The 59,973-nt window shown below is 33.4% G+C and overlaps 2 protein-coding genes across 2 annotated transcripts; one reads left to right on the plus strand and one right to left on the minus strand.

Annotated features, from left to right (window-relative positions):
* Positions 1-23,843: 23,843 nt before the first annotated feature.
* LOC139489734 (sushi, von Willebrand factor type A, EGF and pentraxin domain-containing protein 1-like) lies at positions 23,844-47,664 on the minus strand. Its single transcript, XM_071276492.1, has 28 exons — positions 47,599-47,664; positions 46,969-47,087; positions 45,175-45,340; positions 44,384-44,512; positions 43,608-43,737; positions 42,804-42,937; positions 41,425-41,616; positions 40,955-41,137; positions 40,054-40,308; positions 39,029-39,220; positions 38,571-38,759; positions 38,155-38,339; positions 37,536-37,821; positions 36,884-37,045; positions 36,395-36,556; positions 35,332-35,527; positions 34,700-34,869; positions 32,957-33,139; positions 32,181-32,411; positions 31,708-31,878; positions 30,440-30,643; positions 29,744-30,004; positions 29,391-29,573; positions 28,661-28,816; positions 28,220-28,252; positions 26,110-26,194; positions 24,747-24,839; positions 23,844-24,242 (listed from the first exon to the last, which is right to left on the minus strand). Exons 2-28 carry the CDS (start codon positions 47,041-47,043, stop codon positions 24,014-24,016), a joined length of 4,635 nt encoding a protein of 1,544 aa, XP_071132593.1. The 5' UTR covers positions 47,044-47,087; positions 47,599-47,664; the 3' UTR covers positions 23,844-24,013.
* On the plus strand, positions 47,662-54,521 carry LOC139489739 (uncharacterized). Its single transcript, XM_071276499.1, has 7 exons — positions 47,662-47,781; positions 48,331-48,664; positions 49,333-49,509; positions 51,362-51,475; positions 52,505-52,750; positions 53,122-53,319; positions 54,269-54,521. Exons 1-7 carry the CDS (start codon positions 47,758-47,760, stop codon positions 54,451-54,453), a joined length of 1,278 nt encoding a protein of 425 aa, XP_071132600.1. The 5' UTR covers positions 47,662-47,757; the 3' UTR covers positions 54,454-54,521.
* The last annotated feature ends 5,452 nt before the right edge of the window (positions 54,522-59,973 follow it).

Below are 59,973 nucleotides of genomic sequence, written 5' to 3' on the forward strand. Positions count from 1 at the left end.
ATTATTTTTATTATTCTTCTTCTTCCTCTTCTTCCTCTTCTTCTTCTTCTTCTTCTTCCGCCACTTTAAAAATGAACTTGTCCGCAGCATTTCTCCAAAACTACTTGTCAGATTTACTTAGGGTTTCATAAAATGTTAGACTAATATGTCTAGGTGAGCCATCAATCGTTCATTTGTGCATTGGGGTCTATTAAGGGGTATTTTGGGGGGCAGAAAGTAGGGAGGGGTTTACTATAGAACCCTATGGGATTTTATTTTCTAAATTTTTCAAATGAATATAACTTGAAAACTATAAGTGATAGATACATGCAGATAAAACAAATCACATGAAACATAGGGGAGTCCCTGGGGGTCATCCCTACCCCCCTTTAATTCGAGAATATGCTTTTAACTTGTAAACGGTCCAGATCCACACCCCTAAACCATATATATTGTTGTATGGGACAATAAAACTAATCAAATGAAATTAAATAAAAGTTCCTGGGGGTCATCCCCACCCCGTTCAATTTGAGAATGTACTATTATCTTGTAAACGGTCCAGATCCCCACCCCTAAACCATATATATTCTTGTAGGGGACAATAAAACTAATCAAATGAAAATAAATTGAAGTTCCTGGGGGTCACCCCACCCCGTTCAATTTGAGAATGTACTATTATCTTGTAAATGGTCCAAATCCCCACCCCTTAACCATATATTTTCTTGTAGGGGACAATAAAACAAATGAAATGAAATAAAAGGAAAGTCCCTAGGGGGTCAGCCCACCCCCTCTTGTTTGAAAACTTGTAAACGGTCAACATCCCAACCCCTAAACTATATATTCTTGTAAGGGACAATAAAACTAATCAAATGAAATTAAATGGAAGTTCCTTGGGGTCACCCCCACCACGTTCAATTTGAGAATGTACCATTATCTTGCAAATGGTCCAGATCCCCACCCCTAAACCATATATGTTCTTGTAGGGGACAATAAAACAAATAAAATGAGATAAAAGGGAAGTCCTGAGGGGGTCATCCCACCCCCTCTTGTTTGAAAACTTGTAAACGGTCAACATCCCCACCCCTAAACCATATATATTCTTGTAGGGGACAATAAAACAAATAAAATGAAATGTAGGTAAAGTCCCTGGGAGTCACCACCACCCCCTCCTGTTTGAATACTTGTAAATGGTGGAGATCCCCACCAGTAAGCCATATATATTCTTGTATGGGACAAAAAATCAAATCAAATGAACATTGGGCCATATGAATTGCGAGTTATGGGAGCTTTGTTTGGGAGACTTCGTAACAGCATCCTGTTACAATTACTTCTTATTGTTTATACTCTTATATCTGGTAATAGTTCTAAATTTGTTGAGGTAAAATGATCTTTTTATGACCTATTATATGTCTTTGTGCTCAACCGATCCTTTTACTTTATGTTCGATACTCATTTGTTCCTTATTTGATTTTTATACGTTCTACCTTTTAACTGCTTTATGTCCGTATGTTTGAAGATGGATCTTGGTTCGAAGGGGTGAAATCACCGTGTTAGCGCTTGCATAAAAAAAAAGATGTGGTATGATTGCCAATGAGACAACAACCCACAATAGACCAAAATGACGCAGAAACTATCAACTATAGGTCAATGTACGGCCTTCAACAATGAGCATAGCCCAAACCGTGTAGTTACCTATAAAAGGCCAAGATATGACAATTTCAAACAATTCAAACAACAAAACTAACGGCCGTATTTCATATACAAAAAAATAAACGGAAAACAAATATGTAACACAAAAACAAACGATAACTACTTAATTTCAGGCTCTTGTCTAGGGACAGGCACATACTAACATAATGTGGCGGGGTTAAACATGTTAGCAAGGTGTACATCGTTTCGGAGCATGCTATTACCTTGTTTAATTCGTTCCATCACTCGCTTATAATTCGCTTATAATACGTGTATCATACGTTGCACCTTTTAAAACATGATTTTCAATTGTTTTGTTGTCTCTGGTGGTAGATTTGGGTTCTTAGAGGTGATATAACTCTATAAGCGCATATGTACCCGTTCCAGCGCTCGGATAATACCCTGTTGAATATTCGTTACTTATTCGCTTTTAATACGTTTGTTGTACGTTGTACCTTTTAGAAAAGGATTTTCAATTGTGTTCATATCTCTTGTGGTAATAATGTGTTCTTATAGATGAAATATCCCTATTAGCGCGTATGTACCCGTTCCATCGCTCGGATAATACCCTGTTACTTATTCGTTCCTTATTCGCTTTTAATGCGCGGGGTAAGTATACGTTGCACCTTGAAATAAATCGTTTTTTAATTGTGTTCATGTCTCTGGTGGTAACAATGTGTTCTTAGAGAAGAAATGACCCTATTAGAGCGCATGTTCCCGTTCCAGCGCTCGGTTAATACTCTGTTACCTATTCGTTACCTATCCGTTACCTATTCACTTATAATACGTTTGCTGTACGTTTCACCTTTTAGAAAAGGATTTTCACTTGTGTTCATGTCTCTGGTGGTACCAATGTGTAATTAGAAATGAAATGACCCTACTAGCGTGCATGTACCAGTTCCAGCACTCGGTTAATACCCTGTTACCTATTCGTTACCTATTCGTTACTTATTCGCTTTTTATACGTTTGTTGTACGTTGCACCTTTAAGAAACGGATTTTCCATTGTGTTCATATCTCTTGTGGTAATAATGTGTTCTTATAGGTGAAATACCCCTATTAGCGCATATTACCCGTTACAGCGCTCGGATAATACACGGTTACTTATTCGTTCCTTATTCGCTTTAAATGCGCAGGGTATACGTTGCACCTTGAAATAAATCGTTTTTTAATTGTGTTCGTGTTTCTGGTGGTAACAATGTCTTCATAGAGATAAAATGACCCTATTAGCGCGCGTGTACCCGTTCGAGCGATCGGTTAATATCCTGTTACCTATTCGTTACCTATTCGTTACCTATTCACTTATAATACATTTGTTGTACGTTGCACCTTTTAAAAAAGGATTTTTAATTGTCTTCATGTCTCTGGTGGTAACAATGTGTTTTTAGAGATGAAATGACCCTATTAGCGCATATGTACCCGTTCCAGCGCTCAGATAATACCCTGTTAAATATTCGTTACATATTCGCTTTTAATACGTTTGTTGTACGTTGCACCTTTTAGAAAAGGATTTTCAATTGTGTTCATATCTCTTGTGGTAATAATGTGTTCTTATAGATGAAATACCCCTATTAGCGCATATTACCTGTTTCAGCGCTCGGATAATACCCGGTTACTTATTCGTTCCTTATTCGCTTTTAATGCGCAGGGTATACGTTGCTCCTTGAAATAAATCGTTTTTTAATTGTGTTCGTGTCTCTGGTGGTAACAATGTCTTCTTAGAGATGAAATGACCCTATTAGCGCGCGTGTACCCCTTCCAGCGCTTGGTTAATACCCTGTTACCTATTCGTTACCTATTCGTTACCTATTCACTTATAATACGTTTGTTGTAAGTTGCAACATTTAGAAAAGGATTTTCACTTGTGTTCATGTCTCTGGTGGTAACAATGTGTTCTTAGAGATGAAATGACCCTATTAGCGCATATGTACCCGTTCCAGCGCTCGGTTAATACCCTGTTACCTATTCGTTACTTATTCGCTTTAAATACGTTTATTGTACGTTGCACCTTTTAGAAAAGGATTTTCACTTTTGTTCATGTCTCTGGTGGTAACAATGTGTAATTAGAGATGAAATGACCCTATTAGCGTGCATGTATCCGTTCCAGCGCTCGGTTAATATCCTGTTACCTATTCGTTACCTATTCGTGACCTATTCACTTATAATACGTTTGTTGTACGTTGCACCTTTTAGAAAAGGATTTTCAATTGTGTCCATGTCTCTGGTGGTAACAATGTGTTCTTAGAGATGAAATGACCCTATTAGCGCGCATGTACCCGTTCAAGCGCTCGGTTAATACCCTGTTACCTATTCGTTACCTATTCGTTAACTATTCACTAATAATACGTTTGTTGTACGTTGCATCTTTTAGAAAAGTATTTTCAATTGTGTTCATGGCTCTGGTGGTAACAATGTGTTCTTAGAGATGAAATGACCCTATTAGCGCATATGTACCCGTTCCAGCGCTCAGTTAATACCCTGTTACCTATTCGTTACCTATTCGTTACTTATTCGCTTTAAATACGTTTGTTGTACGTTGCACCTTTAAGAAAAGGATTTTCACTTGTGTTCATGTCTCTGGTGGTACAATGTAACAATGTGTAATTAGAGATGAAATGACCCTATTAGCGCGCATGTACTCGTTCCAGCGCTCGGTTAATACCCTGTTACCTATTCGTTACCTATTCGTTACCTATTCACTTATAATACGTTTGTTGTACGTTGCACCTTTTAGAAAAATATTTTCAATTGTGTTCATGTCTCTGGTGGTAACAATGTGTTCTTAGAGATGAAATGACCCTATTAGCGCATATGTACCCGTTCCAGCGCTCGGTTAATACCCTGTTTTCTATTCGTTACCTATTCGTTACTTATTCGCTTTAAATACGTTTGTTGTACGTTGCACCTTTAAGAAAATGATTTTCACTTGTGTTCATGTCTCTGGTGGTACCAATATATAGTTAGAGATGAAATGACCCTATTAGCGCGCATGTACTCGTTCCAGCGCTCGGTTAATACCCTGTTACCTATTCGTTACCTATTCGTTACTTATTCGCTTTTAATACGTTTGTTGTACGTTGCACCTTTAAGAAACGGATTTTCAATTGTGTTCATATCTCTTGTGGTAATAATGTGTTCGCATAGATGAAATACCCCTATTAGCGCATATTACCCGTTCCAGCGCTCGGATAATAACCGGTTACTTATTCGTTCCTTATTCGCTTTAAATTTGCAGGGTATACATCGCACCTTGAAATAAATCGTTTTTTAATTGTGTTCGTGTCTCTGGTGGTAACAATGTCTTCTTAGAGATGAAATGACCCTATTAGCGCGCATGTACCCGTTCCAGCGCTCGGTTAATACCCTGTTACCTATTCGTCCTCTATTCGTTACCTATTCATTTATAATACGTTTGTTGTACGTTGCACCTTTTAGAAAACGATTTTCACTTGTGTTCATGTCTCTGGTGGTAACAATGTGTAATTAGAGATGAAATGACCTTATTAGCGTGCATGTACCCGTTCCAGCGCTTGGTTAATACATGTTACCTTTTCGTTACCTATTCGTTACCTATTCGTTACCTATTCACCCTATAATACGTTTGTTGTACGTTGCACCTTTAAGAAAAGTATTTTTAATTGTGTTCATGTCTCTGGTGGTAACAATGTGTTCTTAAAGATGAAATGACCCTATTACCGCATATGTACCCGTTCCAGCGCTCGGTTAATACCCTGTTACCTATTCGTTACTTATTCGCTTATAATACGTTTGTTGTACGTTGCACCTTTTAGAAAAAGATTTTCATTTGTGTTCATGTCTCTGGTGTTTACAATGTGTTCTTAGAGATGTAATAACCCATTTAGCGCGTATGTACCCGTTCCAGCGTTCGGCTTATACCTTGTTACCTATTCGTTACTTCTTATTTCAAGGTGCAACGCATAGCACAGGTATTGAAAGCGAATAAGGAACGAATAAGTAACCGGGTATCAGTCGAGCGCTGAAACGGGTACATATGTTCGATTAAGGTTATTTCACCTGTAAGAACCGACAGTTACCACCAGAGACACAAAAATATTTCTTTTTAAAGTGCGACGCATTACACACGTTTTAAAAGCGAATAAAGAACGAATAAGTAACAGAGTATCACTGAGCGTTGAAATGGGTACATATGCGCTAATAGGGTTTTTTCAACTCAGATCAGACAACACATAATTACCACCAGAGACGTGAAAGCAATGGATAATCGATTTATTTCAAGGTGCAACGTATACCACGCGTAGTTAAAGCGAATAAGGAACGAATAAGTAACAGGGTATCAGTCGAGCACTAAAACGGGTACATATGTTCTATTAGGGTTATTTCACCTCTAAAAACCGACAGTTACCACCAAAGACACAAACATATTTCTTTTTTTAAAGTGCAACGCATAACACACGTTTTATTTTTTAATTTAAACATATTTATTTATAGTGGATTGGGAAACAAGTTTTGCAACTTATATTTACCCCTTTCCACTTTTCGGGTGCGAGTGCTGTCTTGTAGCGGCATCAGCCTACTCTTTTTCGAAATCTACAAGGGTGTCTTCAACGTGCAAGATATATGGCTCTCTCTTAACACGGGTCAGCCATGTATCGTCCCCTTTCGACGGACTATCATCGTTGTCTGAAGACCATAGTCGCAAATGGTGTCAAGTGAGAGCCGAAAATTGAGTTCCTGAAATTTTCATCCCGAACGGGAATCGAACCAGGAACCATTGTGTTAGTAGTCCGATGCACTAACCGCTACAACACGTTTTATAAGCGAATAAGAAACGAATAAGTAACAGGGTATCAGTGTTGCGCTGAAACGGGTACATATGCGCTAATAGGGTTTTTTCACTTCAGAGAACACACAATTACATGAAAGCAATAGATAATCGATTTATTCCAAGGTGCAACGTATACCACGCGTATTAAAAGCGAATAAGGAACGAATAAGTAACAGGGTATCAGTCGAGCGCTGAAACGGGTACATATGTTCTATTAGGGTTATTTCACCTCTAAGAACCGACAGTTACCACCAGAGACACACAAATATTTCTTTTTTTAAAGTGCAACGCATAACACACGTTTTAAAAGCGAATAAGGAACGAATAAGTAACAGGGTATCAGTGTAGCGGTGAAATAGGTACATATGTGCTAATAGGTTTTTTCAACTCAGAGAACACATAATTACCACCAGAGACATGAAAGCAATCGATAATCGTTTTTTTTTTCAAGGTGCAACGTATACCACGCGTATTGAAAGCGATTAAGGAACGAATAAGTTACAGGGTATAAACCGAGCGCTGGAACGGGTACATACACGCTAATAGGGTTATTTCATCTCCAAGAACACATAGTTACCGCCAGAGACGAGAACACAATTGAAAATCATTTTCTAAAATGTTCATTTTTATACAAGCTCTAAAAGGTGATTTCACCTCTTCGAACTAAGAACCAGATCTTCAAACATACGAATATAAAACATTTAAAAGGTAGAACGTATAAAAATCAAATAATAAACAAATAAGTATCTAACATAAAGCAATAGGATCGGTTGAGCACAAACACATATAAATAGGTCATAAGAAGGTCATTTTACCTCAACAAATTCAGATCTATAACAAGAGATAAGAATATAAACTGTCACATAACTTAACATTAACCAAGATAACAAAAACCAAATTGAATGAACCATGAAAATGAACCGGTCAAGGTCAGATGAAACATGCCAGACAGACATGTACAGCTAACAATGCTTTCATACAACAAATATAGTTGACCTCTTACTTATAGTTTAAGAAAAATAGACCAAACACAAAAACTTAACACTGAGCAATGAACCGTGAAAATGAGGTCGAGGTCAAATAAAACCTGCGCGACTGACATACAGATCAAATAATATTTCCATACACCAAATATAGTTGACTTATAGCATATAGTATTAGATAAAAAGACCAAAACTCAAAAACTTAACTTTGACCACTCAACCATGAAAATGAGGTCAAGGTCAGATGACATCTGCACGCTAGACAAGTACACCCTACAATCATTCCATACAACAAATATAGTAGATTTATTATGTAAAATATGAGAAAAAAAGACCAAAACACAAAAACTCAACTATAACCACTGAACCATGAAAATAAGGTCAAGGTCAGATGACACCTGCCAGTTGGACATGGACACCTTACAGTCCTTCCATACACCGAATATACTTGCCCTATGGTTTATAGTATCTGAGATATGGACTTGACCACCAAAACCTAACCTTGTTCACTGATCCATGAAATGAGGTCGAGGTTAAGTGAAAACTGTCTGACGGGCATGAGGACCTTACAAGGTACGCACATACCAAATATAATTATCCTATTTAATTACTTAAAATAAGACAGAATTCAACATTACAAAAAATCTTAACTTTATTTCCAAGTGGTCACTGAACCATGAAAATGAGGTCAAGGACATTTGACATGTGACTGACAGAAACTTCGTAACATGAGGCATCCATATACAAAGTATGAAGCATCCAGTTCTTCCACCTTCTAAAATATAAAGTTTTTAAAAAGTTAGCTAACACCGCCGCCGCCGTAGCCGCCGCCGCCGGATCACTATCCCTATGTCGAGCTTTCTGCAACAAAAGTTGCAGGCTCGACAAAAATTAAAAAGGGTGAGGATATCAAAATTTGAATAAGTAACGAATAAGGAATAAGTAACGTATAGGTAACGAATAGGGAATAGAGAATAAATAACGAATAGGTAACGCATAGGGAATAGGGAATAAGTAACGAATAGGTAACAAATAGGGAATAGGGATTAAGTTACGAATAGGTAACGCATAGGGAATTGGGAATAAGTAACGAATAGGTAACAAATAAGTAACAGGGTATTAACCGAGCGCTGGAACGGGTAGATGCACGCTAATAGGGTAATTTTATCTCTAAACACATTGTTACGACCAGAGACATAAACACAATTGAAAATCCTTTTCTAAAAGGTGCAACGTACAACAAACGTAATATAAGTGAATAGGTAACGAATAGGTAACAGGGTATTAACCGAGCGCTGGAACGGGTACATGAACGCTATTAGGGTCATTTCATCTCTAATTTCACATTGTTACCACCAGAGACATGAACACAAGTGAAAATCCTTTTCTATTCAAAAGGTGCAACGAACAACAAATGTATTATAAGTGAATAGGTAACGAATAGGTAACGAATAGGTATCAGGGTATTAACCGAGCTCTGGAACGGGTACATACGCGCTAATAGGGTCATTTCATCTCTAAGAACACATTGTTACCACCAGAGAGATGGACACAATTGAAAATCCTTTTCTAAAAGTTGCAACTTACATGTATAACAAACGTATTATAGCCGAAAAAGTAACAGGGTATTTACTGAGCGCTGGAACGGGTACATACGCGCTATTAGGGTCATTTCATCTCTTATTACACATTGTTACCACCAGAGACATGAACACAAGTGAAAATCCTTTTCTAAAAGGTGCAACGAACAACAAATGTATTATAAGTGAATAGGTAACGAATAGGTAACGAATAGGTAACAGGGTATTAACCGAGCGCTGGAACGGGTACATGCGCGCTAATAGGGTCATTTCATCTCTAAGAACACATTGTTACCACCAGAGACATGAACACAATTTAAAATCCTTTTCTAAAAGGTGCAACGTACAACAAACGTATTATAAGTGAATAGGTAACGAATAGGTAACGAATAGGTAACAGGGTATTAACCGAGCGCTGGAACGGGTACATGCGCTCTAATAGGGTCATTTCGTCTCTAAGAACACATTGTTACCACCAGAGACATGAACACAATTAAAACACGATTTATTTCAAGGTGCAACGTATACTTACCCCGCGCATTAAAAGCGAATAAGGAACGAATAAGTAACAGGATATTATCCGAGCGCTGGAACTGGTACATGCACGCTAAAAGGGTCATTTCATCTCTAATTACACATTGTTACCACCAGAGACATGAACACAAGTGAAAATCCTTTTCTAAAAGGTGCAACGTACAACAAACGTATTTAAAGCGAATAAGTAACGAATAGGTAACGAATAGGTAACAGGGTACTAACCGAGCGCTGGAACGGGTACATGCGTTCTAATAGGGTCATTTCGTCTCTAAGAACACATTGTTACCACCAGAGACATGAACACAATTAAAAAACGATTTATTTCAAGGTGCAACGTATACTTACCCCGCGCATTAAAAGCGAATAAGGAACGAATAAGTAACAGGGTATTATCCGAGCGCTGGAACGAGTACATGCACGCTAATAGGGTCATTTCATCTCTAATTACACATTGTTACCACCAGAGACATGGACACAATTGAAAATCCTTTTCTAAAAGGTACAACGTACAACAAACGTATTATAAGTGAATAGGTAACGAATAGGTACAAATAGGTAACGAATAGGTAACAGGGTTTTAACCGAGCGCTGGAATGGGTATATGCACGCTAATACGGTCATTTCATCTCTAATTACACATTGTTACCACCAGAGACATGAACACAAGTGAAAATCCTTTTCTAAAAGGTGCAACGTACAACAAACGTATCTAAAGCGAATAAGTAACGAATAGGTAACGAATAGGTAACAGGGTATTAACCGAGCGCTGGAACGGGTACATTCGCGCTAATAGGGTCATTTCATCTCTAAGAACACATTGTTACCACCAGAGACATGGACACAATTGAAAATCCTTTTCTAAAAGGTGCAACGTACAGCAAACGTATTATAAGTGAATATGTAACGAATAGGTAACAGGGTATTAACCGAGCGCTGGAACGGGTACATGCACGCTAATAGGGTCATTTCATCTCTAATTACATATTGTTACCACCAGAGACATGAACACAAGTGAAAATCCTTTTCTAAAAGGTACAACGTACAACAAACGTATTTAAAGCGAATAAGTAACGAATAGGTAACAGGGTATTAACCGAGCGCTGGAACGGGTACATATGCGCTAATAGGGTCATTTCATCTCTAAGAACACATTGTTACCACCAGAGACATGAACACAATTGAAAAACATTTTCTAAAAGGTGCAACGTACAACAAATGTTTTATAAGTGAATAGGTAACGAATAGGTAACGGATAGGTAACAGGGTATTAACCGAGCGATGGAACGGGTACATGCGCGCTAATAGGGTCATTTCATCTCTAAGAACACATTGTTACCACCAGAGACACGAACACAATTAAAAACCATTTATTTTAAGGTGCAACGTATACCCTGCGCTTTAAAAGCGAATAAGAAACGAATAAGTAACCGGGTATTATCCGAGCGCTGGAACGGGTAATATGCGTTAATAGGGGTATTTCATCTATAAGAACACATTATTACCACAAGAGATATGAAAACAATTGAATATCCGTTTCTTAAAGGTGCAACGTACAACAAACGTATTAAAAGCGACTAAGTAACGAATAGGTAACGAATAGGTAACAGGGTATTAACCGAGCTCTGGAACGGGTACATGCGCACTAATAGGGTCATTTCATCTCTAATTACAAAATGTACACATTGTTACCACCAGAGACATGAACACAAGTGAAAATCCTTTTCTAAAAGGTGCAACGTACAACAAATGTATTATAGAGATGACCAGGATATTGACGAACGAACGTACGAAAGCGTAACTTGACGAATCTTACGAAGCGGGAGCGGCATTTTATACATCTTAATGAATTAATCCAACATAAAATCGTCGAAGTGAAAGAAATTGCATGGTTCTGCATGTAGTTTAAAGAAATATTACCTGATTATAAGCTTACTCCAATCATTAATAATTTAATGTTTGCTACAATAGAAAAAGGTACACTCGATATTCAAGACTCTGTTTTAAAATTTGAGGCCCCAAAAGTGTTTTTTTTTTTTGGGGGGGGGGGGGTATAAAGGGTGAAAGCATAGATATCAAAGTTTACCATATTGATATAATTTTTTTTTAATTTTAAATCTTGCTTTATTTTCCGAAATTTATCTATCTTCGTTGGCTTCTTTTGCCCCCAGACAAGCTAGATAAGGCTGATTACAAGGAACCCTGATCAAATCAAAGAAACAAGTTTTAATTTTTTAAATGTTTTGCATGTCGTAAAAGGGGATGCTACAAAAATGGATATTGAAGTTTATTACTAGTGTATTGATACTTTTAATCAAAGTGCAGTTGCATCTCGTATGGTTATTACATTTTCCGCTCATTTAATTAGTTTATGCATTATAATTGCAAATTTATACGAATATAAATGAGTTAACAGACTGCTATTATCCAATATACCACGTCATAGGAGGTGCATACTGGTGAGGGTTCAATCTTTGAGTACTAAGGGATATAACCCTAGAAAAATTGGACCAAATCATCCAACCCACGCACACAGATGGACCTAAAGTACATTTCAACTGGCTGAGTATCACATTATGGTATAAAAAGATAAAAAGAAAAATAGACATTTTGAAATGCTGGTTTAGACATTCTTGAGACAATTACAGTGTGTGACATTTGTCCAACTGCTATGGTTTCATGTGAAAATCGACAATTTAGGACAAAGCTCTTTTTTTTTTATTATAGTAAACGTGTAATTACCGGAAATTAAGTTTTTTTCCCCATATTTTGCTACACTAAATTAATGGGTATATTACTAAACGAAATCCTTCCACATTTCAAACGTCAAAACTAATGACCTATAGACTTGAAAGGCTTATTATTGGGAAGAACCAAAATACATTTTTTTCTCGCCGAAACTCCAAAGTGAAGATAAGTTACTTTGGGAAAATTGATGGACTGCAATATAATTCCTTCATGGAGGTGTGTAAACGAGGATCTACCGATCCACCAACTTACACGTGTATCTGAAATCAATTTTAAGGAGTTGCGATGCTAAGGTTTATATTGGAAAGAGTAAAATTCCAAAGTGCACTAACACTTATTTTCCCAAAGTAACTGGTCTTTTGAACTTTGGAGTATCTGTGACAAGTTGCATAATATATACATTCAAACTTTTTAATTCCAAAGGGACTCCCAGAGATCTCAATGCACCGGAACATCCTATCTACATTGAAGTTTCACATCATTGTCAGGAGCTGTATAAAGTTTAGACAAAATACATAGGCAGTTGGAAGGGAAAAACAGATACACAAACCGACAGACATACGGGGCGGGATGATTCCTATCCTATATACACAAAACTTCGTTTGCATGGAGGGAGGGGATACAATTTATGAATGACATACATTTGTACTCCATGCCTCAATCTGATTTTGAATCGTTTATTGTATTTCCGTTAGTTCTACCATTGGTGTCCAGGATCATAACTAAAATTCTTAAACAAAATTTCCTTCCACGACGACCATTTCAACAAAACTACATTGGCTAGACGTATAAAGTAGGGTTGAGATCTCACAAAACATGTTTAACCTAGCTGCATGTTTGCGCCTATCCCAAGTCTCTGGCCTTTGTTAGTCGTGTATGTATTTTTAATTTTAGTTCATTTATATGTGTTGGAGTCTAGTATGACTTCCATTTTCACTGAACTAGTGCATAATTTCAGTGAGGGGCCAGCTGAGGCCCACCTCTGAATGCGGGATTTCTCGCGGAGTTGAAGACCTTTAGTGGCCTTCGGCTGTTATCTGCTCTTTGGTCGGGTTGTTGTCTTTTTGACATATTCCCCATTTCCATTCTGAATTTTATTTAGAAATATTTTTTGCTGATTTTATTTTGTAACAGCGGTCCAGGTTTTTGCCTAATGGTGAATGGAGATTATGTCAGAAAATCACAATAAAGCTTGCAATTTCAAGGGACCATTTTGATTATTTTTTGTATTGTTATTTTGTGATAATTTAACAGAATTACAGCCGATTGCATTGAGTGTGTAGGTAACGGTAGAATCTTTGATTAGCTTGCTTGTTGGCTAAACAATGAAGTCATTATTATGTAAGGTATACTACCCTACTTTTATTATGGGTCAAAGTACGGCCTTCAACACGGAGCCTTGGCTATAATGTATGGTATTTTTCATAAGAGATAAAACAAAATTAAGAAATATATATTTTTTTGCAATAATAATGATATATATTAGTATCTGCATTTATCTTATAAATATATATATTAGTATCTGCATTTATCTTATAAATTTGTTGTGTGGTTTGAAAGTGATCTTCAATGTCGTCATTTGCATTGTTAATGGACCAAGTAAGCCTTGCATGAAATCTGATGACCAGTTTAACACTAAACAGATTGCTTCGTCAGAGGTTGACAGGTATGATAAAAGACCACCACCAAAAGCAGGACATGAATGTGGAGTAAAAAAAGGCGGCTGACAATTTATGTAATAAAAAAGTCAGGACAAACTTATATAGAAAGGCAGGACCGAATAGAGTGAAAAATAAAAAGGACAGAGATTTCACTAAAAGAAATGCAGGACAACATTTAACACACTGCCCTCCCCCCCTTTTCCTCTTTAAAAAAAATCATTTTTGAACGGGTTAAAAAAAACGATATATTTTTTATATATAAACTGATTGATGAGATTACTATCAAAGAACAACAAACATATAAAACATATAAAACAACATCACATTTACATATTGTTTGACTTTCCAGCGCTCGGTTAATACCCTGTTACCTATTCGTTACCTATTCGTTACCTATTCACTTATAATACGTTTGTTGTACGTTGCACCTTTTAGAAAAGGATTTTCACTTGTGTTCATGTCTCTGGTGGTAACAATGTGTACTTTTTGTAATTAGAGATGAAATGACCCTATTAGCGCGCATGTACCCGGTCCAGAGCTCGGTTAATACCCTGTTACCTATTTGTTACCTATTCGTTACTTATTCGCTTTAGATACGTTTGTTGTACGTTGCACCTTTAAGAAACGGATATTCAATTGTTTTCATATCTCTTGTGGTAATAATGTCTTCTTATAGACGAAATACCCCTATTAGCGCATATTACCCCTTCCAGCTCTCGGATAATACCCGGTTACTTATTCGTTTCTTATTCGCTTTTAAAGCGCAGGGTATACGTTGCACCTTAAAATAAATGGTTTTTAATTGTGTTCGTGTCTCTGGTGGTAACAATGTGTTCTTAGAGATGAAATGACCCTATTAGCACGCATGTACCGTTCCATCGCTCGGTTAATACCCTGTTACCTATCCGTTACCTATTCGTTACCTATTCACTTATAATACGTTTGCTGTACGTTGCACCTTTTAGAAAAGGATTTTCAATTGTGTCCATGTCTCTGGTGGTAACAATGTGTTCTTAGAGATGAAATGACCCTATTAGCGCGCATGTATATAGAGATGGAACGGGTACATGCGCGCTAATAGGGTCATTTAATCTCTAAGAAGACATTGTTACCACCAGAGACACGAACACAATTAAAAACCATTTATTTTAAGGTGCAACGTATACCCTGCGCTTTAAAAGTAACCGGGTATTATCCGAGAGCATCTAAATTATGTATTCATATGAGTAAAGTAAAAGTTGTCGGTGCACTCGAATACGCCTGTGCGTGATGTACATTTCATCATGCGTTCAACAATAATAAAAACTACATGTATATGATATCGTAACATACGTAACACTTTTATACATCTTTTATCGATAAATCATGAAAACCATTTAAAATTGGTATATTTAATGCATTTCTCTCTATTATCGTGATTGCATCCGAATACAATTCAAACATATTAACCATTACACAACAAAACCTTTTGGTTTTAAGTACGTTTATAAACATACAATTACCGCTCCCAATACGTTCGTTCGTCGAGATAGGTTCGTTCGTCAATATCCTGGTCATCTCTATAAGACATTATTACCACAAGAGATATGAAAACAATTGAATATCCGTTTCTTAAAGGTGCAACGTACAACAAACGTATCTAAAGCGAATAAGTAACGAATAGGTAACAAATAGGTAACAGGGTATTAACCGAGCGCTGGAACAGGTACATGCGCTCTAATAGGGTCATTTCGTCTCTAAGAACACATTGTTACCACCAGAGACATGAACACAATTAAAAAACGATTTATTTCAAGGTGCAACGTATACTTACCCCGCGCATTAAAAGCGAATAAGGAACGAATAAGTAACAGGGTATTATCCGAGCTCTGGAACGGGTGCATACGCACTAATAGGGATATTAAATCTATAAGAACACATTATTACCACAAGAGATATGAACACAATTGAAAATCCTTTTCTAAAAGGTGCAACGTACAACAAACGTATTTAAAGCGAATAAGTAACGAATATTTAACAGGGTATTATCCGAGCGCTGGAACGGGTACATATGCGCTTATAGAGTTTTATCACTTCTAAGAACCCAAATCTTCCACCAGAGACAACAAAACAATTGAAAATCATGTTTTAAAAGGTGCAGCGTATGATTCACGTATTATAAGCGAATTATAAGCGAGTGATGGAACGAATTAAACAAGGTAATAGCATGCTCCGAAACGATGTAAAACCCTGCTAACGTGTTTAACCCCACCACATTATGTTAGTATGTGCCTGTCCCTAGACAAGAGCCTGAAATTAAGTAGTTATCGTTTGTTTTTGTGTTACATATTTGTTTTCCGTTTATTTTTTTGTATATGAAATACGGCCGTTAGTTTTGTTGTTTGAATTGTTTGAAATTGTCATATCTGGGCCTTTTATAGGTGACTACACGGTTTGGGATATGCTCATTGTTGAAGGCCGTACATTGACCTATATTTGATAGTTTCTGTGTCATTTTGGTCTATCGTGGGTTGTTGTCTCATTGGCAATCATACCACATCTTTTTTTTATGCAAACGCTAACACGGTGATTTCATCCCTTCGAACCAAGATCCATCTTCAAACATACGGACATAAAGCAGTTAAAAGGTAGAACGTATAAAAATCAAATAAGGAACCAATGAGTATCGAACATAAAGTAAAAGGATCGGTTGAGCACAAACACATATAAATAGGTCATACAAAGATCACTTTACCTCAACAAATTTAGAACTATTACCAGATATAAGAGTACAACGTATAAACAATAAGAAGTAATTGTAACAGGATGCTGTTACGAAGTCTCCCAAACAAAGCTCCCATAACTCGCAATTCATATGGTCCAATGTTCATTTGATTTGATTTTTTGTCCCATACAAGAATATATATGGCTTACTGGTGGGGATCTCCACCATTTACAAGTATTCAAACAGGAGGGGGTGGTGGTGACCCCCAGGTACTTTACCTCCATTTCATTTTATTTGTTTTATTGTCCCCTACAAGAATATATATGGTTTAGGGGTGGAGATGTTGACCGTTTACAAGTTTTCAAACAAGAGGGGGTGGGATGACCCCCTCAGGACTTCCCTTTTATCTCATTTTATTTGTTTTATTGTCCCCTACAAGAACATATATGGTTTAGGGGTGGGGATCTGGACCATTTACAAGATAATAGTACATTCTCAAATTGAACGGGGTGGGGGTGACCCCCAGGAAATTCCATTTAATTTCATTTGATTAGTTTTATTGTCCCTTACAAGAATATATATAGTTTAGGGGTGGGGATGTTGACCGTTTACAAGTTTTCAAACAAGAGGGGTGGGCTGACCCCCTAGGGACTTTCATTTTATTTCATTTCATTTGTTTTATTGTCCCCTACAAGAAAATATATGGTTTAGGGGTGGGGATCTGGACCATTTACAAGATAATGGTACATTCTCAAATTGAACGGGGTGGGATTGACCCCCAGGAACTTCCATTTAATTTCTTTTGATTAGTTTTATTGTCCCCTACAAGAATATATATGGTTTAGGGGTGGGGATCTGGACCGTTTACAAGATAATAGCACATTCTAAAATTGAACGGGGTGGTGATGACCCCGGGGACTTCCATTTAATTTCATTTGATTTGTTTTATCGTCCTATTCAAGAATATATATGGTTTAGGGGTGGGGATCTGGACCGTTTACAAGATAATAGTACATTCTCAAATTGAACGGGGTGGGGGTGACCCCCAGGAACTTTTATTTAATTTCATTTGATTTTCCCATACAAGAATATATATGGTTTAGGGGTGGGGATCTGGACCGTTTACAAGTTCAAAGCATATTCTCGAATTGAAGGGGGTAGGGATGACCCCCCAGGGACTCCCCTATATTTCATGTGATTTATTTTATTGTCCTTTAATCATTTCTGAAGACTGGATGTATCTATCACTTACAGTTTTCAAGTTATATTCATTTGAAAATTTTAGAAAATAAAATCCCATAGGGTTCTATAGTAAACCCCTCCCTTCTTTCTGCCCCCCAAAATACCCCTTAATAGACCCCAATGCACAAATGAACGATTGATGGCTCACCTAGACATATTAGTCTATCATTTTATGAAACCCTAAGTAAATCTGACAAGTAGTTTTGGAGAAATGCTGCGGACAAGTTCATTTTTAAAGTGGCGGAAGAAGAAGAGGAAGAAGAGGAAGAAGAGGAAGCAGAGGAAGAAGAAGAATAATAAGAACTGAGCAAAAACAATAAGCCTCCAAACTTTGTTTGGGAGACTTAATTAAAAAGGGGGAAGGATATTAAAAATCGAATAAGTAACGAATAAGGAATAGGGAATAAGTAACGAATAGGTAACGAATAGGGAATAGGGAATAGGTAACGAATAGGTAGGTAACGAATAGGTAACGAATAGGGATAGGGAATAGGTAACGAATAGGGAATAGGGAATAGGGAATAGGTAACCAACTTGACGTCCATTTCCCTGTCGCCATTTTGAAAATACCAGCAGATTGAGTTGGAGATACGATGCAAGGTATTTAAAGATAAGTTTACTTCTTGTGTATTCTTTATTGCAACAATTTTTTTTTTATATTAGATCTCAACAATTTTTGGAGTTAAATTTATTTTCTTCGTATTAAAGTAACAAGTAGATCACTTATATAGGGTTACAAGAGCGCAGTTATTTGTTTACATTTTACAGCCCCAGAATCTTGGAACACAAGTGATACCCTATGGAAAATGCATTACGAATAATTGTGCTCTTGTAACCTTCAACAGGGGCGGATCCAGCCATTTAAAAAAGGGGTTTCCAACTATATGTCCTCATTCAAATGCATTGATCGTCAAAAAACGGGGGTGCCAACCCCGGACCCCCCCCCCTCCCCATGATCCGTGATTTTGTGATTTTTCATACGGGTGTGGATAATTAAAGACAATCGTATCCCTCAGAGCAATCTGCTCTTTGAATATTGTTAATTTATTATTCTGTGAAAATTTAAATCTCAAGAATCTTTCTATGAGTTTGGATGAATAATTCCATGTTTTAATTTGTACCAGAAACCCAAGTCACACATAAGTTAATAATAACAGGGATTTAAAATGTCCACGATTAAAATCACATGTACATGTATATTCTAGATAATTTAAACAAACCTATCTATTTTTAATTCTCAAACATAGTTGTTATCATTTTAAGCAACCTTGTTAAGAGTTTAGATTTATATCAAATTGGATGAGAATCCAGGATTTAAAAGAGGGAGGGGTCTAGCAAGTCAACATTTTGGGTAAAACTATATAAAAAAGGACTACGCATTAACCATTCATGAAGCTCCTTGAAAAGGGCGTGCCTTCAGCTCCCTCCTCCCCCAAAAAATCTGCCTCAGCAAATTTAACCCCTTTCACGCTGTTTATTCATGTAGCTGTACAGTGGAGCCTATGGGACTACAATCTAAGTAGACATCTGAATCACCGAAAATAAACCTATATTTTCATGTATAATTTGATAATTGAATTTTTAACACATTTATACATTTTTTAAAATTTGTTCTTGACAATTTTTTGTTCATTTAAAAATATAGGGACAACTGAGTTGGTTATGTGGTTTCGATTCCCACCCTAGGCATTCATTTATATTGGCTGGTGCAAAGTGGGCAGTTTAGCTTAGTGGCCCCACACTGACTCTGTTGTTCATATGTCACTTAAAAAAATCAGGCGGTCATCTTTATTTTTCTTTTCGAAAATCATACACAACAAAACCATTGAATAATTGTGAAAATAATACCACAGATAATTCAATAACTATGGTAAAACTTTAATTGTTTTTGGTATAATTAACCTTGGCTGCCATCCAAGATCCAAAAGGTTTTTATATTGATGAATTATATATATCAGATTTGGATTCTTTTGGTTACAAAACATTTTGGATGGTAGGTGGCGGCCAAACCTTTATTCCTAAAGGCTTAAAGCTTTCAGGTCTGAAAATTGCCCAAAATCAGCACATTTTGTCAAATTTGGAACACAAAATGTACTTTTATGAAAAGAACTGATTTATTGAGCGTTAAGACTTTTGAAACAGACCCATTTACGAACCAAATTGTGAAGTTTTTTTGAGTTCTTAGGGTAAAGTTTATATTTTAGGCCATTTTGGGCAATAAGTGAACCTTGTCATTTGAATCAGTGGTTTCACAATAACCATGATAATGAATCCATGACAAATCGCCCCACTGGCAAATCGCCCCACACCTAATCGCCCCACTTTTTCACAAACTCGCCCCACTTTCTAAAAAATCGCACAATCTTGTTTACCAACTCGCCCCACTTATTAAGAAGTGTAAAATCACATTGCAAATAGGTTGGACAACATGCCCAACTTATGAAAAGGGTTAAAATTTTGCTGAAATATGGTCTGCCAACTCGCCTCACTCATGACAAATAGATAAACCACGATGAATTTATTAGTGCCAACTTGCCCCACTTATGAAAAAAGATGCAATCCCGTTGTATTATGTCCATGCCCCACTTCAATACCTATGTAAACCTTAGTGAAGTGCTATAAAATCAAATTAATGTTAATTGAAATCCTTAAATTGTATGATTATGATACAATTAACAGGTTTCTTTTCAATTGTTATACAAATAACTAAGCTTACACGTATAAAGCTATTCTCCAATAATGATACAAAATGTATTTGCAATTATATTTTAAGAATGTTAAACATCATTTGATTTAAAAACTATTGATTTAATAAATTCCGGGTTTTTTTTTTTTGTATTCTGTGTGGATTAGTTTTCATTTAAGTGGGGCTAGTTGGGAGTTCTGAAAATTATATATTGAAGTAGATTCTAGATAAGTGGGGCGAGTTGACAGGGGGAAAGTTAACAGGATTTAACCCTTTTCACAAGTGAGGCGATATTTTAAAAAGTGGGGCGAGTTGGTAAACCAGATTGGGGCGATTTTTTTTAAATGGGGCGGGTTGGTGAAAAAGTGTGGCGATTTGGTGTTGGGCGTTTTGGCAGTGGGGCGATTTGTCCTGCTTCCACCATAATACTAAGTATATGTTAGAAGATAGCACTTTCACAGTACATTGTTAAACTTAAAGATAAATAAATATATACCAACAACGACCAATATTAATGATGGAATGAGATTATATGTATACTGTTTTATATTTTCACATGTACATACATAAGGGAGCTACATGTACCATTTGATTTTTATGGGGGGGGGATATGGATGAAATTTGAAAAAAATAGGCAGGACAGGAGTTTAGAGTAAAAAAAAAAGGCAGGATGAGCAACTTGGTAAAAAAAAAGGCAGGATGACAATTTGTGTAAAAAAAAGTCAGGATAACTAGTAAAAAAAAGGCAGGACCGAATAGAGTAAAAAATAAAAAGGCAGGACAGAGATTACAATTAAAAAAAAAAGCAGGACAAAAATTTTCATCCTAGCCCCCCCATAAAAATCAAATGGTAGCTCCCTAAATGAAAATCAAACCCAAACTGTTGTCATTATTCATAAAAAAATAAACGAAAAGGGAGGTATGATTGGTAATCAGCTCTAGACAAAATGATGAAAAAGAAATAAAGTTTACCATACAGTATTTTTACAATCAGAAAAAAAACTATACATAAATCAGTTAGAAATAGCCATGAAATGACAAATGTTAAACAATATTAACAAGAAAACTAATGGCCACATCAATGTGCAAACAGAAAATCAAGATATACACCAAAAAATTACAAGCCCTGTTTTACAGGCTGCTTACTAAGGACCGACACATTCATATGGTAGTTGTGTTCTATATGTATGGTGCAAAATTTTCTCATTGCTAAAACCAGTGGTATCCAAAGTATTAAATCCAGAGTAAAAAAAGACTTAACAGTTGAAAAACTATCCAGATGTTGTGAAATTCAATTAACAAAAATATCATTATTAGCGAAAGGCTATCTTCATATAATACATTGTAATATTAACAATGAACCATTTAATAATTAGAGAACAGAACCTACAATGTACATGTACATGTTTGTGTTGACTGCAACAAAAATCTAGAATAAGGGATAGTAATCTTGCTTTGTTAACATCCATTTAATTAGCAATTGATCCAAAAGCTAAATGTTTCAGAAAATAGAAGACCTGGATACTACATGTACATACATTGTTAATAAATGCCATTTGTAGAGCAGGATCTGCTTACCCATCCGAAGCACCTGAGATCACCTCCAAGTTTTGGAGGGATTCGTGTTGCTCAGTCTTTAGTTTTCTATGTTGTTTCTAGTGTACTTTTAGTTGTCTGGGTGTCTTTTTTCAGTTTTATTCATGGAATTGTAAGTTGATTTTCGATTTATGAGTTTGCTGTTCATCTGGTATCTTTAGCCCCAATATTACAATTTATCTGTTTTAATATGATTGTCTTGAACCTCTTTTTCATAGTTCAGTGAGTGACTATATAGCTACTCGAAGAATTGTTTGCTATGTTGATTCTCTATTATAAGTTATACGCTAACGACTTTTGTATGTGTGCAACTATAATATATGGTCATAATGCCAATCTAACAGTTCTCATTTGACCACGTAATCGTTGATAATTCACAAAGTTAAGTTTCCTAGTTCAAGTCAGTATCTCAGATATGATAGCAAATTATATTATTTGTACTATATTGTAAGGTGAAAATTTCTGTATGGCAGGTATAATATAAACACATGTCATTTATCAATAATTCAACATTACTTGAGGTCCTATGATGTTCAGTACTTCAGTACTTTGATATTTTATATTAGCGCACCACTCATTAATTTTGTGTAGATGAAACGCGACACAATCATACAAATATATCTTCAATGCGTTTTGATTAAAAAAAATAAATAAGCCAACGCTATATTTCTAGTGATAGTTTCGCTACTGAGAGTATCATCAGCCGAGTAGTAGATACATTTTTGAAATAATATGCCAAAAATTTACTATTCATGGAATGTTGATTTATTCGAAAGACTAAGTTTGATATACGCCAGGACAAATAGCATTATCCGTGTTTTGAACTGCCTTTCATTTCCGTTTGTAACGCTGGTTAACTTTAAATTATATCTAATTTGGCTTTCAAACCATTTTTAATTGAGTATCACTGGAGGAGGATCTTACAGCCTTTGAAAAAATAAATGATAAAGCCCGTTAGACCTGATACTTTTTTTTGGGGGGGTGCAACAACTAATAACCAATTTACTACTATATGATGCATACTCACCTAATATGACTTCTAAAAGTATTTTTACCTAGAGTGTCACGACTGGATTAGCGGGGTATGAGCTGGTAACCATTGTGGTGCCAATGAAATCACTCCAAGTATATAGAGAGATTAATGTTGCTCGGTGTTTTGTTTCTTTATGTGAAAAAATGCGGATACTTTTTTTGTGTTTTAGTTTATTTTATTTTGCCATTGTTTTGTCTCTTTTTCCACAACTTATATCATTTATTGTTTCCATGGTATAGTATCTTATATCAATGCTGTTTCATTAATATACTGACCAATGAAGATAAATGTGTCTTGTTTTTAGATCACAGAACAAGCCATCCGTCATAAAAACACGTGTGTTGAAGATGTACACGTCAGATACCATATCAAGTGAATAAGGATTTTGTAATTTGTCATGATTATAATCCTCTGTCTTCCATTTTTGATCTATGGTTGTCATCTTGTAATTTGGCAATTTATGCATCTTCATATTGTTCAATGAAAACAGCTCCGTTCAGTATAAGGTATGTGTATGTAACTCTGTTTTAAAACAAATTTCTCGAGTGCATGGGTTTTTTTACAAAAAAAATGTTGGAAGATTTTTAGAAACGGACATCATAAAAGTGACAATTATAGTCTAGATTGAACATTTTATTTACTATTTGAATGCAAAAACATGTAACATAAATGTTGAATGATTCCCAGCCACAAAAATAAGAACTATTCGTATATGAAAAGTTTAGACGAATTACTGTCATATGATATAAGTCGATGTAATATCTTTTTATTATCAACAATCAACTTCAATGCCATTCACAGATTCTGGTGTCCAACATTCTCTCGGTGAATTTGGCCGCCTATCATCATCCTCTGAAAGATTTGAAATCTGTTTTGCTTCGCCGTGCTTCGGATTTGCTTGAGAAAAAGAACAGCTAACGGGAGGAGGAGAACTGATTCCTAATGTAATTGTGTCGAATTCAAATCCATCGTTACTAAAGGTGCTACTTTGAATACTTGTTCTAAAATGAAAAATAAAAAAAACACTTTAAAACGGAATACTACTTTGAATAATGCAATACGTCAAATCATATACAAAGTCATGCTCGTCTATGAAAAAAGGGATGTATCTTATTTTCATTAATATTAATCAAAATAAATTAATGTTTGGACTTTCTAACCACAGGGTCAATAGTACTGCAGGAGGAGGTTTCCTCCCCAAATGCTACACCAGCCCGGTAATCAACACTTCTGAGTTGATATGATTTTAGTTATAAAATTATTTACTGTCAACTAAACTTTGAATATATCGTCATATCCAAAGCATATAGAACACTATCTGTATTTCGCGGAACCCTTTAGTTTACTTGAAGCTATTTAATTTCGTGATTTATTTTGTCCTTAAAACTTCTTTTTTTTCGACCGTCACAGATGCGTCTTTTGGAAACACAACGCGTTTCTGATGTACACAATTTTAAGCCTCGTATCAATGATGAGTTCATGTTCATATTGGAATTAATACTTACATTGCGTTTGGATTGATTCGTGGCTTTCCAACTTTATCACAGCTACCTTTCAGTTTTTTGTTTTTATTCTGTTCAAATCTCTTTTTGAAAATTCTAGAAATAGAAAATGTATCATACTTGAAACGTTAGTAGACAAGCAATTCTGTGGTCGATATTTCGTTCTAATGTATACTTCTAAAGCTCTAAATAACGTTGCTTTCACCTGAACTGTTGACGTGTGAGATTTCCTACTTTTAACTTATATACAGCATTTAGATTTAAAAAGGACGAACTGTTTGACTAGTATGCTCAGCTGATGAAAGTTAAATTATCAGATGGGTGGTATATGTTTAAACTTTGATCAAGTTGAATTTTTCTTTTAACTGGTAAAAACTGGTGTAAACCGATTTGCATCGGAAAAGAACACATTTATTCTAACACCAGTTGTTGGCATGATACAGTTTATGTGTTTTGCGTATATTTTATGAAGGGAGGATATTGAATCCCTCACGGGACGGATTATACTTGATCATCATATTGCAAAGAAATAATCTTCAATCTGTTTTATTGAGACCTGAAGCTGGAATGTCAGGCACTGAAAGTTGTCATTTGTGAATTTATGTTTTATTGTCATTTTGCGTAATTTCTTTTGTTATCCATTCTAATATCAGACTCGGACTTTGTTGTAACTGAAATTTACTTTTACGTATTGCTGTATGTTTGTTGATTCTACATTTCTTATATGTATAAGATGGTGGTTTGAGAACTAACATAACATTTTATTCCTGTCGCATTTTTGCACCTGTCCCAAGTCCTGAGTATCTTGCCATTATTATTTTTTATGGGTTTTTTAATTTTAATTCATATACATGTTTCGGAGTGTATTGTGACGTTCTTTTTCACTGAACTAGTACATTGTTTTGTTTACGAGCCAGCTGAAGACCGCCTACTTGCGCTTGATTTTCCTGCTGTGTTGAAGACGCATTAGTGCTATTTTGGCTGTTTTCTGCTCTTTGGTCGGGTAGATGTCTCTTCGACACTTTCCCCTTTCCATTCTCAATTTTATTCCTTGTGCACAACAATACCCTTTATTTAGGTCAATTGTTTGGAAAACTAGAAATGTTAAATTGATCAATAAATTATGAATAGGTAAACGAATAATAGTATTTGAATAATCTGAACTGTTTTTGAAAATGTTGCAATCTTAATAAATATTGTGTCTCAACAATAGTTCCGAAAGATAGACTTAAGTCTCTATAAATGCAATTGAGATTGGCTATCAACGACATAATGTCTTAACTTAGAATAGAGAATAGAAGCTTGATTTTTAATCTTTTCCTAGGAACACTCAGTCTGTACAAAAACACTAATTTATGCAGCATACCCATTTTGTCTACAAATTACCACAATGACAATCACCATAATGACTAAGATTGAGATACTGATACACACTGCCAAAATGATGGGTACTGAAATAAAATAACAAAATATTCTTTAAATTATATATAGTTTTACTTTAAAACATTGCTACATTGTATATATATCGTTCTTATATTTGTTCCAAGATCTGATATTTTTTATCGTGTTAATTTAATAAAAAAAAACTTGGTTAATTGAACTTAATTTAAAAAAATCAAAAACTTATCAATTCAATGTATACACTTACTCTAAGGTGATAAACATTTGTAGAAAGAAAATCTCATTTTTAAAATTGTAGTTTTGTTTAATTTAAAGGGACTAACCAATAGATGTGAACTGTAAACATAATATAGACATTATATGCCCTTATCTATATAATTGGTTTTTCTTTCAGCAAGCGAATACACATCCTAGATTTTAAACTGGATATTTCTAGTAAAAGGAACTTCGTTTTCTACCAAATAAAATTGAGAAAGGAAATGGGAAATGTGTCAAAGCGACAACAACCCGACGGTGTCTTCCTCGAAAGCCAACATTTTATATGTTACCTATTCCTTGAATGCCAACAAAAATATTTCAATAGATGTTGATATTATAACAATAGGTGTTTTTATAAGTATTTAACTGTTAAAAATAATTAATGAACTTTATAGAAATGCAACATTTTATCACTTTCTCATAAAGGAAAAATAGTAGATTTTAGGGGTAAAATTATAATGAATTTTAAAGAAATATAGAATATTAAAACGTTTGTTTACTTTTTATCAAAAAAATATGTTTGGAATGAATATGTTAATAACATAAGAAATATTAAAAAATTTAATGAAATTTTAGTTTAATACAATTATTTCAAACTAAATTAAGGATATAAGAGATTTGTTAAGTTCCATATCAATTTAAATATTTTATTAGTTAATATAAACTATATGAATTTTCAGTTGTACAATTAATTAAATTTAAAAAATAATAAAGTTAATTTGATAACTTCTAAGCTGGAAACTCTACAAAAGTTTCAAGAAAATTCATAAAATATGGTCAAAAGAATTCAGATGAGTTGCGAACATGACAAACAACTAAACAATGTTATTTTACGAATCACTTGCAATGAAAAAAAGGGATTTAATAGTATAACCAAGAAAAATATCCTGAACAAACGGAAGTAAACAAAATAGTAATCTAACACGAGATACAAAGTTTCAAGAAATTTAATCAGTAATATGGTAGGATCCTTCAAAGTCCAAAGAGGCTATTGTAGAATTTGTGCAAACTGGAATTCCTTAAAGTCCTGACGATATGCACATATTGACTTTGTGATGCAACACTTTTGAAAGTTTCATTTTAAGAGAATCCATATTTGTTCAAGCAGGAGCAGAAAATATGATTTTTAACAACTTAACAAACATGAACTAGATTTAGCTACCTGTATTTACCTATCGGTTTAATTAGTATGATTGTTTTGATAAGCATGCACTTTTGTTGGGATAACTACTGGCACCTATTCCTTGAACGCCAACATAATTTTACAGGTAAATTGTCCGTAGATCAAAGGATGTTGGCATTCAAGGAATAAACCAACCTGACCATAGAGCAGACAACAGCTGAAGGCCACCAATGGGTCTTCAATGTAGCGAGAAACTCCCGCACCCGTAGGCGTCCTTCAGCTGGCCCCTTAAAAAATATGTATACCAGTACAGTGATAATGGAAGTCATACTAAACTCATAATATACACAAGAAACTAAAATTAAAAATCTTACAAGACTAACAAAGACCAGAGACTCCTGACTTGGGACAGGCGCAAAATTGCGGCGGGGTAAAATATGTTTATGAGATCTAAACCCTCCCCCTATACATGTAGCCAATGTAGAAAAGTAAACGCTTGATAACTGTTTTAATCTTATTGTCGACTGTTAATCTTTAAAATTCAAACCAACAAGCCCACTGAAAATAATTTACACGCGCTGATTGATACTTACATCCTTTGCATAAAAACTCCCACAAGAACTTTTGTTTGTTTGGACTTTTTCAATTTAAACAATTGTGCCCAAAATAAAGCCATATAACTGAAAATACTTACATTTATTTTCCTCACTAGCTATTGGTGTCGGTACTAAAGTATAAAATAATAAGGTTTTATATTTTTAATGCAAAAAAAATATGATAAAATATTATTTCAAATATTGGCATATCATAGATAACAGTAAGTATAAAATGCTATAAATAACTCTCATTCCACGACACATAAACACTTTTATACTTATGTTTCCACTCTCAATGTTTCTTATCGGTTCAATAGCATTATTTTTACCTTTATTTTCTATCAACAAACAGATTAACTGTATTCACTTTAGTTGCAAAAGTACTTGAAGTATTTCCTAAGCAGATGAAGAGAAACTTTTAAAAGACAGATATATCAATACGAAAAAAAATATAATCGAAAGTTGTAAAATATTTCTTAACCCCTGAGAAAAATAAATACTAAATTTTCATTCATTCATATTTTGTCTATAAAACATACCATTACAGTCATCAATAGAAACAGAATCCGTTCCTTCTGTTGTCATTCCCTTAGGACATGAAAAACATAACGTTTGGCCTGTTTGATCTTGATATGTTCCTTTAGCACACGATAGACATTCTTCGTTGGAATAGTAATGACCGATGCTACATGGAACTAAAATGAAAAGCAATACAATACAAACTTGAGAAAAATCTAAATATAGCATCTTTCCAAAAATGAATTTTAATATAAAAATGAAGGAAACAAAAGAGTAACAGCTCAGTAAAACATAAGGTATGTAGACAATGGCAACATTGTACTGTGTAAGTATGCACCTACCTTCTTTCAAACATATTATTTGATATACTATGAAAGTTTTTTTTTTGTGCTGACTAAGCTATCAAGAATGTACAAGTTTCCAACACTGTACATGATTATTTTTTTCTGGACAAAACCAGCAATAGGTAATACCTTTATTATTCTTATAGTTAAATAATTTCTGTTTTAATGGTAAGCGCAGAAAAGATTAGGAGAATTATCAATTCATTGGTCTTTTTTGTTGAGCAATAAAAAAGATATAAGGTATGATTACCAATGAGAATATACTGAAGACTGAAGTATATTACATGTGTCTGTTAATATATCTATACTTTTAAAACTTATGCATACACATAATGCAAAAATAATTGATCAAAATGTGATCGGGTTTCTTTCTTTTTTTTTGAAAATTGCTATGGAAAATTCTTACCGCAATAAGCAATAACAGGAATTGTTTCGGATGGACAATTTAAACTGCTGTCTGATACAGAACTATTCTGTACAATTTTATATATAATACTATTGTGTGGTAGATCTAACTCATTTCCATTTTCCAATTGTTCAAATTCTGTTACAGCGTCTTCTAATCCAAAAAAGCAGGTATCTGTTCCATCTGAAGTTGAAATTTGAATCTATCAATAATCAGAATTTGTCCTACGTACTTAATTTTGTTTTTATATTTAATGAAAATTATTGATGTCTTGAAGATGAAACTTTTTCTGTAGATAATATTTTTTTTATGATTTGTAATGTTTGTTAGGCTACTGATAATAATTGACTAACGTGTAGTGGTATCACATGTTAATTTCACAGTAAAACCAACAAAAGTGCTAGTGTCTCTTTTCCTCCTTGAAACATCGCAATTTATAACTTCATTGTTTGACATTGTACATATGTTTGACGTCACACATGTAAGTTGCTTTGTAGCAGACTCAATTCTAGCAGTTATCTTGTTTTCGATATCAGTAGTGGATAGCGCATCACAGCCGTCCAAGTCATAATACGCTGTATGGTCAACGTGCATCTTGAAAGTTGGAACAACCGCTGAAATAAAATATAAAAAGTTATTTAAGTTAACAAATACGTTTATTATTCTATCTCATTATTTGGCATATTTTTTTCTTCTAAAGTTCCCACAATATTTTATTTGTACAAAGTTCAAAGTTGATAGGACAACAACATGTTATAAACCTTATACGTCAAAAACTTTAACCTCATACTGAACGGTATCACGGTTGGATGAGAAGACCAGAAATCATAGAGCACCATACTTTAAATATCACTACAATTCAATTTTTATGGACATTTAACATGTTTTAGCCGATGACGAATACTAGCTAAGGTCTGTATGTATGTGTCATGTTTATCAAAATGTCGGTGAAAGTATCATGTTTACATAATCGTTTGTTCGACCAAAAATATACATGCAATGCTATTATGTCATGACATATATGACTTATTATTTTCTTCAAGGATTACCTGTACAATAAGGTAGTCGACCATACGGGTTATTATCCGTCTGAAAGTCCCAGTAGTAATATGTTTCATTTCCGCAAACATATTTGTCCTTCACATCATGGTCATAGTCAAATCCTTCGTTGCACTTCAGCACACATGTTATTGTGTTGCTGTTGTTAACACATGACAAGGTGGAGTTACTCGGTTCACTCAGCTCTGTACATTCTATAAAAACATTAAGAAAATTAAGAAACTTTGCCTTTGATAAGTCCTTTGAAATGTTAATTAATAAATAGGACATCACCCTTGTCATCCAAAAGTAATAATAGACTATAAGTATTCTAATTTTTATATCAATATTCTTGAAATTGTTATAAAATTCATCAAATAACACCTTTACAACTCAATCCCGTAAATTCATTTTAAGTGTTCGTTGTTATTCTGTGGTAAACATGTCGAAACATGTCGAAGTGTATTTTTTTTATTTATGTTGTCTGGAGTGTTCTTGCATTTATTTGTACTCTATTTCTGTCATGTACCGTTGTCACTGCAGCGGTATTTAAAACACAATGACTATTAAGAGCGAGGTTTGTTTTTTTTATAAAACCGGGTTCATCAAACCTTTCATTTTTTTTTTGGTTAATTTTGTTAAAATGTTCTGTACCAAGTCAGGAATACGGCAGTTGTTATCAAATGGTTTGTTCCTATGTATGTTACATTGGCGGTTTTTGTTGTTGCACTTCAGTGTTTCTGTTGTTCTGTTGTGTTCCTTTTATATTTGAAGTTCCTCCCTCGGTTATGGTTTGTTACCCGGATTCGTTTCCTCTTAATCGATTTATGAATTTTAAAAAGCATTAAACTACTGTTGTTTTCATTTGATAAATACAGATTAGGACATTACACTTCTGGTACTACTTCGGACGATTGTAATGGAATTTTTGTTCACAAAAACAGTATTGGGACGCCGTTAATGTATGTTTGTCTTTGTATATTGAGTGTCCCATCAAACATATTAAATGCTGCATATATAGCTCAGATTATTCAAATAAGATGGGAATCCCACCTCTTTCTTTACTTTCTTTATCTGGCAAAGTTGCAAACCATCTCATTTTTGGGCTTTTTTTGTGAATAGTCTACTTCAAAACATATATAACAGTTTAACCGACGTACTAAATTATAATCCTGGTACTTTTTGTAGCTATTAACAATATAAATATGCAAGTTAAGCATAAAATCCAATTAAAGTTTACGAGTTACTGACAATTCTGAAATATAAATAACTTGATAACCTCGGCAAGGTTCTAAGCTGCATATTTCAATTTCTGTATCTGATCCTTCACAAAGTTTTCCTCCATTATCTGGGAGTGGATCTGCGCATGCCCGTCGACGTTGGATTGTTCCGTTACCACAACTTACAGAACATTCTGTCCAGTTATCCCAGTCAGACCAACTACCGTCAACTAAAATAATAAGAAAGAATAAAGGCAAAATAATGAATGTCGCTGATCAAAACGATACATTCCTACTATTGAAGCAATTATGCATATCCACATGTCATTACATAGTATTACGCTATACAATGTTACATTACAGATCATAAATGAAAGCAAATGATATAGATTGATACGTTGCTATTTGTATGATGTTGAAGACAAAATGGTGAGCGAACTGGTGAAAAAAAACTATGCTACCATTTCATTATCCCGCTCTAAAGAATTATGGATAAGATTAATTGAAAATGATGGTTCCGAAAAGTACATACCCATTGCAATTTCACATAGCTCTCCTGTATACTCATAGTCACATGAACACGAGTAAGCATTGACCTCATCTATACATGTTGCATTATTTTGACAGGCATGTGCAACACAGTCATCAATATTTATATCACAGTTACTGCCCTTAAACCCAATATCACAAGAACAAGTATATCCTCCGAGTTCGTCGGTGCAGCTTCCATTCACACAAGGATTCATCTGACACTCATCATAGTCTGTTAAACAGAAACGAAATTAATGACTTAAATAAATTCAAAGACAGGTTTAGAAGGAAACATTACTCCTCCTACAGCAAGAACAAATACCCTTTTCATCACTACTAGTATTCCATAGTTATGACAGGGTTTGGTTGGGTTTTTTTTTTGGGGGGGGGGCTGGAATACCCGGAAGGAGCTACAGACCTTTGGCTAGAATACTTAAATTCCTTTATCAGTAGATTATTAAAAATTAAAAACGTTTGAATCAAGAGAATCATTATTATCATATGCATGATATGTATATATATATTTCGCTAGTTTACATATGAGTTTATAGAAATTTCAAAATCAGAGGGAAAAACAACTTAAATCTATATTAACTCTGTATGAATTTGTGTTATATATCCTTTGTGCCTTGACTAAACTTGGTTCCACTTCAATAATTCATTCTTAAAATATGGCAGTGCTCAAATCATTTTCGATTATTCTAAAGTATCTTTCAAATTGTTGCAATAACTAAAATACTAAACAACACTAAACAAATACATTATGTATATACTTGCCATCACATTTGGAGGGGATGTTAATATAGCCATTTATAAGACTGCTATAAGCAAACTCATTCCAATTGACAAACCCAGAAGGCACACCTTCACTTTCACATTTCGAATACCAATGGTCATACTTCATATACCCTTGCTGGGAAACTATGCTAAACTGTGAAATAGCCCCAGTAAAGTCATCTCCTGAAGAAGAAACATATCCACTACTAGTTTGCAGTTGAATCATATACATTTCAAGCTCTAAATTATTTGAACGTCTGGCACATTAAACAATTTCTATCTTGGTATCTTTGATGATATAACATTAATTAAAATGTGGTCATTTTTATGAATTTCCTGTTAACAAAACTTTGAATTTTTCGAAAAACTAAGGAATTTCTTATCCCAGGCATAGATTACCTTAGCCAAATTTGGCACAACTTTTTGTAATTTTGGATCCTCAATGCTCTTCAACTTTGTACATGTTTGGCTTTATAAATATTTTGATATGAGCGTCACTGATGAGTCTTATGTAGACGAAACGCGCGTCTGGCGTACTAAATTATATTCCTGGTACATTTAATAACTATTTACACCACTGGGTAGATGCCACTGCTGGTGGACGTTTCGTCCCCGAGGGTATCACCAGCCCAGTAGTCAACACTTCGGTGTTGACAGGAATATCAATAATGTGGTCATTTTTATAAATTTCCTGTTAACAAAACTTTGAATTTTTCGAAAAACTAAGGAATTTCTTATCCCAGGCATAGATTACCTTAGACAAATTTGACACAACTTTTTGTAATTTTGGATCCTCAATGCTCTTCAACTTTGTACATGTTTGGCTTTATAAATATTTTGATATGAGCGTCACTGATGAGTATTATGTAGACGAAACGCGCGTCTGGCGTACTAAATTATAATCCTGGTACATTTGATAACTATGATTACCAATGAGACAACTCTCTACAAGAGACCAAAATGACACAGAAATTAACAATTATAGGTGACCGTACGGCCTTCAATAATGAACAAAGCCCATACCGCATATTAAGCTATACATGTAAAAAGCCCCGAAATGACAATGTTTTTTACTTATTCACAACTCATAATAGTCGTATAGCAATGCAATTGATACTAACTTTGTCCTTCAAAAATATCAATCATGCAAAGAAAAATGATATGGCTAAGCATTTAAATATCTAACTGGTGATAGAAGATTCAAAGAGACTGTAGTTTGGCCTTCATGATATTTTAAGGTTGTATTATATATGTAAATTGTTCATTATTTGTCTTAAATTTTTATCAACCTGTCTGTCTATTTACTCACTTCATTGGCAAATAATTAGCTATGACTGGTAATTAAGATAAATAAAATGCTTATATTCGGCCAGCTGAAGGACGCCTCCGGGTGCGGGAATTTCTCGCTACATTGAAGACCTGTTGGTGACCTTCTGCTGTTGTTTTTTTCTATGGTCGGGTTGTTGTCTCTTTGGCACATTCCCCATTTCCATTCTCAATTTTATTATAAAATGTTTCTTGATATCATATTTTAATACATAAACCAGTAATGCTAAAACAGACTTTGCCTTATTTAGTATTCTTTATAATTATGTCCGATTCAAAGTTTCTTGACTAAAACAATTATTATAGAATGATTGAACTAATCTAAAGTCAGATTATTTGCTGACATTCTGTGTAATTGTTTGACACAAAATTTCAAACAATAGTTAGACTAACATATACCGAAAATATTAGACCTACCTCCTAAAGTAATATTTAAGTCAACATCTGTAGAAAAATCTATGTTGTTTGCATATTTTTTATGCATTTCTCCATCCACAAATGTAGAACTCTCATTTTTACCAATATGTAATGCAATGTGAAACCATTTCTTTGAAAAGTCGAGATTCTCAAAAGCACCATACGTGTTTCTGTTACAATAGAGAAAAACAAACACACATAAAAACTTTTGCGTTTGAAATATATCATTCACCAATGTGCAGTGCACATGATTCACGCATTTCCGCTTTTGTTTAATTGACAATTAAACATGGGCTGCATGTTACTACGAAATATAGTAAAATTTCCGTATCCCAAATATAACCTATGTTTTGCACAGGATTCCTTTACCAGCTAGCTTTAGTTTTGTGCTAAAAAAATATTTGGTTAGGTTTTGTTGTTGTTGTTGTTGTTGTTGTTGTTGTTGTTGTTGTTATTGTTGTTGTTGTTGTTGTTTTTGTTTGATTGTTTGTGTTTCGTTTATTGTTAATTTTGGATTAATCCTATTGCGGTAGTTTTTTAATATTCTTTTGTCTACGTTTCTTTATTCGATACATTTTACATTTTATATACTACAACACACTTAAAGCATACCTTCGACATAAAAGACTTACGTGTTGATAGTTAATAAACTAGAAGTCATTTCGATGTGGTCAGATGCAGAGGAAATCATACTAAAAAACGTTCCACGACATACAGTATGACAATGTATATGAAAAGTCACCACAAATGGTGTTTGAAGTGAAATACCGGTAACTTGCAGCTCTGTGTAAGCAGGTTCTGTGCTGTTTGGAAAAACAACATCATAATCTGAAGAGAAAAAAACATCATTAAAGGGACAGTCAAACTCATAAATGGAAAATAAACTGACAATGCCTTGACTAAAAATGAAAAAAAAAACAGACAAACAGACAAGCAATAGTACACATGACACAACATAGAAAACTAAAGAATAAGCAACACGAATCCTATCAAAACTAGGAGTGATCGCAGGTGCTCCGGAAGGGTAAGCAGATCCTGCTCCACATGTGGCACCCATCGTGTTGCTTATATCTTATGTAATAACAAATCCGGTAAATAGTCTAATTCGGTAGGTCACATTCATGAAAGGGAAGGAGATTGTATTTACGACGCATGGAACATATCCAATATCATTTGTGAAACGGTTATTCCATAACGGTTAACCTACTCGTGATGGCGTCCGTAAAATTTACGAAGGGATCATTTCAACCTCACCATTTGGAACTCTTGGTTTAAAAGCTTCCTTGTGAGCAGCGACACTCTTTCAAGAAAATCATGATAGGAAATGCAAGCACGAGAATATCGTATCCATTTGGAGATATATACCCCGTATGCAGGTGCTGCTTGAATGTTGCTACTTAAAAATGGAATCCTGAAATTGCATGTATCATCATCTTAAGTTTTTACTTAATTTTTACTTCAACAATTGTATAATAATCGACTTAGTATTTATTAGGATGAATAAATCTCGTTGATTGTTTTGCCATAAATGAAGCTACAGCCATAATCCGTATTGATTCAATATTTTATATCGAAAAGTGTGTTAAACTTATGGCGACCAATTCTTGTTGATCTTTGTTTCAAAGTGATTCTGATTTTGCTTTGATAAAAAAAAATGAATAATAAAAAATAATGCGAAAAACAATTATATCTTACCAACACAAGTCGACACATTGTCACTTTTTTCCATCAGTGTGATGCGATTTCCTGGACATTGTTTACATACTGTAGAACCATAGTCGCTTTCGTAATAGCCAACATCACATTCTACACATGGTGGGATACCATTCAGAGACCAGGTACCAGGTTCACAAGCATCTACAATACAGTACAATACAGCAAAATTTCTTTTATATAACAGCAAATTACTATTTCTAGTAATTGATTTTTACTATGCGAATAAACTTGAGGGTCTTTATTTTTAAAATTTGCTTTATGATTTGAATCATACAGTACATTTAGTATATCAAGTCAAAGACTAAAAAAAAATCCTGGATTTTCGATTTTGTTAACTCTCTTTCAACATTGCAACATTACTATTTTTACTTTACAGAAAAATTCATAGATAATAATCATGTGAATTTAAAGTATCCCTGTTTGCAAATGAATTTTTAATCATTCTTCTGTCACTACATGTATGAGTACCTTCACATTCCGATGCATCTTTAGCACCAATTCTGGATGTTGTCTGAGTATACGGACATGGAGTACAGTCATCCTGAGCAGAATGTGGTTGGTAAGAACCTCTAGAACATGTACTACAGGTTTTTGAACTGCCGTCATAAAATGTGCCAGGGGGACATTGCACTAAAAATGGTAACCATGAAATATTTAAAAAATCAGGTAGTGTTCATAACGACTATATTAAAGAGCATATTAGTAAACACAGTTATGATCTATATATATATTATAGATTTGAATGTTAAAATTAGGCTAATATCTAATTTGATAAAACAACATAATTACCGATTTCAAAACATATACTATTATTACAAACAACACATTATAAAATAAGTTTGTCCAAATCGCCGAATCATTATTGAAAAGAATCGATCAAAACCAATTTTTGGAATGACAGAGATGTATAAAGATAAATATTGAAAAAAAAAATTACGGAATAGACGTAAAATTAATAATAAAAAACAACTTTGCAAGATAAATTAAAACCTTTATTTCTAACAGGTTTATCATAAAAAAAAAAAAAAATATATAGTTTTTGATTCATGTGAGATGTGTGTATCATACCATTACAGACAAATTATTAATCATGAACCCCGCTAGTTTTAGGTCCACTCACCACATGCAACTATAACGCTGAATACAGGAACAGAATTATCAGGACAATCTAGATGTAAGTCGTTTGATGTCATTTCAAGGAGATAAGCATGCTGGTCATTGATAATGAGTGTAAAGTTGTCTGATTTCAGTTCTGTCTCTAGAGAACTCAGAAACTCCGTATAAGTATACACTTCTGTTTCATATTGTTGTGATGTAAGTGTACCATTTCCAGACTCGAAAGATATGTCTGTATTTATTTTCATGTTATCAGTTGATCTTTTCTTTGATGTTGTTGGACAAATTACCTGTATGCAAAAAGTTACTCAAACTTGCATCAATAACATAGTGTGTGATGTCAAACGCAAAACATTACAATAAACGCAAATATTTGACGCTGAGAGCATATTTAAAAAAAATGTTTATGTTACTGGTCTTTTCTCCAGTAAAGCTAAGGTTGTAAGATAAAACTTTGAGCCTAGCTTGCATTTGAAAATATACGAACAAATATTGTAATTACATGACCGAAATGTCCCTCAGACATATTACAAAAACATTTGAGTTGTAATTTATACCATATTGGAAAATTGTTTCCGTCCAATTACCTTAAAATGTGTTTGTTTTATTCTTATATGAAATACCTTCACGTTTCCAATATTGCACTCAGGAGGCATGCACATTTTCTTTACAAGAAAGGAATTTGAATTTGTTATGGCAGTCATATATTTTTCCTTTATCTCAGCCTGAATAACTGGATCGTTGCAGTTACCCGTGAAATAAAACTCAGCTTCCATGGTAACATATCTACGTCTGGAGTTTGATGTATCTACGAAAATGAAAACAAAATGTACATGGATTTTTGACTAATACGTTATAACGTAAAAGTGTTATATCTGTCTGTATTTCAGTTACAGTGTAGTAAGAATATATGCCGTATAGAAATGCTCCTTATCACCATTTCCGTTTCAAAAATTACTTGTTTTTATATGATTTTAATCCGTTTCTCTACATTTTGTGTACTATGTTTCACTTTCGAATTCTGTAATGCCGTACTTACCAAAACAGTCTTTCAGTTTGTCGTGGTTTGTCCAAATTCCATTGTCTTGGCAAATCAAGAAATTTGGTAATGAAGCAAGTACAGAATATCCCTGAGAACACAAGGGGTGACAATAGCGTCCACCAACCCACACGTCACATGCCATAGCTCCATTTTCAGGGGGTACTAGATCTTGACAACCATTGGATACTGAAATTTTCAAAGCTTGTTTCTAGCAAAGGAAGTTAAAGAAACACCAGAATAGGTACACAAATTTAAAGAATTCTTTTTTCTTCTTCAGATCATACTTTTCCTGAGGTTTTTAATCAAACGAAAAAAGAACATTGTTGTCTTGTTTTAAAACACTTTAGGCTTTTGTTGCAAATATATCATTTACAATATTTATTATGAATTCAGCTGCTTACAAAAAGTATGTGGTTTTTTTTGTTAAACGAAAGAAACAAAAGATGAAATCTTACATTCACAGAAAGGCTGGAAATCCATCGCCCATTTTGCATAAGGATCTTCTCCAGTTCTTGTGCAGAAGGTGTTTCTTTTGCCGACTAATACTGAGTTATCCTGGCACGAAAAAGCACATTCGGAACCGCGCCTCGTTCCTGTACAGTTTAACTTCATATAAGGCAGTGGGTATAGCTTAGGACATCTCAGTTCTGTAAAGAAACATCATATAATAAATGTATTTTTTGTTAATATGCAGCAAAAAGTTGATGGAATGATATAAGACCATGTTACAGAAATATGATAAAAAAAAGATAAAATTGAATAAACCTTGTTAAGGTTAAATCCATCCATACTACATATAACTGTTGGTATAGTTGATTTAAGTTAATGGCTTTGTAATTTTTTAAAGAAAACACTGGAATGGTGACGTTAGGTTTAGCGCTAGAGATATAATTCACACTCTGACAAAATGTATATCTAGATAGAAAATTGAGCGCTGCCAATATAGAGGCTCTTATTTTAAAACATTCCCAGCACTCAACTTCACGTCATAAGCGTTGGAGTATAAATCTCCGGTAATCAACATTCATTTTGCTTTGGAATTTAAATGTTTCTCAATTGGTAGGTGCTATATCTTTTGTGTTATAGATTATACATGAGATAAGCAGTATCTGCATCGTCATTACGATCGCGACTTTAATATTTAAATAACTCAAATTCAAATATACCAAATTTTGTGCGTTCTGGAATTTGCACATATCTAAAGATACAAACACATCGAGACGAAAAAAGCAAGGTGACCGTTGTTATAAAATAATTCGTCGGAGATTCTTCAGTAATCAAACCGATAAAATGGTATTAATCTCCTTGTGGAAATGTAATATTATTCAGTTGTGCTTTAATTAAATGCTAATCGAAAGACAATCTTTTTTTCAAATTTGATACAGTATTGTCAGAATCACAGATCAACAGATGCAAAAAAAAGACAAACACATATTAAATATTAAAAGTGATGAAAATGTACAATATGATAATTTCTTACGTTTGATCACAATGTCAAATGAACACTCCATTCCTTCGTTGCCTGCTGAATCTTTAACTGTGTATTTGACATTATACGTATTAACTCCTTGTTCGGAGGCTGACGGAGGACCTGTTACTTGTGTTGGTTCCAATCCCTTGTCTTTGTTGTCTATGACTACTGGTTTATCCCAGGAAATAAAGGCAGTGTCTTTATTATCTCCAGGATAAAACATTAAGGTATTTGGACATTGTGCTATTGAAGGCGGTTCAACATCTAATAAACAAAATGAATCATATTACAATTAAAATAATGAAAACTGGTTTTTATTGAACAAATAAATTTAATGAGTTTATGCTGAAATATACAGATATTTGATTTATGACAAATATTAAATGACTGCATATAGAAAGATATATAAATTATAAACGTTTGTTTTTAGTAGTTATTTGTTATTGTTTTGAGAAATATATACAATAAAACTAAATTTTCGAACGAGCTTCAGAAAAGACAGATAATAAAGATTTTTTTAGGTTTCTCCCTACTATTTATTTGTATTTGTAAATTTACATTCATAATATAATTTTTGCTTGCTTGAAAAAACAATCTATTCACAATATACTTATGTAATGGTACAATTTTGTACTTTATTTAAAAAAAATATCGTTCGAGCGTCACTAATAATTCTTTTGAAGACAACCGTGTGTCTGACGCAAAAATAAAATGGACGTTTTTTTTTTAATTTAAATGTTTACTTTGCACCTCTCCGAACAAATATAGAAACTGGTATCTTCGATGAGATTATTATACTAGGTTTAAAAGTGTTATTTTGTTCAAAATATTACCAACACAATCCGGATCGTATGCATTCCAAATCTTTTCATCAATCTTAGTGAATTGTAATAAAAGTTAAAGCATTTACCAACACAATCCGGATCGTATCCGTTCCAAGTCCCGGATGCTAAACAAACTTTAGTTCTCCGTTGATTTGTAGGAATATCAAATCCTGCATCGCATCCATATGTACAAATAGATCTGGAGTAAAAATCTGCTGTGCACGAAAAACTAAGCTGGCCACGTTGTACAATCGGTGTACACTGTTTTTCTGTAAAAATAGAAGAACAGTTATGTATTATAATACATATGCATATATTTACAGTACATGTAAGTGTTCAATAAAACAAATGTTGATCTGATATAAGCTGAAGTACTAATATTTTAATTTCGTCATATGCTATCATTTTGTACGAAAGCAACCCATGACGCATGAAAGAAACTTATGTTTTAATTATTAGCTCTGCTTATTTTATCAATGACCAATAACTTAATTCTACATATTCTCCCATTTCAGAGTTAATGATTTCTGTATACGTCATCCCAAATGTTACTTACTTTCACAATATGGCTCCTTTTGACTTGACCATTCGCCTGTTTCTAAACATTCTATTGTTGCTGGTGCTCCTTTTAGTGTGTGTCCTTGGTAACAGCCATACCAACAGAGTGCTCCTAATACCATACCATAGCTCGGATGACAGACTCTATATCCATCTGGTATACTACCCGAACGCACTGGACATCGTATTACTGGAATTGAACAACACTGAACTCATGAAAAATGTATAATTATTTCATTTATTTTATATACATTAGACCGTTGGTTTTCCCGTTTGAATGGTTTTACACTAGTAATGTTTCAGGCCCTTTGTAGCTTGTTGTATTAGGATAGCAAAGGATCCGTGTTCAAGACCGTACTTTGACCTTTAACAGTGTACTTTTATAAATTTTGACTTGGATGGAGAGTTGTCTCATTAGCACTCATACCGCATCTTCTCATATTATATTATCTACATTTAGAAACATTTTGATATATGTGTTTTGTATAGTATTTCAAAATTTCAAATATTCATTAACTATAAGCTATGTGCAAAATCTTATTTGAAATATGATATCTACTCCATTTTTACATCAATGAGAGAAACCATTAAATAGTCAATAAACAATTCCTCTATCTGTCCTCCCTTTCCCCTACAATAAAGTAGTACAGTTTGCTCCTATAGGAATGCCGAGATTTTTATTTTTTAAAGTATAATATATCATTTCTCAACACAACTCTAATACGTTGGTATTTTAAGAAATAAAGTTTGGCTTTTTGATTTACTCTTTCTGAAAAAAGTTTGAGAAAAGTCAATTGTTAAGAACTAAAATGAAATTGAGAATGGAAATGAGGAATGTGTCAAAGAGACAACAACCCGACCAGAGAGCAGACCACAGCCGAAGTCAACCAATGGTCTTCAAACATATGTAGATCACATGTACATAATCAAAAGCAAACAATAAAACGTTTTTAGCTGTACTTTGTGTTCTTTGAATTTATTTCAATGTTTCATCATCAATTCCTTTGTCTGTTGAAACCTTTTAGATTATGCCTCCCAAAACTGTGTTATTCATACTAAGGACATAGCACCACTTCTAACTGTATAATTGAAATAAACCACAGCTACTAATCCCATATAATGTATACACTGTCTCCACACGGTTGCGTTTAACCAATTATATTTCTATAAACGCATATGAGGTAAGATAACTATATATGAATTCAATACTATGAAATACATTATCTTTCTTTTCTTCTCTGTCGTTTTTTTTTCTTCTTTTTTTGTTTTGGTGGATTCAAACTTTTGTTGATGCAGATCACCATTTTCATTACAGAATGAGTTTTTATGCTCAATTTATTTTGGCCGTTTTAGTCTATAACATATACTATTGTTCACCTTTTACATAAATGTTAAAGTTGCATGTTGCCATATTTCCTGCTTGATCTCGGGCATAATAACCAACTGTCGTTGGTCTACCATCTCGTTCGAAGAATGGACCACAAGGAAAGTAGGGACCATTTATATGGACGCTGTGAATTACAGAAAATGCAGTTTTGTCTTTTTTCATATTTTCGTTGTTTAATTAGTTAACTTATCTGTGGGACGTCTATTAGGTTAGGTTTGAAAAACAACAAAAAACACTAATGCATTTAATTTTCATTCTTTGAAAATTGCATCGTTCGTATTCATGATTGAACTAAAAAATTACATCTTTTTACAACTAAAAAAAGTTCACTGAAAATTGTTGTTAGATATATCATGATATTCCAAGCTGAACAAAAGTTTAAAACGGCTTGCTTGCAAATTTTGGTTGTTTGCTTTCACATTGTAATTTAGATTGACACCTACATTTCGTGGGTAGGAGGATATTGTTGTACAATTAAAGAAATTAAAATTTCATTTTAAAACATCAAATGAGAATTTATCAAATATCAAATTAATGTGAGATGAAATGACCAGTGCAAAAGTATATATGATCAAATCTTTATAAAAGTAATATTTTGAAAAGTAATCATGATTGCAAAGAAAACATGATGTTCATTTCCTTAACTGTTCTCACCCAAATAATCCATTTGTTATATACCGCTTGCTACGATCACGCCATTTACACTGGAGGTACTGACCGTATGAGGGCACTGCATTATTTTATTAAACATTCCAAGCTAAACAGTTCTGAGTTCGTCTAGTTTGTTTAAGTACCTGATTTGTCCGTCTCTATTATCCCATGCTGTAGGAGGGGTCCAATCAACAAAGGCATGGTGCTGAAATGGAATTGCTGTTACAGTTCTATCAGATGGGCAACCACTTATCTGCGGTATAGTTGTATCTCCTGTAAAATAACAGAAAATATTCTAAAGTTTGTTCTTATGTCGTACTGTCACCATTATCACAGTTAGGGGAGGATTTGGCTCCAGCTAACATGTTTAACCCTCCCACATTATGTATGTGTATATCTTAAGTCGGGAGCCTGTAGTTAAGTGGTTATCGTATGTTTCTGTATATCATAATTGGTATATCGGTAATTGTTATGTAAAATATATAAATCAGACCGTTTGATAATTCGTTTGAACTGATTTACATTTGTAATTTCGTCACCTTGTTTGGCCTTTTATGCGGTATGGGTTTTGCTCGTTGTGTAAATCCGTCTTGTGAACTTTAGTTCCTACTTTCTATGTTATTTGTTCTCCATGTGGGAATTATGAATATTGCGCAAGGATCATCATATTTCTAAATTTATCTTTAAATTCTAAAAACGGTGTGAAACTATCATACTCAGATATTAATTGATGGTCAATAACCACAGGCATCTTTAAAATTCAGAAATTTCATCATCGAATTTCAACTCCACAAACGTATTTTGATGTTTACTACATTCTACATTTTACAGTTCTGTATATCAATATTCAATCGATTTCAGTTAACTTTTCAAAATCTTTTTGAAGCTACAAGAACCTAATAAAGAAAAATTATCTTACTTGATTTTGGTCTACTGCAACTGAATATACCACAAACAACATTGGCAACAATTGCGACAAAAATTCGGAAAAAAAAACGTTTTTTTCTTTTTAATGGTTTTGCTATCTCTTTGGTAATCTTTGAAAAACCTAATGATGAATAAATAATGATTCATAGATTAATAAAAGCTGAATGCATATCATATTGGCTATTCATAACTTTTAGATCATCTTTATTCATCTTTATCAGCTACCATATTTCAGGAATTAATGGTACTTGACATGTACATTTTTAAAGGTATTCAAAGTTCTCACTTTTAAGATTAAGTCATCTGTTTGCAAAACGTGATGGTAGCTCATGGTAATTCTTTTTTCTATGAAAAGAATTCTGCTTTCTCCATCGAAGACAAAAGTAATGTGAAATCAGCATTTCATTAATTTAAGATGACGAGAGTTCCGGAGACCAAAATAGCAATCTATGTAAATATTCATGCCATGAATATTCATAAGTAATATGCATATTAAACTAAGTGAATATTTTGGAATCTCAGTGTATCATTAAAATGATTAACAATTCTCACTATGTTTTTCAATTTATTTGATCTGTGTGTGTCATTTTATTTTTTGTTTGATTATATAGAAAATCTCAGTGTGTAATTTCGAAACATCAGTATGTTAAAAAAAAATTAAATCACAGTGTGTAATTTGTTTTTGAAAAAAAGAATTTAATTAAAACATAGTTTTGACGAGAATTACCAGCCATTCATTTTTGTATAGCGGTCTGTAGTCGTAAATATATAATGTATGCTTACAGCCATTATCTTCTACTGTCCATTGACCACTCTGACAAAACGCCCAGGAAAATTTTCTCGTAGATTTACATTTAACTGTCAATGTGGTTCCATGAGGAATGAAATCTTTTACATCAGGATAAGTGTGTCGAACATGAAAATTGTTTGCCAATGCAGATACAGGACACTGTAAACATAAACATGTAAATTTGTTCTGTCTATTAAACACGAGACTTTATAAACATACACACAAAAATGTTCTGACAAGGCAGATACGAGACGCTTTAAACATACAAATGGCAAGGTTCTGTCAAGGCAGATACTACACACTATAAACATGAAAAAAAAGAATATACGGGTCACTGTTCCATCAAGAAAGATACGAGATGCTATAAAAATATACTAGACACTATAAAAATGCATGTCAATGTTCTGTCAAGGCAGACAAAGACACTATTATAAAGCATACAATGTAAACATAACATGTTTTTATGTAATTGCGATTAATGAACCTTATATCAACATACACATGAAAATTTCATGTAAAGGCTAACAGACACTATCAAAACATACCCATGTAAATTTTCTGTAAAGACAGTTAACGGAAACTAGAAATGTTCAGTCACGGCAGATACAGGAAATTTAAGCATGGATATAAAAAAATGTCAAGTTAAATACTGGACACTATAATATATATAAATATTAATATAAATATTAATATACATATTAATATACATATGAAAATGTTTTGTCAAGGAAAATACAGGAAACTATAAAAATACACGTGAAAACTTTCTTTCACGGCAGAGCAAGAGACAATATTATCAAGTATACACATGAAAATGTTCTGTCAAGGCATATACGATATATTTTTAATTTGTGTAAGATGGAAAAAAATTATAGATATTGTATGTAGGTATTTTTAGATATCATGAAAAATATATAGTGGTGCTGCAGGCTATTATTTCAGGTACTAGTATTGTTTACTTTTCAATCATTAGTTTTGAAGATCTAACAAATGTGTAGCTGTCTTTAATACACTCAATTCGTCTGTATGTTTGTTCGTGATTAAACCTGATTTCATTAAATAGTATAGAAATGTTGTTGTTTGTAATTTTGTTTTATTTATTCCATCACAATTAGATTGAGTAAGGGCATAACTTTTTGGTGGAGTTGAAGCTTATGTCCAATACAATAGGAAACATCATAATTCATTTCAACGAAAAATTTCAAAACAGGACCAATTTATCTTGTTTTTTTTTCATTATCCAAAGTACATATTTTATTCAATTATATTGTATGTACATGAAATAATAAAATATTTGTCAACTATACGTGTGTAGTAATACATTAGAAAACAAGAATGTGTCCTCAGTACACGAATGCCCCACTCGCACTATCATTTTCCATGTTCAGTGGACCGTGAAATTGGGGTAAAAACTCTAATTTGGCATTAAAATTAGAAAGATCATATCATAGGGGACATGTGTACTAAGTTTGAAGTCGATTGGACTTAAACTTCATCAAAAACTACCTTGACCAAAAACTTTAACCTGAAGCGGGACAGACGGACGGACGAACGAACGGACAGACGGACGGACGGACGGACGCACAGACCAGAAAACATAATGCCCCTCTACTATCGTAGGTGGGGCATAAAAAGTATTTAGAAGTTAAAAATATTTCAATAAAATACAAAATGTCGTATTCAAATTATGTCGTTTAAATTGTATTGTTATCCAAATGACATTGTTTCAGATTGTGAAACATTCATATACCCTTTGAGTTATAAAATCATTTTCGGAAATTACTTACCTGATTCTCGTTTTCTCCAAAGACATTTACGATAAAAAGGGAAATTACAGCAACTACAAGATTGGACGTCATCATACTGTTGTACAATGAATCGTATAATATAGTTATTGTAAATTGTCCTGAAATTAAAATAAATATATATATAAACTATTTGGCAGATCCAGCGGAGGGTTTCGGAGGTTTAATCTTCTTCCTTCCTATATTTTTTTTTTGAAAATTACATAGAAAGTGACGAACTTTGTGATAAACCCTCTTCTTTTCAGTAGAAAATTTATACCAGTGACTTCCGATAGGTACTTCGGATAAACCACAGAGAACTTGAAAATTTTGTGGAAGCATTAAAAGCACTTATCAGATATAGGCAATGATAATATATAAAATATTATGATTCTGAATTTACATTAAAAAAGGTTGAAATACAAACGTCAAGCAATAGTATTTCCATTATTGCGAAAGTTGTATTGTCACTTTTTTGCTGCTATCCATTGAAAAGAACAAGGAACTGCGTAAATACTTTAATATATACTACTTTAGTTTATACATGTTTTTTAATAGCAATGTATTGCTTTCAAATTATCGATACTATAATAATAACGTTCTAAACAGATAATATTTTTAAAATAACCTTACCATTAAACACCACAAGACGGACTGAATATATTGATAGATTTCTCAAATAAGGAAGTTATGTTACGCATGCGTATCGAAATTATTTAATATAGAATATATGCAAGTAGGAGTGTACTGTACTAGTATTTAAAATATTGAAATACACCGTTGGTTTGTTATATGTGTATTCTGGATCGGATAATGGTAAGTAACTATTTTACTTATAAATATTTTAAGACATTGGAGCGTTGTAAGAAATATAGAAAAATGCATTTTAATTATATGAAAATCAAGATGTGTTATGAATCAGAAAGAGAAACCATGTATAAATGTTAGGATAGTTGCAGGTTTTCAAACAGAAAAAACATCAAATTATGATTTTTCTTTTGATTCATATTTAACATTTTGGATTCTCAAAATAAAGAAAATAATCGAGTATGATATATTTGATTTAAGTCCCATTGATCACATGGCATTGTGTGGTAAGTCAGGAAAATTGCCATTGTTGTATTATAGTTCGTTTCTTTGTGTGTTACATTTTAATGTTGTGTTCCGGTTGTTTCGTTGTTCTCCTCTTATATTTGATGCGTTTCCCTCAGTTTTAGTTTGTAACCCAGATTTGATTTTTTTCTCTCTATGAGTTTCGAACAGCGGTAGACTACTGTTGCCTTTTTTTTGTTTTTAAAGAATGCGACTAAAACAGAGGATATTGATACTAAGATTTTTCTAGGTGTGATTATTATTTTCCTTTAGAGATCCATTCCATGGCTTTTGCTTTTGTTCCTTTCGTTACTTGGTTCTACAGAATGTGGAATCTCCTCACAGTGGGATCAATGTGGATGTAGATGGGAGGAGTGGGAAGCATGGGGAGAATGTGACAGAGAATGCAACGGTGAACGTAAACGATCAAGAAGAGTATGGCTGTATACCAGCATGCCCGGATGTGTCTTCGAATTCAACACATGCGCTACCAACGATATGGGATGGGACTACTCAAATTGTAATGCATTTTGTCATAATGGAGGAACATCAAATAGCATTTCATGTAGTTGTGTAACAGGATTCTATGGAGCATGTTGTGGACTTCGTAAGTTTGATTAAATTCTATACAAGTTAAATATATGCAATTATCTACCAAATGTTAAAAAATAAAAATCATGGTTGCATGCATATGCAGATATAGCAGCATCAAACATGGCGGCACATTATAATTTTAAAGCAGAGCTATATCAATATGTTAGTTGTCTAAAAAAACACATCCACATTGAAATAGTCTCCAGTATAATGAACATGGTTTTCTTAGAAATAAAACTACACATGATTAGAATAATTATCAGATTGATCAAAATCCGGTTCAAAGGTAAATTGTTAAAACTAAATATCATTGTCAAACATTTGTATAAAGGGAACTGAATTAATCCGTGTAAATGTATCCTTAAAAAGCATTACACTACTGGTTGCCGTCTAACAACAAATATGAAATCAACCATTTAGATAGTCCCTGTCTCACTCAATCGATTGACATACATAAATTAATCAGGTGATACAATATTTTCACCATATTAAGTGAAATTTGAAAGTAAGAAAATATCCTAACTAACTACTATACTGTATGTTTTTTTTCTCATTGTTGAAGATTGCCTATACTTGCTTACTTCAACTTTATTTGGATAGTTGTCTCATTTGCATTCATACCTCATCTCCTTAATTTTTTGTTTAAAGAAAATTAAACGTACTTATTGTACATCGTTGTAGAGGTAAACTGCGGAAATCCTGGATCTCTAACAAATGGTATATTAAACGGAGGTACCTTCACGTATGGTAGTACTGTAACTTACACCTGTCAGACTGGATATCTGTTGGTGGACGGATCTTCTAGTAGAAAATGTGAACTGAACGCAATATGGAGTGGAACAAAACCAAGATGTGCATGTGAGTAAATTTAATTTTATCAACTAAAACATCAAGTCATCGTTTTAGCTTTGTTATAAACTAGTTATAATTCCATGTAAGTCATTTATTGTAGCAACAAATTGATACGAAATATGAAAAACGTCATGTGCAGTGTAAAGAAAGAAAATGTTAACAAATTAAGGCGCTGCAGATTAATTGTTCCTAAAGATAGCAATTGCATGATATGATATTTAATATAAAATGATACAATAACCCATCAACGTAAACAAAGTCATATTTAAGCCAACTTACTAGGATTTTCTTTCTTTTGTTTGGGTCTGTTATATGGTCAATCGTCATTCGAACAGCTTCATTACCCGTCACCAACTAAAACAATTAGACGATAAAAGCAATATTTTTTGAAATGTTGCAATAAGTTATCAAAGGTACAAGGTTTATAAGATATCAGTTATTACATAAAATATGTCTTCTGTTATTTATATATATATAATTATTAAACTTACCAGGGTTTTCAACCAGGGATCTAATGAAGGATATGCATGTTCCTTCAACACAAGCTGATGTGATACTTTCAATACGTTTTAAATGAATTTTACAGAATAACAAGCATCTAGTAAAAGAAAATTGTGTTCTGATAACGAATGTCGTAGCATGTTTGATATAAAATCGAATTGGTCATTTTTCCAAATTTACATTTTATTCGTCAATATTTATATATTCCACAACTCTTATTGAGAGTGATATGATTTTTTTTCTACTCAAGACAGTTAAATTGTCAAATTTAAAACGCGAGGCTCGCCTACCGTTATAATTATATATAGTTTAACTGTCGATAGGGGATAAATATTGTTTTTCACGAGATTTGGTGGTGGAATCCGTTTCTCTAATGATTTTTAGACGATATGCTCTTTCTATGTTACGTCATCAGGCATGGTTGCCTTTTTTGTTACGTCACAGTGGAATTTCAGAGGAAAGCAAGAAAATTTGACGTCATAATCGAATTTGACCAATGTACATGTATAACTGAGATCAAACAAACAACACGTTGATTAGATATAGTTTCTACCACTGCATCGAGTTTAATACGATATTTATCCATTCGAGGCAGTTAAATTTTCAAATTTAAAACGCGAGGCTCGCCGAGCGTTTTATATATTTAAAATATAACTCGATAAATATCGTATTACACGATATTAAGTGGTGGAATCTGTTTCTCTAATGATTTCAAACAATATACAGGCAAACTTTTTCCTTCTTTTCGAATGATCTGCAAAACGATTGGGGTTTTCTATGTGACGTCATTAGGCATGGTCGCCTCTTTTCATGCCGTCACAAAAGGAATTCAGATGATAGCAAGAAAATTCGATGTCATAATAGGATGTTAACCAATGAGGAACTGAGATCAAACGAATCACACGTTAATCATATTTTATACAATGGGTACAGAAGGGATAAATTGACGAAGAATTAGAAAAATACAAATAATCAACCGATCGGGAAAGGGGTAAATCGAGTAAGAATTAGAGAAATTGTATGATAATCATTATTTAATATTGCTCAAAATACCAACTTATTGAAATATGATTTAGAATGAAATAGTAAACCTTAAGGTACAAAATTTAAAAAAAAAGCAGAAGGTCACATAAATCCTTAATATACATATATATATATATATATATATATATATATATGTGTGTGTGTGTAACAATTACTGAACCGAAAATTTCTAAATTCTTCAAAAATGTTCTTTGTCACTCATACCAAATCATCTCATATCTAAACACTGAACGATATACCTATATTTAATGTAATGTAATGACCATTCAAGTAATAAAAAATGCACATTTTGTAATTATGCTTTTCATTTCAGATTATAACTCCTGTTCAAGTGGTCCATGTAAGAATGGAGGAATTTGTACAAACATACCGGATGATTATCAATGTACATGTTCTAATGGTTGGTCTGGTAAAAACTGTGACGTTGGTATGAATATTTTTAAACTGTTTTAACTTCTTTTCCCTGTTTAAAAATAGCGTGTCAATGTGATGTATTAATTGGATCAAATGATACAAGTAACGAACAACAGAGTACACCAGCCATTGACATTTAACTTCTCCAGCACTAAGAAATACAAACAACAACAAACAAATAGATATATGAAGATGTGGTATGAGTGCCAATGAGACAACTCTCCATCCAAATAACAATTTAAAAAAAAAAAGTAAACCATTATAGGTCAGTGTTCGGCCTTCATCATGGAGCCTTGGCTCACACCGAACAACAAGCTATAAAGGGCCCCAAAATTACTAGTGTAAAACCATTCAAACGGGAAAACCAACGGTCTAATCTATATAAAAAAACGAGAAACGAGAATCACGTATAAATTACATAAACAAACGTACAAACTGTACACCAGATTCCTGACTTAGGACAGGTGCAAACATTTGCAGCGGGATTAAACAGTTTAATGGTACCAAACCTTCTCCCTTTTTCTGAAACAATAGCATAACATCACAACATAGAAAGAATGTAACAGATAGACTAACTTTAAACAGATGCGGTGGGACTGAAATCGTCTTACGTGCACATGAGCACCATCTTTCCAATTTGTAGTAAAAGTATAATACACAATAAAAATGTTAGCTAAATATACACAGAAATTAGATTTGAAAATGAAAATTTGGAAAGTGTCAAAGAGACAACAACAGTAAAATATCTAATAAAAAGATTTATTAATATGTGTCTTTTTAGCTATTATTTTTTTATTGTATATTGTGACATTTGTTTTCTATTCGCTTGATGTACGTGAGCTTTTGAGTTTGACTTTTGATAAAAGACATTCAGTTTTTTTAATTTTCCTTGTAGTTATGTATTCATGTTATCTCACTATTTCAATATTTTAACCTAGGTTCTGAATAAATACCTTTTGTTTAGTGATAAAACTCTAATAATTTGTTCGGAAACTAATAATTTGATTGAGATCTCTACATGTTTTATTAAAACTGTTTCCAGATATACAGCCACCGGTGATGACAAATTGTTCTAGCGACAAATACATAACCACATCAAAACTCACTGATCTGGTTGAATGGCAGATACCTACTTTTACAGATCCTCATAATTTTCCGATAGATGTCACTACTAACTACCTTAACAATGAGTTCACATTTCCATGGGGAGATTTTAATGTCAGTTATTCAGCAGTAAAACCATCGAACGGTTTAAGTACAAACTGCTTGTTCGGTATCAGTTTAAGACGTAAGTTTTCCCATAGAAAGGTTTTACTCATTTTTTTTACTTATTTTTACAGCGTTGTATTCAGTGCTAAATTAAATTATATTTGAAGACGTTGTTAGTCAAGAACAAAAAGAGTCACTCTACAAACGATTTAGGTTACAAACTAAATACTTAGTTCATGTGGTTCCGTCATCCGTTTTGTATTCCTTATATTTTCAAATATCTGCAGAACTATCATGTTTTATTTTTAAATATACATCCAAATGCCTTTAACCATAATTTCTTCATTTAATGAACGATCGAATATTTGTTTCTTTCATGCATATGAAGATATTGCATACAATTTTCTTTTCACAATTTAAGATCATTGTGTATTCCTTTATTCAAAACAGCAAAACCTTGTGATCCTATGAGTGTTCCAGCAAACGGGGCTTTAATTTGTAACAACTGGAAGACTGATTACGGTCAGTTTTGTACATTTTTCTGTAAAGAGTCTTACACAGTGCCCCGTGGTATTATAATAGATGATTTTTATGTTTGTGGAGCTTCTGGGTCGTGGACGCCTACAAATACAATTCCCGATTGTTCAGGTAAAATATTATAATGTAACGATTTATAATCTACATGTATCATATATTTAATTTATAAATTTGATATTAAAAGATATTTACCTCTTATTTGGTAAACGCTTTTTCCATTAATCGTTTGTTTGATGTGTCCAGTGGAAAATATTTCTTGTGTAAATTCTTGTTAATTTCCGTTATAAACACAATTCAGTAATACAACTAAAGATTAATACCTGTGAATTGGATGAATAATCCATAAATAAAGGCAACGTAGTATACCGCTGTTCGAAAATATACTCGAAAATCAACTTACACGCTAGAAGGAATTTGCATCGTTTACGGAATGCGCGTTTTTAATATTCATATATTGACAAATACATGTTAAAAGAAAAATAATAAAACTACCGAACTCAAAGGAAATTTCAAGACGAAAAGTCTTTGATCACATGACAAAATACTATTGTAATCGTAAGTCGTATTATTGTACATAAATCCCTTAGTTTGTTTTCTCGTTTGAATTGTTCAAAACTTCTAATGTTGCGTTATTTTATATTTAGCTATGCGTTTTGTGTTTTACATATTAATGAAGGTCGTACAGTAACATATTCTTGCTCTCTTCTATGTTATTTGATCTCTGGTAAAAGTTATCAAATTACCAGGATTATAATTAAGTACGCCAGACGCGCGTTTCGTCTACATAAGACTCATCAGTGACGCTCAAGACATTTGGTCATTGGTATTCGTATAAATTCCTATTTCTTTATCCAACAAGTGTCAGTTTGAGAGTTCCAATATTAGCATGTAGTTGTAGTAAATTGTATATGAAATGTTTGGTCGAGAAAACATTCAAACTGATAAAATACATTCTGAACTAATCTACATTAATTCGTTTTATATGATTTTATTCAAGAGATGTCATTTTATCAAATGCTGGAGATAATAAACATTTAATTTTTTTAATGTTTTATTTCAGTGATGGTAACAAATTTACAGTCAACCACAGGATATAATATTGGTCCAACATATTCTAATTGTTCAAATAACCGTAGAGAAATGCAGGAGTTTTACATAGAAAAACTCAGCCAATCAGATTTTAGCTATTTTTGTGAAAAATTTCAAGAAGAATGTATCCCAGAAAATGTGTCTGTTCAGTGTTAAAGACCTTTTCATGTTTAGTCTGGTCATCATATCTTTTATCGTCAAATAAACACATTAATTCATCTCTATGTACCAATTATTTATACATCACAACACCTTTCAATGCATGTATATTGCTGTCCAATACACAGGCATCTAAAGATTACATATCAATAATTAGAATTTTAAACTTCTAAAATTATACATCGTCTGGTGAAACTACATTATTTTTGTATAAGGCAATTATATTCAATATGAAAATATAAAGGTATAATGTACATGATGTAGGCAAAACAAAGTAAAGAAGTCTACGGATAATATTAGCCAGAAAAATATGACGAATGAACAAAGCTAGACGACAATGTTTGATCGCTCTTTGGTTAATGAACATTGTCCATTCTCAATTCCCATTTCCATTCTCAATGTTATTGTATATCCCTGTTTGAGTCATCCGTCTTGTTTATATTTCATGTATCCTAGCAGTCGTCGGTTATTTTCATATTCCTAGAGCAGTCGTCAGTATGCTCATTTTAAACTAAAAGGGGCTTCCTATTGTCACAAAGCAGGTTGCATGGAAAAAACTGGAACGTGACAAATCCTGTGCAGGGTGCATGTTGAAACTCGCTCGTTGTTCCTGGTTCATAAAAACGTGACTGCGTTATTTTGTTTTGTTCTATGGCGCAATATGAAATACAATTGCATTCATATAACACTTGTAGTAATCTTTTCTATTTTTACTACTGTTGCGACTGTCAAACAAGTGACAGGTTTAGCTAGCTATAAAAACAGGTTCATTCCCCCATTTTCTACATAAGGAAATGCCTGTACCTAGTCAGGAATATGACAGTTTTTATTCATTCGCTTGATGTGTTTGAGTTTTGGATTTTGCCATTTGACTTGGGACTTTCCGTTTTGAATTTTCCCAGAATTTGGTACTTCTGTGATTTTACTTTTTTAATATTATTTAACAGTATTGGATTAGATGCGTTATCTGGTTATCTTGTAAATCATGGAATGACATTCGTAAAATCTATCAATACATTCCGTTATGGTTAGTAATGATAGTATTGGATTTCATTTGACTTTGTATAAAAACATAGAAATAAAGGTTGTAACAAAATTTTAGGTTAAAGCTCGTATAATTGTTTTAAATATGAGTTATGTGAATTTAAGTGTTCAAACTTGGATGACGTATTCATACGGCCATGCAAATTACAGGACATTCATCTAATATGTGATCGTCTTCAACAACAGGATAGTTATCCCAATAAATATTCCACTATATATATGGAGTTTAATTTTTCCTATCTCCAGGGAAAAACATCTTAAACACTTAGATGTTCAATATAAAACAAGAGAATAAGACAAAGGGCTATGCATGAATTTTCATGCAGCGCAAAGAATCACAATAATCCTGCGTTAAAATGTGTTTACCTCTCCATTTGTTACTATCGCACTATAATAAATATTAAAATAGTCTCAGGCCATTTAGAAAATGCAAAACTGATTATTCTATTAATAATTTTATCAATAAACGGATTTTTTATCTCTACATTGTGTTATGATTATATGAATTACATTGACAAATATTTCACATTTTAGTGACGTTGGGCAGGTTTATGATAGTCAACATAAAGGGAGGATCCATGAGCTGAGCGTAGCTATGGAAAACAATTTGCTGATTTTATCCTTAAAAAAGTATTTTTAAGTATAAATCGTGAAAAATATGACATTATAATCTGATAGTGTATGATACTAGTGCCCTACAATTCAATTGAAATCTATAAATTAAAAGCATGTGACACAAAATAACTAAATAAAATTAACAATATCAGCAAGATCATTAAATAAACAGGATAAATGTGACCAGCCACGACATATCCAGGCTGATGGAGTTAGAACGTCATTGTGAGAAAAACTATATGTGACTAGCCATTTCCAGACTTAGGAAATTGTCTAAAATTTGCTTTTTGTACATTTATCTAGAATATTCCGAAACAAAACTCTCTGTCATGTTATTTTGACATATTTGTTGTAATAGCAATGAAACGAGTCATTTCGAATACCGTAATGAAAATGAGACTATTCTATGACGACTTTTATTCATGAAGGCACTGATTTATAAAACACAAAATTATTGTATTTATTAGCTCTTAGTGATGTTCAATAGCGTATTTGAATAAAATTTCCAAAGACTTAAATTTACTACAATGCAAACAATTCTTAGCTCTATTTTAGAACATGTAATTTAAACTTGTTGAAATGAAGTTATAGTTTAAAATATGCCAAATAAACTCATCATAGATACCAGGATTAAATTTAGTATATACGCCAGACGCGCGTTTCGTCTACAAAAGACTCATCAGTGACGCTCGAATCCCAAAAAGTTAAAAAGGCCAAATAAAGTACGAATTTGACGAGCATTGAGAACAAAAATTCCTAAAAGTTTTGCCAAATACAGCTAAGGTAATCTATGCCTGAGGTAGAAAAGCCTTAGTATTTCAAAAAATTCAAAAATTTGTAAACAGTAAATTTATAAATATAACAATATCAATGACAATTCATGTCAGCACAAAAAGTGCTGACTAATGGGCTTGTGATACCCTCGGGGAAATAAATCTAAGTAAGCTTTAAGAATTCCTTTTTTTAGTTTAGATTTATTATGCATGTCTCTAAACATAGTATGCGACGCGTAACAGTTTATAAGTAGGTGTTCTAAAATATGTATTTGATACGGTGCATTTATTATGGATGCTAGAACACACCCGCGAAATCGCCGGCATTCAGAGCGTAGTTTAAAGTATCAGTATGTAAAGTGTTGTTGGAAGAATTTTGTTAAATACAGAATGACTGGAGAATTTCAGCAAAAGTATCATAAGTCATAGGTTATTGGGGACAGGAAAATGTTTTTTTTTTACCCTCCACCTTTATTTCCAAAGTTCCCAATTTTTGGTTTTCTATCAATTTCAATATGAACATACATTTAGTATGTTATGAACATTTATTTAAGTAAGGAGCCTGTAATTCAGTGGTTATCGTTTGTTTATGTGTTACATATTTGTTTTTCGTTCATTTTTTGTACATAAATAAGGCCGCTAGTTTTCTCGTTTACATTGTTATACATTGTCATTTCGGGGCCTTTTGAAGCTGAGTATGCGGTATGGGCTTTGCTCTTTGTTGAAGGCCGTACGGTAACTTATAGTTATTAATTTCTGTGTCATTTTGGTGTGGAGAGTTGTCTCAACATGGCAATCATACCACATCTTCTTTTTTTTGTAATCAATTAATTTTGTAAAAGATTTAATGACTGGAGAATTTCAGATAAAGTATCAAAAGTTCACATGAATAATTTTAGCGCTTATCTGTATATTATGAACATTCATTACTATATAAATAAAGCGTATTTACTTTCAATTCTAAGTTTACTAATCGATCCATGGTGATCATTGATATAGTATACAGACCCTCTCTATTTAATAAACTCTGTGACTGCCGTGGATAGTAAACTTGAAAATGATAGCAGATAAAATTCTGAAAATACACTTTATTCGTAGTATATGTATGTTCAGAGTATACAGAAAAACGCAAACCGGAAGTCTAATCTGACTTAAAATTTCGTACAATGACGGGACAATACCCGGATGCCTTTTTTTCTCGTTTTTCTCCTAAAATAACTCAATCTGAATAATCATATGAATGGATGACAAATGCGACTATGCACTGTACCTATAGGACACAGAGGCGTGTTGATTAATTTATTGTGGAAAGAAGAGAAGCGACACCAAAAATGAGGTCTTCTCGTTTAATAGTATAGATACTTCAGACTTCATTTATGAAAGAAAATCTTAAGAGCAGAGCATTTCTTTTGTTTGTAGCTCTATTTTAGAACATGTAATTTAAACTTGTTGAAATGAAGTAAGTTTATAAAAATGTGTCAAATAAACTCATCATAGATACCAGGATTAAATTTAGTATATACGCCAGACGCGTGTTTCGTCTACAAAAGACTCATCAGTGACGCTCGAATCCAAAAAAGTTAAAAAGGCCAAATAAAGTACGAAGTTGACGAGCATTGAGAACAAAAATTCTTCAAAGTTTTGCCAAATACAGCTAAGGTAATCTATGCCTGAGGTAGAAAAGTCTTAGTATTTCAAAAAATTCAAAAATTTGTAGACAGTAAATTTATGAATATGACAATATCAATGACAATTCATGTCAGCACAAAAAGTGCTGACTAATGAGCTTGTGATACCCTCGGGGAAATAAATCTAAGTAAGCTTTAAGAATTCTTTTATTTAAGTTTAGATTTATTATGCATGTCTCTAAACATAGTATGCGACGCGTAACAGTTTATAAGTAGGTGTTCTAAAATATGTATTTGATACGGTACATTTATTATGGATACTAGAACACACCCGCGAAATCGCCGGCATTCAGAGCGTAGTTTAAAGTATCAGTATGTAAAGTGTTGTTGGAAGAATTTTGTTAAATACAGAATGACTGGAGAATTTCAGCAAAAGTATCATAAGTCATAGGTTATTGGGGACAGGAAAATGTTTTTGTTTACCCTCCACCTTTATTTCCAAAGTTCCCAATTTTTGGTTTTCTATCAATTTCAATATGAACATTCATTTAGTATGTTATGAACATTTATTTAAGTAAGGAGCCTGTAATTCAGTGGTTGTCGTTTGTTTATGTGTTACATATTTGATTTTCGTTCATTTTTTGTACATAAATAAGGCCGCTAGTTTTCTCGTTTGCATTGTTTTACATTGTCATTTCGGGGCCTTTTGAAGCTGAGTATGCGGTATGGGCTTTGACTTTGTTGAAGGCCGTACGGTAACCTATAATTTTAATTTCTGTGTCATTTTGGTGTGGAGAGTTGTCTCAACATGACAATCATACCACATCTTCTTTTTTGTTTGTAATCAATTAATTTTGTAAAAGATTTAATGACTGGAGAATTTCAGATAAAGTATCAAAAGTTCACATGAATAATTTTAGCGCTTATCTGTATATTATGAACATTCATTACTATATAAATAAAGCGTGCTTACTTTCAATTCTAAGTTTACTAATCGATCCATGGTGATCATTGATATAGTATACAGACCCTCTCTATTTAATAAACTCTGTGACTGCCGTTGATAGTAAACTTGAAAATGATAGCAGATAAAATTCTGAAAATACACTTTATTCGTAGTATATGTATGTTCAAAGTATACAGAAAAACGCAAACCGGAAGTCTAATCTGACTTAAAATTTCGTACAATGACGGGACAATACCCGGATGCCTTTTTTCTCGTTTTTCTCCTAAAATAACTCAATCTGAATAATCATATGAATGGATGACAAATGCGACTATGCACTGTACCTATAGGACACAGAGGCGTGTTGATTAATTTATTGTGGAAAGAAGAGAAGCGACACCAAAAATGAGGTCTTCTCGTTTAATAGTATAGATACTTCAGACTTCATTTATGAAAGAAAATCTTAAGAGCAGAGCATTTCTTTTGTTTGTAGCTCTATTTTAGAACATGT

The sequence above is a fragment of the Mytilus edulis genome, chromosome 9, assembly GCF_963676685.1.
Source record: "Mytilus edulis chromosome 9, xbMytEdul2.2, whole genome shotgun sequence".
In the NCBI taxonomy this organism is placed as follows: domain Eukaryota; kingdom Metazoa; phylum Mollusca; class Bivalvia; order Mytilida; family Mytilidae; genus Mytilus; species Mytilus edulis.

Bases quoted from the DNA above. Each gene is read 5' to 3' on its own strand.
- LOC139489734 (XM_071276492.1), bottom strand. From the start codon at position 47,043: ATGATGACGTCCAATCTTGTAGTTGCTGTAATTTCCCTTTTTATCGTA. The intron at 32,412-32,956 runs GCAAGTATATAC...TCTGTTTAACAG, and splicing joins CATCCCCTCCAAATGTGATG to ACTATGATGAGTGTCAGATG. The intron at 24,243-24,746 runs GTAAGTATTAAT...TTTTCATTTTAG, and splicing joins CGAATCAATCCAAACGCAAT to AACAAGTATTCAAAGTAGCA.
- LOC139489739 (XM_071276499.1), top strand. From the start codon at position 47,758: ATGTGTATTCTGGATCGGATAATG. The intron at 49,510-51,361 runs GTGAGTAAATTT...TTTTCATTTCAG, and splicing joins AACAAAACCAAGATGTGCAT to ATTATAACTCCTGTTCAAGT. The intron at 53,320-54,268 runs GTAAAATATTAT...GTTTTATTTCAG, and splicing joins TACAATTCCCGATTGTTCAG to TGATGGTAACAAATTTACAG.